This window comes from Lissotriton helveticus, chromosome 8 (assembly GCF_964261635.1).
Source record: "Lissotriton helveticus chromosome 8, aLisHel1.1, whole genome shotgun sequence".
In the NCBI taxonomy this organism is placed as follows: Eukaryota; Metazoa; Chordata; class Amphibia; order Caudata; family Salamandridae; genus Lissotriton; species Lissotriton helveticus.
In genome coordinates this window covers 1,602,773,423-1,602,845,511 of record NC_136069.1, presented here as the reverse complement: position 1 = coordinate 1,602,845,511, position 72,089 = coordinate 1,602,773,423, and the positions used below count along the sequence as shown (strand labels likewise).

The window sequence follows — 72,089 nt, the reverse complement described above, 5'->3', positions numbered from 1 at the left end:
ATTAAGTGGGGCACACTTTTTGTGAGGCTCACTTCACAAACCGCAGATCGATAAGCGCGGTCAGACTTTTTGTAGAGTCCAGCTCTCTTGCGTTGCTCCGATAGTATGCTCCAAGCAAGGCAGAGGCGCAACCAGGGATTTAAGTGGGGGGCTGAGCCCCCCCCAGTTATTTTTTGGGGGCCTCGAAAGGGGGCTCTATTTTTGGGCCTCAAAGGTAGGGTGAGCAGATGTCACGGTTTTTGTTTGGTGTTACTAGTGTGGGTAACATGTTTTGATAGTGAAATATTGCCAATTTCGTTTTTCACTATTGAAAGGCTCTCTTGCCCATAGGATAACATGGGGAATGCTGTGTGACATGTTTACCTGCATATCTTACCATAACGGCAAGATAGACATATAGAATCTAGAATTTAATAACACATCCTTTAGTGAAGATGGTTTTTAAATTCTAAGTTTGGAAATAGCACTTTTAGAAAGTGGCTATTTTCCTGTTCAACCTTTCTATGTGCCTCTGCCTGGTTGTGTATTGACTGTATGGTTTCTGAGTGACAGGGGATGGGTGTGGCTCCAGGAGGCTGGCTGAGTCAGCACAAGGCTGAATATACCCATCTGCATGTAGAGTGGTGAGAGGAGTAGCACTTGGGTCTCAATAGGGCTGTGCCTGCCTGCCACAATGCTGGCTCCACCTCCTGCGGTGCATCTGATGGCCCTGGCCCACACTCACAAAGGAAGAAGACATGCACTGGCAGAGTGCACCCAGAACTGGTTTAGATTGGGTCCAGGACCCCTCACACAAGAAGAACAAAGACTTTTGGGGTATAAAAGTAGGACTGGAGCCCCAGTAAAAATATTAGGAAACGTGATCAAGAAGGAATCTGTGCTGAGTGTCTGGGAGCGGACCTACAGTTGCTGTGATTGCTGAGGAAGTGACTGTCTGCTATGTGCTGTGTCCCCCTAACTTGAAGAGGAGCTGTGATGTGTGTATTTGCCCCTCTGAAGCCTGCCTGTCTCCCAGGGCCTAAGAAGAGCTGGGAACTCAGGGATACAAAAGTTCTCCAGCACCCACCCTTCCAGGTTCTGTGTGGGTCTCTGTGCTGTTCCTTCGTGAAGCTGCCCCCCTGTGAAATCTGTCTCGGTGTGCTCATCGGCACACAGCTGGGGCGTAAGGTCGTGAGGCCTGCTCTGCCTCAAACGTGATCTGCCCCAGGATCAAGTCCCTCGCGTTCAGCTTTTACGGATTAACGCACCGCTGAGGAACTTTGGATCGGCAGCTTTGCCCCCCGAGCTCTGTGTGCGCATTGACTCCACCGCCACCCCTCGAGCTGTGTTGTGGGCCCGAGGCCGGGTTCGCCGCTCTAAGAAGGAACCTTGAAAACACCATACCAGTATTCACCACCATCGGCTCGGGATCGTCATTTCCGAGCCGCGCTCGGATTGGTCACAGCAATGAGGATTTCCCCCAGCAACGCGGAGGTTCGTCAGGCGGAGCTACGTGGCGTCTGGAGAGTCGCGAGGCGTCCCCTAGCAATCGGGGTTCCCTCGTGCTCGTCATCGAGGAAAGGAGCTGGCTGAACATGAGGCCGAGGCGCGTCCCACCGGCGAAAGCGGCTTCACCAGAGATCAGCGCGGACCACAGAGCCACCTTCACATTCTAAGGTAACCGGTAACCCGTTTGCAGAGGGGGGGAAGATTATGATCACACGGGCTACCGGCGGGCCTGTCTTCTCTTTATAGGTCGTCCTGTTGCTACTTGCGTGTCAGTGGCATAACAAAACTTGAGGGGGGCCCCCCTGCAAAGTACCTGGAGCCCAATAGCTGCCCTCGCTTTCCAGTTTATAATTCAGTTCACATCTGGTTAGCAGCCCTCGCAGTTGCTCATTGTCACCCTCTCTATTTCTTGGGTCACCGTTAGCACCTCTCCTGCCATGCCCCTTTGTAGTGCTGCTTGTTGCCTACTTTGTTTGGTGGGTCTTACAAGTGTGTTTGCAGTAGTGCGCCGGGTCCTTCAGTCAAATTCCTGGCACGCCCCCGGGTCACTGTTGTACCACTCACTGCTGAAACCAGTATGGCTTGTTTCATAAGGAATCTATTCCTTGTTATATGCCTAGTATTATCTGTACAGCACATGCCCTCATGGTAGAAGTAACTCTGTTGCCCTTAATCCAAATCAGTTTTACCAAAGTCTGTCTGCAAATATCAATAAACGATGTGCCCTGGATTCTGAGAAAGAACTTAAAGCCAGCTTCAGTGTGCTAGATGCAGGCAACTTGCCTTCTGGTGATGAATGCATTCTTTATGGTGAAAGAGAGATCCAGAATCCGTGTTCAGAGTTGCAGCTGCCAGCAAGAGATACTATCCAAGCTTTTAGACTTTTCAAAGATTACGGTGGATAGAAAACCCCTGAAGCATTAAAAGTTAGTAGTTTGCATGGAAACCTTGCCAGCAAGTAATGCGGATTGAGAGAGAGGTTTCAGCGCAATTAACTTAATTGCTAGTCCAACAAGGGCCTCTCTTCTTATAGAGACCATTTCTCCAGGCTTATGGGTAAAACTCAATGGCCCTCCGTTTGAAACATTTGACACAAAGCTGTATGTAAAGAGTTGGCTGGCAAAAGGTAGGTCTGCTGAAGAAAATTGTTGTGAGAAACCCCAGCAAAATAAACAGTGGGTCTTAGGAAATCCTGCAATAGATTTCTAAGCGACCGCGCAGAGGACGCGCCGCTGGCGCGCCTAAGGCAAGCCCATCTGCGCCCGTCCGCGCCTGTACCGCGCCCAGCGCCAGGACCCCTGGCCCTCGACAGTACTAGCCCACACGTCGACTTACGATGCCGCCACCCTCCACGCACTCAACGCCGGCCGGAACCCCGCCTGCTACCGAGCCACCCTGAAACACACCCACGGACCCTTCACCTGCCAAACCTGCAAGTTCACCTGCCTCCGGACCTGCACCGCACCCGCAAGGCCAGGCATCAGCAACAGTCACCTCAAGTGCATCCTGCTCAAGACACGCCGTCGAACTCTGGAACCTCCTCGACACAACATCACCAGACGTCGCCTTCCTCACAGAAACCTGGATGAACGCCTACTCAGCCCCCGACATCGCCATAGCCATAGCCATTGCCATCCCGGAAGGCTACAAGATCACCCGGAGGGACCGCATCAACCAAGCCGGAGGAGGCATCGCCATCGTCCACAGAAACACCATCCGCATCACGACCAACTCCGAAGACTCCCTCACCGCCGCCAAGCACCTTCACTTCTAGATACACACTGACCCCAAGACCACCCTCAGAGGCACTCATCTACAGACCCCCGGGACCACGCACACAATTCAGCGAAGCCATCGCAGACTTCATCAGTCCGCACGCCCTCACCTCCTCAGACTACATCCTCCTAGGTGACCTCAACTCCCACCTGGAGAACAACAATGACAGCAACACCGCCACCCTGCTAGACAACCTCGCCAACCTCGGACTCAAGCAACTGGTGAACACCCCCACCCACTACGCCGGCCACACGCTTGGCCCCGTCTTCTCTTCCAGCAAGCACATCTCCTTCAGCCACTCCACCGGACTACACTGGACGGATCACAGCTGCGTCCACTTCAACTTCAGGAGAACCACGACCCACCACCACCCGCAACAGGTTCCCCGCAGGAGCTAGAGCAAGATCACCGCCGACCAGCCCACCACCTCCCTCAGCCAGAACTCTCCCACCAACACAATGGACCCCCAACGAAGCAGCCCGCAACTTCACAGTGGTTCACCAACTGCGCCGATGACCTCGCTCCACTGAAGAACCCTCCCAGCAGACCCGGCAGCAAGAAAGCCTCGTGGTTTACCAACGAACTCAAAACCTCCAAGAAAAACTGCTGCATCCTCGAGGAAGCCTGGCGCCATGACCAGACTACAGAAAACATGACAGCACTCAAGAACTCCACCCGCATACACCATCAGCTGATCCGCACCACCAAAGGGGCAACATTCAAAGAACGACTGGACAACAACACCCACAACTGCAAGGAACTCTTCAGCATCGTCAAAGAGCTCTCCAACCCCAGCTCCTGCAACGACATCACACCCTCGCAAGACCTTTGCGACTCACTCGCCTCGTTCTTCCACTGCAAGATCGCCGACATACACAACAGCTTCGGCGCACAGACCACGCACCCAACCATCGAACCAGCGCCCCCCACCAGCACCCACTGCACCTGGACCCCGGTCAGCACCGAAGACACCACCCGCACGATGAACACCATCCACTCCGGTTCCCCAACCGACCCCTGTCCGCACCACGTCTTCAACAAGGCTGACTCCATCATCGCACCCCAAATCCAGGACATCATCAACATCTCCTTCGCCACCGCCACCTTCCCGGAAAACTGGAAACATGCCGACGTCAGCGCCCTCCTGAAGAAACCCACCGCGGACCTCAAGAACCTCCGCCCCGTCTCGCTCCTCCCTTTTCCTGCCAAAGTCATCGAGAAGACCGTCAACAACCAACTCTCAGCCTTCCTCGAGACAAACGGATCCTTCGACCCCTCACAGTCCGGTTTCCGAGCTAACCACAGCACCGAGACCGCCCTCATCGCAGCCACCGACGACATCAGATCCCTGCTTGACAACGGGGAAACAGCTGCCCTCATCCTCCTGGATCTCTAAGCAGCGTTCGACACAGTATGCCACCGCACACTATTACAGCGCGTCAGCAACACCGGAATCCAAGGGAAGGCACTGGAGTGGATCATCTCGTTCCTCGCCGGAAGAACCCAGAGAGTCCGTCTCCCCCCGTTCCGATCCGCGGCCCAGTGTTTGGTATTTTATGGCTAATACTTAATAAATACACTTTTTTGCCTATTTTGTTATCCTTTGCTGGATTCGACTTCATGATTTTCTTAAACACACAATGCTAGGTATCTTGATTTAGACCACGCCCCTACTCGGATAGGCCACACCCCTTTAAGAAATTTGCCACATGGCGGTGGTGGCGCCGCCCTTTGAGACCAATGGGCGTTGCGTGCCTGATCCAAGGTCACTTATTATGATGTTGTATAATCCGGCAGAATGCCATCCTTGTGCACCCACACCTAGAAAGATGGGATTTGCACATCAAAGGGAACAAAACAAGCAAACCTCTCATAGATGGCACAGGGACCAGGGGCCGGCCGTGCCTCTACAGCCCAGCAACCACAACTCTTTGCCAAACACTTTCCCCTTGCAATGGCTGCCAAGTAGCTGCATGTCATGAGTGCAGTGGTCGAAGTGGGGGGAAAAAAAAAGTAGGGGAACTGTGGGTGGAGAATCAGGGGGCAGGAATAACTAAAGATTGGATCAGTGGGCAGAGTCAGGGTGTGGCTAGAAATAGCAAAACATTCCATTTTTAGTACATTTAGCATTTCACTGATCAGTTACAGCTTATAAAGTTATTTAATTCAAAGAATGGATAAACATGTTTATTTGAGGTTTAATTCAGGAAAAAGCAAACACTCATAGGGAATACAGGTTTATGTAAAGCGTGTGAAATATAAGCAGGAACAACATCTTACCTTATTGCTTTTACTCTCATTGTTCAGAAATCCAGGAGTATTTTTTGTCTCAAACATTGAGGACATGAATACAGGGCTCCTCCTGTACACAGTTGTTAAGCAGGGCTCAGAAGAGAAAGGGACTCTTCAGGAGAATCTAGACTCACGGAAACCCACAAAGGCTCCTTCATATTCATGTCAGCCAGCTAGCTGCTCAATCATAATATAACAAAAAGAACAACTGGTGGACAGAATGCAGAACAATGTCATACATCCACCATGCCATTCCAGTTTTGACCCAGCCATATGCAAATCAGTCTTGATCCTGCGCCCAATGGGTACAGTCCAGCCCGAACTGCCAGGCCATATGTATTCAAGTCTCCTTTCATTCGGGAAGTGAACACAAAGCAGTACCCACTGAACTATGCACATAAAATATTGCTCTTTGAGATGCATTGTACACGCTCTTTCCAGCAGGCAAATTACCCCTCTGTGCCACCTTAGGTGAGTAAAACAGCCACTAGACAAAACATGCTCCTATCTCTCTCCAGCAGGTACATTGATCACCAAAGTTATCTTGGCACTTGTATTGTTGACCGAAACCTGCTGAATATACAAAGAACTTTGCAGTGTTTTTAAAACTCCTGCACTTGTACAAAACCGGCCCCCACAAACTAAACTGGCCCCCTACCCTTCCAGTCGCTCTGGGAAACGCGTAATGCCTGGAACAGCCACCTTTTTCAATGCGATACTGCAGATATATATGCTTATTAGATATAAACGTTGTGGATCACTGTTTCCACTTTAGGGTGCACAGGTACCCCGTTCAGTGTAGTCAGTTTGTTCAACTAAACTAGTTTGTGTGCCTCCCTGCACCACAGCATCCTCTACACAAAGGATTTTACACTGCTAATCAAGGGCCAATATTGCATTGTCAACAATCTGCTCTGCTCTGTTGTGTCATCAGTTAATATACAGTTGTCTGATGGCCCTTTCAGTGTTGCTTTGCAGGCCCCTAGATAGAAGAGAAGGGGGAGGAAGTTGTGGGCACTGCAGAGTAGGGTGGCCAACTGGCATGGGCGCAAATTCAGGATGGTGAGTGTAAACGTTCAGGATAAGGGATCAAAATTCAATACAAAAATTCAAGACAGGAGGTCAAAATTGAGGACAAAAATTCAGGGCAACAGGTATGCTATGCAGACACATCAGTGGATGTCGCGCACTAGTATATAAATCAATAGGCAATAAACATAAGTGCAAGTCACTTCTCCTGCCCTGTCATTTCTCCTGCCCCATCACCGCTCCTTCCCTGTAATTTCCCCTGCCCCGTCACTGTTCCTGCCCCGTTCACTGCTCCTGCCCCGTTCACTGCTCCTGCCCCGTTCACTGCTCCTGCCCCGTTCACTGCTTCTGCCCCGTTCACTGCTCCTGCCCTGTTCACTGCTCCTGCCCTGTTCACTGCTCCTGCCCGTTATCCGCTACTACCCGTTATCCGCTCCTGCTCATGCCTAATCACTTCTCCTCCCTGTTATCCGATCCTGCCCGTTATCCGATCCTGCCCGTTATCCGATCCTGCCCGTCATCCGATCATGTCCGTTATCCGATCATGCCCGTTATCCGATCCTGCCCGTTATCCGATCCTGCCCGTTATCCGATCCTACTCATGCCTAATCACTTCTCCTACCCCGTCACTTCTCCTGCCCCGTCGCTGCTCCTGCCCCATCGCTGCTCCTGCCCTGTCGCTGTTCCTGCCCCGTCACTGCTCCTGCCCTTTCACTGCTCCTGCCCTTTTACTGCTCCTGTCCAGTCAGTACTCCTCCTCATGCACGATCAAAGCTCCTGCCCCGATTCACCGCTCCTGCCCAGATTCACCGCTCCTGCCCCGATTCACCGCTCCTGCCCCGCTCCCTGCTCCTGCCCTGCTCCCTGTTCCTGCCCCGATCCCTTCTCCTGCCCCGATCCCTTCTCCTGCCCCGATCCCTTCTCCTGCCCCGATCCCTTCTCCTGCCCGGTTCACTACTCCCCGATCCGTTCACTGCCCGAGCCGTTCACTGCTCCTGCCTGGTTACCGCTCCTGCTCAGTCACCCCTCCTGCCCCTGCCCAGTCACCCCTCCTGCCCCTTCACCCCTCCTGCCCAGTCACCGCTCCTGCCCTGCCCCATTCACCGCTCCTGCCCTGCCCCGTTCACCGCTCCTGCCCTGCCCGTTCACCGCTCCTGCCCTGCCCGTTCACCGCTCCTGCCCTGCCCCGTTCACCGCTCCTGCCCCTTTCACCGCTCCTGCCCCTTTCACCGCTCCTGCCTCTTTCACCGCTCACGCCCCGATCCCTTCTCCTGCCCCGATCCCTTCTCCTGCCCCGATCCCTTCTCCTGCCCGGTTAACTGCTCCCCGAGCCGTTCACTGCTCCTGCCTGGTTACCGCTCCTGCTCCTGCCGAGTCAAACCCTCCTGCCCCTGCCCAGTCACCCCTCCGGCCCTGTCACCCCTCCTGCCCCGTCACCCCTCCTGCCCCGTCACCCCTCCTGCCCCGTCACCCCACCTGCCCCGTCACCCCACCTGCCCCGTCACCCCACATGCCGCGTCACTACTCCTGCCCTGCCCCTTTCACCGCTCCTGCCCCTTTCACCGCTCCTGCCCCTTTCACCGCTCCTGCCCCGGCACCGCTCACGCCCCAGCACCTTCTCCTGCCCCAGCACCTTCTCCTGCCCCGGCACCTTCTCCTGCCCCGGCACCTTCTCCTGCCCCGATCCCTTCTCCTGCCCCGATCACCGCTCCTGCCCCGGCACCTCTCCTGCCCCGTCACCTCTCCTGTCCCGTCACCTCTCCTGCCCAGTCACCTCTCCTGCCCGGTCACCTCTCCTGCCAGGTCACCTCTCCTGCCAGGTCACCTCTCCTGCCCGGTCACCTCTCCTGCCCGGTCACCTCTCCTGCCAGGTCACCTCTCCAGCCCAGTCACCTCTCCAGCCCAGTCACCTCTTCAGCCCCATTATCTCTCCTTTCCAGTCGCCTCTTCTGTCCTGTCTCTGCTCCTGCCCAGTTCACTTTGTGTACAACATTGACAAATTACACAAGGAGGCACATTCCCCACAGTACTCTGTTTGGGAAAAGCTCCTCCTTAATCACTAACTCTGATCTCATTGATATGCTAAAGGCAGGCACATTGTCATTCGAAAGGGGATAATCAGCCTCATTCGGAATGACAATGAGCCCGCCCTCAGTCTGTGAGAGCTCAGGGAGGGGCTGCTGCAGCTTCTGGAGTTCAACAGAAAAGTGTGAGCAGCCCCTGGAAGCTGAATGAAATAGTTATTGTTTTAAGTAGGACTATTCTTGCTGTCCCGGGATGATTTTTGAAAGAAAGAAGTAGGGGAACAGACTGAAATAATTTTTAAAAGTAGGGGCACGCCATGCCCTTCCGATCCCGCCCACTTCTACCACTGCATGAGTGACACCTCTCGCCGGTTCTGGAACCTTCATAAGGATCGACCTACAAATAGGAATTTACATATGTGGCTAAAAAAGGAGTGGGATAAGGAGGGCTGGGTCGGACTCTGACAGGAAATGGTCCTGGCACTACATAAAAGAGGCCCAATCAGATAGCTAAGAAAGTGGTTCACATTTCCATATGGGGATAGTTTTCAACTCGTAGGATGTGGTCCGTCGGCTAGACTGCCGACTTTGGTGCTGTAGAGCAGGGTTCGAGCCTCGAGGTCGCGTCCACATCCTGTGATTCTGGGCAAATCACTTAGTCTCCCCGTGCCTTGTAGTGTAGTTCCTATATTCCCAATAGGCTCTGCGCATCGGAAGAATATATTCAGCAGTGTAGACGTAGGACTGAGGTTATCTAGGTCTCTACCGACTATATTAGACTTAAGGTTTGCCAGCTAGCTCAGAGGTCACTAGAAACTTTCTCGAATAAACGAGGAGGAGTTTAACCTCCCTGGATAGACAAGAAGGGATTAGCTTCTGACAACCATAAAACATGACAACTTTGCTCTCCCTGAATAAGAGTGTATCTCTAGAGTCGTGTGAAAACAAAAGACAGCTATTTCACTCAGTCAAATGTGCGTACTTAGTTTCATCAGAATGCAGAGAAAAGAGAGACGGGCGTTTTCAATAAAAGGTGTTATTTATTGAGCAGTCTTCTTCCTCATACAAGATAAATGAATTGTCACGATTGTAATACTCATGGTAAAGTAAAGTGCGTATAGTAAAAGGAGGATTATAAAATAATACTGTAAAAGCATTGATATGGTTTCTTAGCCATATGATACTTTAAAATAGATAAAATATATACATACATATATACATTGACTAATTGTACTCAACTGGTGCTTCTAAATACGCCTACCCCGGTGTACCTGACCTAAGCCTAATACATGGGAGGGAGTAAGTAAGTAGCAGTTTAAGTTAAGTTTGTTTTGCCAAGAATCTGACTCAAGAATTCTCTTTAAGGGTTTAGTCAGCTCCGTACCTGGGTAATAGAAAGCAGGAGGTCTGGTATCTCTCTCTCAGGACTCGATATCCCAGTAACCCGCAAGGGTAGGCTGGAAACGCCGGAGCTGGATTTTCTCGGCAGGAGAAAAGACAGCGTTTTTCTCAGAGCTTCAAAAGGGAGGGGCAGCGTCCGTGGGCTCTCGCATCAGCTGGGCTCTCGGGCAAGTATATAGCTGCTCCAAAACCACCACCGTGTGTTTGCTTAAGGCAGCGTTGGTATATTTATACCTGAAAGATGCCTGGGTTTGACGTAAGGTTGGACATAAGACGTCAATAAAGAGGTCACTAAGAACTGGCCGTTCTTACAGTGCTTTACAGGAGTTCTAGGACGAAATCAAAACAAAGGCAAGGGGGATTTCCCAGGTTGCTGGAGGCTTGGTTTTGTTTAGAGAACTCGGTGTGCTTTCTAGGGGGCCGGAGGAGTAGCCTTGCTTAATGTGACAATTCAGAAAAGGGGGTGGTGATGAACAGAGTGTCTAAATTAAGCAGACCACTCTTACCCAGTCCAAAGATCAGGGCTTGATCCATCACCGTTATTTAGCTCACTGCACCATCCCAGCTCAGAACCTGGCTATATGCAAATTAGTCTGTCCCTGGCCCAGTGCATCATGGGAACAGGGCAGACCAAACTACCAAGCCAATTCTTCACCAGAACGGTGATGGATCAAGCCCTGATCTTTTGACTGGGTAGGAGTGTTCTGCTTAATTCAGATACTCTGTCCATCACCACCCCCTTTATGAATCGTTTTGGCCACCACAAGTGTGGAAGGGTATGCTCAGATGTGAGTCCCTTGCTCACTGCACCATCAGGATTCAAGCAAGCCGGGCCGAAGACGGCTGTAATGCCAGAAACCGGTCCCCGGAAGCTTGTTTCCTTTCCAGTAAAGAATTGGCTTGGTAGTTTGGCCTGCCCTGTTCCCATGATGCACTGGGCCAGGGTCAGACAAATTTGCATGTAGCCAGGTTCTGAGCTGGGATGGTGCAGTGAGCTAAAAAACGGTGATGGATCAAGCCCTGATCTTTTGACTGGGTAGGAGTGTTCTGCTTAATTCAGATACTCTGTCCATCACCACCCCCTTTATGAATCGTTTTGGCCACCACAAGTGTGGAAGGGTATGCTCAGATGTGAGTCCCTTGCTCACTGCACCATCAGGATTCAAGCAAGCCGGGCCAAAGACGGCTGTAATGCCAGAAACCGGTCCCCGGAAGCTTGTTCCCTTTCCAGTAAAGAATTGGCTTGGTAGTTTGGTCTGCCCTGTTCCCATGATGCACTGGGCCAGGGTCAGACAAATTTGCATGTAGCCAGGTTCTGAGCTGGGATGGTGCAGTGAGCTAAAAAACGGTGATGGATCAAGCCCTGATCTTTTGACTGGGTAGGAGTGTTCTGCTTAATTCAGATACTCTGTCCATCACCACCCCCTTTATGAATCGTTTTGGCCACCACAAGTGTGGAAGGGTATGCTCAGATGTGAGTCCCTTGCTCACTGCACCATCAGGATTCAAGCAAGCCGGGCCAAAGACGGCTGTAATGCCAGAAACCGGTCCCCGGAAGCTTGTTTCCTTTCCAGTAAAGAATTGGCTTGGTAGTTTGGTCTGCCCTGTTCCCATGATGCACTGGGCCAGGGTCAGACAAATTTGCATGTAGCCAGGTTCTGAGCTGGGATGGTGCAGTGAGCTAAAAAACGGTGATGGATCAAGCCCTGATATTTTGACTGGGTAGGAGTGTACTGCTTAATTCAGATACTCTGTCCATCACCACCCCCTTTATGAATCGTTTTGGCCACCACAAGTGTGGAAAGGTATGCTCAGATGTGAGTCCCTTGCTCACTGCACCATCAGGATTCAAGCAAGCCGGGCCGAAGACGGCTGTAATGCCAAAAACCGGTCCCCGGAAGCTTGTTTCCTTTCCAGTAAAGAATTGGCTTGGTAGTTTGGTCTGCCCTGTTCCCATGATGCACTGGGCCAGGGTCAGACAAATTTGCATGTAGCCAGGTTCTGAGCTGGGATGGTGCAGTGAGCTAAAAAACGGTGATGATCAAGCCCTGATCTTTTGACTGGGTAGGAGTGTTCTGCTTAATTCAGATACTCTGTCCATCACCACCCCCTTTATGAATTGCTTAATGTGACAGCATGTGCTACGACCGAATTATGGATATGATTACTATGCCGTTGTATGGATATTATTGATTATAACCGGACAAGGGCATATAATAGAAATATCGATTCTGGTTCCTAGATAAAAACACTACACCCACTCCACGAATTAATGTCCATCATTACTAAAACTTAAGCAATAGTAAACATTTTAAAAGGTTCATGTGTATACCAACCCACCCCAAAATACATTTTTGCATTTGAAATGGTGTATGCGAAATACATGAAAATGATTATAGGTACTGTACGCTTGTCAAGCAGTGTAATCATTCATTAGAAAAGGATGCATATATATATTAGCTGAATGATTTGCGAAATTTACATATGAAATGGCTCTTAATACAGAAAAGAAGTGCGAGACCATTCCGTCACATATAAATACAGTTATTTGTAAATATGCTAGAGGCTGAGGTAATAGATTGTCTCTAGAGTTCCTAAAAATAAAAGCTCTGTTCTCTAAGAATAGTTCTACTTTAAGCAGAGTACAAGTGCCAAAAAAAAGGTAAATATAAATTCGAAGGGGAAAGAAAAAATAATTTCGCTTTCAGGGGAAAAAATAGTCCCACATTTTTTCAGTAGCTTTTTGTTTATCAAAGCTGAAGGCCGAATTCAGAGTTCATGGAACGCTGTGTGCTCTGTTTGCTTAAAAGTTATTCTTTCTGTTCAGGGGAGAACATCATTTCAGACAGACTCGCAAAAAAGTTGTCTACGGCTTCAGGTGAAAGTTCAACCAAGTTTGAAAATACCGCAACTGTGCAGTTTTTAGCATGATTGCTGTCATCGTTGACAGGATCAGCAGTGCTCACAGAAGGTCGTACCTGGGTGATGCTGCTCTCATCTCGTACTTCACCACCACCTAATCGTAGTGTAGAAGTCTCAACGAATGCCGTCATCAGGATGGGTAACTGCTGGGGACAACACGATGCATGAGCCGTTACAGGACTTAGCAAAGTATCCAATGGTACTTCTGATTGTAGTGTAAGACAGACGTCTAACACGCATTCTTCTCCGCACAGCATACATCGTAGCACAGGTAAGATACAATTCTGCCAGATGGATCTGAATGAAAGAAACCAGGTCATATTCAGATCTCTTAACCGGGCTAATCCAAGGACTTTAGTTATGCGGTCCCGATAGCGTATGGCTAGGATCGTTTCTTCCATCGTTGCTGGAGTCTTGTCTGTGACATGGCTTGCCATAAGGAAGCAGGAGAATAAAAAATAAAATGCCGGCTACGAGTCCCAAAAGGAGTGGTAGGCCGCCAAAGACAGAATGGACAAAATTAGGAAAGATGCCCAGAACTGTTGTGAAGGGTGTTAACAGTCCCGAAAAAATCGTCTTAAATATATGTGGGATACCACTGGTATCAGACATATTTAGGATTTGGCTTAGCATTTCTGCGAAATGCAGGGGGCAATTTGTTGATAAAAGTGTATGTATCTCTGCCGTTGTCCTTGCAACTTGTAGATCATACGTTTCTTTTGATGACGTCAAGGGCACAGTTGTCTGTAAAAGAACAGACTTCATTCTGCTTAAAGTATCAATTCGAATAGAAGAGATATTCAAAATGGGCCAAATTTTTGCCTCCCTGTCTGGAGTGCTGTTTGGATACAATACTTGCCTACAGCAAGTGAGCATGGAACTAACGCTCACTAGATAAGCTTTTCCTGGCACCATGCCACAACATCTGTGGTCCACTATTAGAATGTAGCTCCCGTTAGAAAGCCGTCTAAAGAATGGCTCTATTCGAGTTGCAGGTGTGGCATGCTGGTGACATGAAAGGTTATTTGAAGTCCCCTCACAGGCCCCATGCAAGTTAATACCTTGACACAGAAGTATACCACTTAGTGACCGTTTACAATATTACCACTAAGAAATACATTCTGTTCCTTTTCACTATAACATGTGTGTGTGTAAGGTAATTTCCATGATGACTTAATGTACCCTTTACCCAACCTTTCATACTGGCCTAGAGGTATATACTCTTGACAGTATTTAAATTGGAAAGTTGTTATCGGAATAGTTATTATTCCGTGTATTATCCATTCAATGACAGGTCGTTCTGACATTGTCAATGGTAATCTCTCAAGTTTTTCAATGCTCAGAATTGTATATTCCGCTCCTTTTTGTGCCAAGCTGATTTGTGTATCAGTAAGGTTAAAGATAGAGAATAATGACGTTGTGTTGATTAAACGCCAGGGCACGTAGCCTGAACGCAGATTTTGTAACGTCCAGCCAAGCTGTACAATAGAACATAATTGGGACTGACCGTGTTGTAACATTAGTAAGTCCTGCTCTATTATATCTATAGCAGATGATACAATACTGTCCAGTGAATATATTCTGGAAGACAGAGTCATTAACCCATTGTCCACAACAGAAAGTGATTTTTCCAAATTAATACGGTCAATTTCCCGTATTTTCACTGCTGTTTCAATTTGCGTTTCTTTCCAAGCTTCATTGTAAGCTGCGTATATACTGGCCGCTATGAAACGTTTTTGACGCTGTTTGCGTGGTCCCATTATGAAATCACGCAAGTCAGCACCGTCTTTAGGTAAAGTCAAGTGTTGCTTAATTTCTGCCAGTGTGGATTTCTGTAGCCATTCGAGGCAGAGTTTCCCTACACTGTATGTTGTAACTATCCCTGGATGTTGTCTCTGGGAGTATCTAGGGTCTGGCCTGGTCAAAGTGAACCCCTGTATTTTGTTCAGGAATCTATCTTGACAGTTATTTGTGTCTGTGGGCCAGATCAACCATTTTTTCCAATCAGGATGTGTTCTGTTTTGGTTAAAAATATGGGATACGTCTATCTCAACATCTGTAGTGCTATTACTGTCAGGTGTTGGCTTTGGAATAGACGGTTTGTTTAAGTCTTTAATTTTGGCTGGGCCAAGACAGGTTGTCTGTTGAATTGTGTCATTCAAGAATATAATTTGTTCTGGGATCATGCAGGCTCTAAATAATGATTCTATACCTTGGACCTGCCAATCTTTGGTACCCCAGATGGTTTTTGTTTCAATATTGTTTTTCCAAAAATCAAAACCAAATGTAGTCATTTTTCCATAAAATGATTCTGAATATATTAATTTAGTGTTTGTCAGCATTGTTTTCATTCCTGTCTTATGTAATATTTTGAAATAAAAGGTTTCTGCATCACTTGTGTTAAACCCTGAGAAGTATGGGAATTTCTCATAAAATGTTTTTGAACTGCCTTTTGGTGGAGTTGCACAATGTTCCCATTGATTGTAATTTAAAACATTTCTAGGCTGAGCAGATTTATGCAAATAGTGATGTGCAAAGTGGTTGTAGCAGTACATTTCTTCATAATTAGATGAACCCTGCAAGTAATCATGTTCTGTACATTTTGCTGACATTACTAAATCAGACATCATATCATTAATACTTTCAAATTCCCAATCATCAGAGAATGTGCTCGGTTTTACAAAGTCACTTAATGAAACCTTAAATTGGTGTGGATACTTCAAGAGCTCGACCGGGCCATAAATTTCATAATCTGTTTTGTCCCAAGCTACTCCACCGGGTATTGGATTGGCTGTGACATTCACTGATGATAGTTCTCTTTTCTCGATTTGAGATGACTTGTGTGGCTTTAGGACCAAGTTGATGTTCTGACTTACTGTGTCCATTGTACTGTATTTTCCCTCAATGAATTTTTCCAAATAAAGTACCATGGTGAGCCAAAGCAGGAGGAAAAGTACACCTAACACAATCCAAAATTCAATCCATGGAGAAATCAGATAGGTTTCTTTGAGTTGATGAAAGAGTTCTGTTGCTTTGTCTTTAAAAGTTTTTGTTGTTGGCTGTTCATCAGGTTCGCTTGGATCCTCAGAAAAGTCATCGAAATTGATGAAGTAGCCAGATGCAGTTCTGTCAATTGTTGGAATCGCTTCCGGACTTTCATTTGCTTTTGGAATTTTTGTTTGTTTCATCAGCATAGTCTGTGGCTACATCGTTGTAGACCGTTGTTTCTTGACGAACTGTTGCAATTTGGGTTTTAAGAGGCATAAGTTCCATGGCTTTGTTGCATAGTCCTTTTTGATTCACTGTCGGTTTATCAAATGTGATTAGTCTTTCAGTTTGAACATCTTGGATTGTAGCAAACTTTGGTGTTCTGCTATTTCTTGGGAGTCCACTTGGCCTACTACTTATTATTGGCCACATGATTGTGGTTTTACCAGGTCGATGGATACAACTCGGTAGTACAACTGATCTTGTTCTGTTGACAGCTAAGACAGGTACTGCTTTTCTGTAAGAAGGCCCAAATTCCTTCTTCACCGCGATTTTCTCTCTGACCAGATCCCCAATCTTTGGAATCCAGACAGGCCTTGCTGGGACAGGTGGTTTTCTTCAGTGGCTGTTGGCTGCAGTTTTAAGTTTATGTTGCTCAGGTCTTTTCTTGTTTCATTTAAGTCCTGTAAAATAGCCAAACGATCTTTGATATCAAAGCATTTTTCTTCTACCACTGAAGTCTGACTATCAAGGTCCTGAATATGCATTCTAGTCCCGAACAATAGTTCGTACGGACTGAAACCTTTTAGAGAATTTCTTGGCAGATTGTTAAGACTACGTTGGACACTTGTTAAATGTTTGACCCACCCAGCACCCGAACCTAATACCCTCACAGTTATAGATTGCTTTATGTCTCGGTTTTTTCTTTCCACAATCCCGTTTCCCTCAGGATGGAAGGGACAAGAATACCGCAATGCAATGCCCATGCTGGTCATGGCCTCCTTATAAGCTCGAGAGCTAAAAGCAGGACCCTGGTCAGAATGTAGCATGCCAATTGCGTATGTGCCGATATAGACTCGCAAATCTTTTATAACAGTTCTGGCGAAAGCCGAGCGCTGGGGTCTACATTTTAAGTGAATCTAGTCTTAAATAATATACATTGGGACGCATTTCTCTTGTTTGATTATGCGTATAGATCGCCTTATGCTTTCTATTAGGTGTTCTGGCACTACTTCGGCCGGTTCGCCACTGCGATCTTTGTTGCAGTTTTCACAATTTTTTGCAAATTTGTGATTATCCAAGCTCATTCCTGGCCACCTGTATTCTGATTGTAATTCTGTCAGAGATTCTTTGATCATCTGATGCCTTAGACCTAATCCCATATGTGCTTCTTGTATTAAGAAGATTCTCCTGTTCGTGTTTGGAATTACTCTATCCCCCCCAATCCAGGGATTCGAGCAAAAGGAACGGAGTTTGCATCGATTATGTATGTATAATTGAGTCGATAGTTCACGGGTAGTGCTGCACAGTCGCCTTTTGAAGACGTTTTTAACGCCAGTATGGTTTCCCCGTCTATGTATTTTTCTGAACGCTTTTTTGTGGCTACGGAAGCCGGGTTAGTTGCTTCCGCTGTGGCTGAATCAGCCAATGAATTCCCTGCAACGTGAACGCCATCACGCTGATGACTCAGTGTATGTATCACGTGAGTCTTTTGTAGTTCTTTCTGTAAAAGAACTACTTGTTCCCAAAGCGATTTTTGCTTGATTGTGGCACTTGTGTCATCTTTGTAACTGTTTTGAACCCATTTCTGCAAGTCATTATTGTATGTTTTGACGCAGGAATGCGAATCGCACACTATTAGTGTCGGGAATTCGCGATCAGCAATGGCGAGCGCCATTTTTAAAGCTATTAATTCAGTTTGTTGACCTGAATTGTCTTTTACAGATTGTGACATTGTTACCAGTGGTCTCAATTTACCTCCGCACCACCGGCATTTAACAACCTCGCACGTAGCATTGTAAGCTTGCTTTCCCCAAACTGAGGGTTGTGCATATCCGTTTGTATATATTACACAGGCGTACTGTTGTAGGGGCAGAATTTCGATTGGCAGAGGATATTCTTTTTCATATGTCAAATTTTTCAGTTTTTTCATGTTCGGGCCAAAATAGTATTTCACTTTATCTGTAGCAAGAGAATTTTCCCATTGTATCCATTTTGGATCTAGTGCCACGGTAGTTAAATTGCGTGGGCTTGTTAATGACTCAAAGGCTGATTCTGCTGTTAAAACAGTTATCCTTTTGCCTTGGGCTCTTTCTTTTGCTACAGCTGTTTGAACCGCATTTACAATGTTTTCCGCAAGACTGAATGTTTTTTCAGTTTCTGTGTACAAATGTGATTTGTATGCTATTGGTACCGTTTCTCCCTCATTAGAGGTCAGGTACGTGAATCCGCATCTTCCTGGGATGACTCGGATTACAAGGTTGCGTGTGTTATCGCGAGTTTGCAATTTTGTTTTAGCTAACATGTCTGTTTGCAATGATCTCAAAATTTCTGTGTGTGTTTGAGTCCAATTAATCGGTTTGAAATCAGGTTTTATTAGTTCATAGAGAGGTTTAACCCTCTCTGCATAATTTAGAATGCAAATTCTTCCGAAATTCAGGAAACCTAGTATTGATTGTAAGTTCTTCAGCGTTTATGGTGCTTGGAGTACAGCGCATTTCTCTAAGAAATTGTCTGCTAGGCTTTTGCCTTCACTTGATAATTCATATCCTAAAAACAGGACTGTTAGATGGGCAATTCGTGACTTTATAAAGTTGAATTTGTAACCCTCTGCTGCGAACCCAAGTATTATGGTGTTCACTCTTTTCAAGTGAGTATCCAAGTCATCATCTGTTAGATAGATGTCATCGACATAAGATAATGCCTCATCATCATATATTTGTAGTAACACTGTTACCCTTGCTGAGAATAAACCTGGGCTATTCTTGAACCCCTGTGGGAGTCGACAGAAATTTTTTCTGCGAACCCATTATTGAGAAAGCGGTCAAATACCTGCTTTCAGGTGCTATGTTTTGACAAAAGAACCCATTAGAGATGTCTAATGTTGTTTTGTATTTTTTGCGCACGATGTTATTCATTAGTGCTGCACTGTGTGAGTTTTGTACTGCAAATGTTTTGCAACATGAGTTTAGGTGTCTGTAGTCCAAAACTAGACGGTATGAATCGTCTGGCTTGGAGACAGGAAACAAAGGATTGTTCATTTGTGAGGTGCATGTTTCAATCACCCCCTGGTATTCAAGTTGATCCAAGATCTCCCTGACTTGTTTTTTAGCTTCTTGCTTAATTGGGTACTGTCTTTGTGCAGTTGGTTGACATTTTAACTGGATTTTGTGAGAAGGAAAGTCCTCATCCCATCCTACATGATTTTTATATAATGCAGGAGCTTGGGCTACTGCCCACTTTCTTGCAAGTGTATATTTTCTATGAATTGGAATATGATTTGAGAAGGCAGGCATAATCATTTCTTCGCCATGAGGGCACTCCCTGACAAACCCTGGTGGCCAGTCCTTTTCAGCTAAAAGGATATCATAGCCTTTGGAAAGGTTATCCCAAAATAGACCCCTTATTTTCCTAGTCTTATCTCCCTCTATACGTAATGTTATTTCGTATATTTTATGAGGTTTGCTAACTCTGCTGTCTGCAGTTTCCACTTGAATGTATTCATTCGTGTCCACTGTCTCCAGATGTTTCATCAGGATCTTGCGAGCTATGGTCACTTCTGATGCGCTGTCTAGCGCTGTCTGGGCCCACTCTCCGTTTTTCAGCTGTGTCCTCAGTATCCTCGGCATGTTGTATTATTTTAATACTGGCTACCTTCTTTTTGGGAAATTTTAATTTTTTACTTTGATGAGCAGGTTCCTTGTCTTTGGACTTGACGTGCTCTTCACTGTGTTCTGACCGTCCTCTTCTTTCCGATTTCTGCGAGGAAGTCTGAAAAGATCGAGAGGGACGTGTATCAATATCTTGATATCTATCAGGTTTCCTCAAATTATCCCTATTTCTAAGGTTGTATCTTTTCTCAGAGGGCTCCCTCTGGGGAGACTTGTGTCCTTGGTCCGGAGATCTTTCTCTCCGCCGAAGAGACCTTCCTCTGGACTGGAATCTTTTTTCTTTGGGAGTGGATTGTTTATTTCCATCCCAGCTCTTTTTGGAGTGTTTAGATTATTTTTAATAAATATCTTTTCAGGATTTTCAGTTAGTTGGGGTTTTACTGGTTTCCCACCCAAACTATCTCTTCCTAGTTCTTCATAGGATTTCTCTATGATTCTGGCAAGTTCAAATGGTTGTTCTGCTATATCTGTTTCTTTCAATTTCTGGCGGATCGCCACAGATGCTGCTTCCCCTTTTATGTTGGCTAATAATATAGCCGAGACCTGCTTGAAGTCTTTCAGTAATTTCATATCCAGAGTTAAAGCAGGTTCTGGACCGTATTCATTTTGAATCTGTTTTAGCACATCTGGTATTACCGCCATGGACGGAACACCATGTGTTTTTGTGTAAATGGAAGCAAAGACTGTGCCCCAAGTGTCACAGTCCTCCACATGTGGTGCGATCCCCATTGGAAGGCAGATAGTCAGAATTCTGTGTTTCTCAGTAGGGGTAGTATCCGGAAATACTGCCTCTATTTGAGTGATTTTTTGTGCTAACCAGAATGGAATTTGTTCCCGTTTTATGGGTACTTTACCCAGACATGACTGTATGTTCTGTGGTGTAATTTTGTTTGTGTTCCCCTGATGAGGGGTCAGCTGTGGAATGTTAACAGTTGGTTGGACTGTGGAAGTCCGCATTACATATTGGACTAATTGTCTATGTATTTTAATTATTATTTTTAGATGGACTAAAAGTTCTGGTACAGACATTTTTTCAATGTCTGGATGTGGTGTGTAGCTGGCTAGAACCGGCCACGTTGCCCCTGGTCTACCTAGTGGACTGAGCCTGGTGATGTGATTATTATGTTTTAGGGCGCCTTTAAACCAGAGCAGGTGCTCTTGGTATTTTAATGGGATTTCAAACTCCTCGAAAGGAGTGTATTCATCCAGAGGTTCCTCTATCTTGTAATAGTTGAATTCATGTGTGACAGTGTTTGCTGCTGGAAAGTTTATCCATGAATAGAATACCTCTGTCTGCCGATATTCATGTGCCTCAATTACGAATATGACTGTACCACCTCTCGATGTTAGTCCATTTTCTATAAGTTTAAGAGTTATAGTTTTTCTTATGTTGACCGGAATGAGTATTGCATTCAGGTCATTCTGTAGGAGACTAGTGTCATCCTCTAGGAGTTGAGCTGCTATTCTAGCTGTCTCCCTTTCTTCTTCATTTTCTGACATTTTTACTGACAGAAAGGTTTTTGTTGCAGATCAAGTTTCAAGGAAACAAAGATTAGGTGCACAATATTTTGGAACACTGTATCCTTCAACGTTGAATAAACCAAAAACTATACATAGAAATCTCTTCCTACTAAGTTCCGGCGGATTTTAACCTTTTACCCACTCCAGACGTCTTTTGGAGTATTTACGGGAAAAAGGGTCTGTGTGAAAAAGCACGACTGAGTTACTCTAACGTCTTGCGTTAGATTTATCACCTTACCAAACGTTGGGCGCCATGTAGTGTAGTTCCTATATTCCCAATAGGCTCTGCGCATTGGAATAATATATTCAGCAGTGTAGATGTAGGACTGAGGTTATCTAGGTCTCTACCGACTATATAAGACTTAAGGTTTGCCAGCTAGCTCAGAGGTCACTAGAAACTTTCTCGAATAAACGAGGAGGAGTTTAACCTCCCTGGATAGACAAGAAGGGATTAGCTTCTGACAACCATAAAACATGACAACTTTGCTCTCCCTGAATAAGAGTGTATCTCTAGAGTCGTGTGAAAACAAAAGACAGCTATTTCACTCAGTCAAATGTGCGTACTTAGTTTCACCAGAATGCAGAGAAAAGAGAGACGGGCGTTTTCAATAAAAGGTGTTATTTATTGAGCAGTCTTCTTCCTCATACAAGAGAAATGAATTGCCACGATTGTAATACTCATGGTAAAGTAAAGTGCGTACAGTAAAAGGAAGATTATAAAATAATACTGTAAAAGCATTGATATGGTTTCTTAGCCATATGATACTTTAAAATAGATAAAATATATACATACATATATACATTGACTAATCGTACTCAACTGGTGCTTCTAAATACGCCTACCCCGGTGTACCTGACCTAAGCCTAATACGTGGGAGGGAGTAAGTAGCAGTTTAAGTTAAGTTTGTTTTGCCAAGAATCTTACTCAAGAATTCTCTTTAAGGGTTTAGTCAGCTCCGTACCTGGGTAATAGAAAGCAGGAGGTCTGGTATCTCTCTCTCAGGACTCGATATCCCAGTAACCCGCAAGGGTAGGCTGGAAACGCCGGAGCTGGATTTTCTCAGCAGGAGAAAAGACAGCGTCTTTCTCAGTGCGTCAAAAGGGAGGGGCAGCGTCCGTGGGCTCTCTCATCAGCTGGGCTCTCGGGCAAGTAGATAGCTGCTCCAAAACCACCACTGTGTGTTTGCTTAAGGCTACGTTGGTATATTTATACCTGAAAGGTGCCTGGGTTTGACGTAAGGTTGGACATAAGACGTCAATAAAGAGGTCACTAAGAACTGGCCGTTCTTACAGTGCTTTACAGGAGTTCTAGGATGAAATCAAAACAAAGGCAAGGGGGATTTCCCAGGTTGCTGGAGGCTTGGTTTTGTTTAGAGAACTCGGTGTGATTTCTAGGGGGCCGGAGGAGTAGCCTTGCTTAATGTGACAGCATGTGCTACGACCGAATTATGGATATGATTATTATGCCGTTGTATGGATATTATTGATTATAACCGGACAAAGGCATATAATAGAAATATCGATTCTGGTTCCTAGATAAAAACACTACAGCCTGAATGTGTAATGTAAATACGGTGCTCATGTAAAGCGCTCCAATACCTTCGGGTCGAGTCGCGCTATATAAATATGCTGCAGGATCGGTGTGTTTTAATCAACAGTAAAAACCGGACCAGCAGGCCCAGAAGCAGCCCACACACAGACCCATCAGACTAGCCCTTCTGTCACTGACAAGACTTTATACTGGGCACAAACACAACACAATGTGCCATATTTCATAATGCCACTATGAAAAGAGCTTATTGTTTAACCTAAGAATGAAGGCCTCCGACAAGGAAGCGGTATACAGTGGTACTGTAGATGCAGGAGGGCAGTGAACAGAAACAGGTTACTGACAGAATAACCCTCCTTTGTTCACCATCTGAAGGTTACATTCAGCCTTCTCAGCTCACTTTGGGTTGCACAGGGTGGGTTCTGGCAGGGACCAGTAGCTGATAATGACCTAAGTTGTTGTCTAACAGGCAGGCTGAATATACGTGTGGATGAGAAGCAGCTAGGAGCGGTTCCTCGGTGGGCTTCCCTTTACTAATCATTGAAAACGGTCCAACATTTAAAAGGTTCTTGTAATGCAGAGTACAGTCGGCAGGGGGCACTGGTCCACAGGTGGCCGACTGCACCTATAGGAGGGCAGCGGAACACACATATGATAGACATGCATTCGCATAGCCAATAGGTCTCACCTTGGGGACCTTAAGTGTTTTGTTATCCAGTACAATATCCTTGGTGCAACAACATCAACTGTTGCATGGCTAAACACTTATAAGGTCCCAAAGGCGAGACCTATTGGCTATGCCAATGCTTGTTTTTGGCAGACACTAATACATTCAGAAGGTCTAACGGGACAATGCTTTCGGTTCCTGGTCAGCACAAGCTGGGCTTTGTTTACGCAACTCTCTTGATAAAAGTGGGCAAATTGAATACAGCTCTCTATGGTTGGACGCACAAAGTACCTATCTGCATGCAAGTTATCAAACAAACGCACACCAGGGCATGAGATCATTTTTAGCAATCAGACACTGAGACCAAGAACTATGCCAAGCCTGAATCTAAAAGAAGTGCGCCCTTGGGACCCGGCCCCCCGGCCCCGCCCCCAGTCACGTGGTTGTGGGCAGCCGGCTTCCCCAATGGGCGACCGGCTGCCAAGTGCTTCCAGGGTCAGGATGACGCACTTCCGGTCGGGCAGAGGGCGGAGACCTTTGGCCTATTTAGGGTCAAGTTCCCGTGGCCTCTGTCTCTTTTCCCTCTGCCACACCAGCCGGCTGATCTCGCGCCGTGCGCTCCCCCCCCCCCCCTCCTTAGAGACCCTTTTTTAACTGGTCCCATCGACTGGATAGCGGAGGTCGGAGGATCCTGAGTGCGGCGACGAGACATCACACTTGAGTCCGGGGAAGAGGCGACAAAGACGAGCGCGTAGGAGACGAAGAACGCCCATCTCGCCAGGTAAGGAGCCGGGTGTGCTCGGGGGGCCTGCTTGCAGCCGTGGATTGCGGGAGGGGGTCTGTGGGTGTGTAGAAGGTACAGGTCTGCTCCGGTGGTCTGCGGCTGCCGGCGGGGCTCCGGGTTGTGCAGGCTCCTTCGAGGGCGACGTGGGTGGGGCTTCGAGGGTACTGGATGCGGGGAGAATCAGCTTGAGCGTGTTCACGAGCAGTCTGATAGCGAGAAGGAGAAGCGGCAGATAGGCGCGAAGACAAGTCAGGCTGGAAACACGTGGCAGGCTGTAAATCAGGAGCCGTGTTGAGGCAACAGAGCGTGCGATAGTTAGCACTCCACAGTGTGAATCAAGCCGGGAATTTTGCAGCATCAGTGTCTGGAGGCTAATTAGCAGCTTTAGTTACAAAATGACAGAATAACTTGAGGGTCAGCGATAAAAGAGCAAAATACCACGCGACTGGGCAGGGACTATAAATAGTCAGCAGCTTGAATGAATGAATGAATTACGCATTTGTATAGCGCATGGCTACCCGACGGCATCCCAGCGCTTCAAAACTCATTCACACTCCAAGATTTAAGCAAACAAGAAGGTCTTTAACAATTTTCTAAATCTTAGGTGATTTGCTTCCATCCTGATTGATTCGGGAAGGTTGTTCCAAAGATTTACTTCACGCGCTAGACAGGGGAAATAGTTCAACAATGGCACCCAAGAAGGTGAGCCATAAAAGGAAGGACAAGGACCCGGAAATTGCCCAGTTACTTAAACTAGTACTGGCTAAACTAGGCAATGACCAGGATGAGAGCAGCGAGGAAAGCGAATCATCCCAGGAGGAAAAGGCGCAGGGAGGCATGGGAGACCGTCCACGCAGGGAGGGGTGCCTCCCAGAGCTGCATTCCCCCCATTGGTAAGGAAGCCTAGGGTACAACGCAAAGGGAAAGGGGGGGCGAAGCAAAAGAGAGGCAGAGCCGTTCAGGAGAAGAGGACGCGAGATCAGTAGGTCCCGTTCTCCCCCCAGCTCAGGATTTAGCAGCCCCCCCCACCCACACTTGCTTTACCACAGTTACGGGCACAAGGTGTAGTTTCCCCCCAGGGGACAGGACAAGTGAAGGAGGCTCCCGCACCAGCTGATCCAGTAGGATCAGTCATGGCAGAGATCAGGGAAGCGTTGCGGGTGTTAGCACCTACAAATGGGGCTACCGCGATAGTCGACCCACCGCCCCCCCCCCCCCCGCAACAACCTGTGGTTATAGCGGGGGGTGCACAGGACCCTACGGCGGGCCTGTTGGCATCAGTAGCCTCCTTGGTGGAGGCAGCGAACACTAAACCCAGTGCCTTAGCAGCGGCCCCTTGGGCTCCCGCACAGTCAGCAGAGCAGGGTGCGCTAAATGAAATCCAGAAACAGTTGGCCATCTTGGTAGAGACTCGAAGTGCGAACTCCAGCATGGCGTCGGAGCGAATCCCCCCGCGCCAGCGGTAGCTACAATACCTGTAGGAGGTAAGGCATGCGAGGCAGCAACCAAGGGCGCGGGTGCGGGGGTAATAGCCGGGGGGGGGGGGTTCACGGGAACGTATTGTCCCAGCCAGGAATGTTAGCCACTCATGTTACCTTGGAGGTGAAGGAAAAAATCTGGAAGGGGCTTATGTAGACATATTTGCGCTAATCAGACCCAAGAGGAGGGACATTGAATACAAGGAGAAGGAAGGGAAAGAGGGCTCCTTTAGGGATAGGAAGCCGAGAGTAGAGGAATCTTTGACAAATTGGCTTTCATGTGTTTACAACGGTGTTGTTGGAGAAGAAACCGAAGTTGGCAATATCATTGGTGTTTTACACAAATAAGATTGTGAAGGCGCATGCAACACATGGGGGGACAGCATGGTTAGACTATGATAGGGAATTCCGGTGGGCTAAAGAGGAGAACCCTAACATCGGGTGGGACCAGGTGGAAATTAATGCATGGCTGGAGAATGTTAACGGCAGGGAGCATCACACAAAGCAGCCCTTTCGGACATCCCAAGGGGGCCCAGGGGAGAAGAAGGGATCATGCTGGGCATTTAATAAAAAGGTGTGCACTTGGCCCACGGGGCAGTGCAGGTTTAGACACGCGTGCTCATTCTGTGGCCACTCCTCCCACCCAGAGTTCAAATGTAATATAAAATCCAAGGAGCGTGTGTGGGGGGGGGGGGGGGTGGAGGCAGAGACATCAAGCCCACGCAGCCATAAGCTGCCCACGCCAGTGGACATTGGCTCAATCAGTATCCAGACAGGGCAGCGGCCAAGGTACTCTATGATGGTTTTTCTGTTGGATTTCTGGATTTCGCATTCCCGCCCAGGGCGTCCCTCCTGTTGATCAGTGCAACAATCTCCTTTCAGCTAGAATGCACCCCACAGTTGTGGCGCACAAGGTAGAGAAAGAACGGGCTTTGGGCCGGGTTGCCGGCCCCACCACTGGTGGGATATGTGTGTTCCCCCCTGGGAGTGGTACCCAAGAAGTAACCCGGGCAGTTCAGAATGATCCATAACCTCTCAGCACCCAAGGGGGCGTCAGTTAAAGATTCCATTGATCCGTCATTGTGTTCAGAGACTTACTTCTCTTTTGATGCCGCTGTGCAGAAGGTTAGGGACTTAGGGCATGGAGCCATTTTAGCCAAAACGGATATTGAGTCAGCCTTTCGTCTGTTACCTGTGCATCCTGAGGATTACCATCTTTTGGGTTTACAGCTGCGCCACCAATTCTACTATGACAGGTGTATGCCTATGGGGTGTGCGGTCTCTTGCAAATACTTTGAGACCTTTAGTTCCATACTGCAATGGGTGTTTTCTCACAGGACTGGTTATAAAGAGGTGGTCCACTATTTAGACGATTTCATGGTAACGAGCCCTGCTGCTTCTGAGGCGTGCACTCGGGCCCTTGGCGATCTGGTGGCAAGGTTCCAGGAGTTTGGAGTGCCCTTAACACCAAATAAGACAGTGGGCCCAGACACATGCATGTCTTTCTTAGGCATTGAAATTGACACAGTAGCAGGGGAGTGCAAGCTGCCACTGGACAAGGTGCAGGCGTTCTCCCAAGCGATTGACTCAGCCCTTGCAGGGCCAAAGGTTACCCTGCACCAGTTGCAAGTACTGGTAGGGGGTCAGTCAGCTCAACTTTGCCCTTAGAATCATCCCCATGGGGCGCCCATTTTCAAGGTCTATAGCCAGGGCAATGGTGGGCCTAACCCACAAGCACCACCGCGTGCTCCTGAGGGCGGAGGTGAAGGACGACCTCAGGGTTTGGCGCAGCTTCCTGAGTGAGTTCAACGGAAAGGTAGTGTGGCCTGCTCCTCAAGTGTCCAGCTCAGAGCTCGGCCTGTTTACTGACTCTGCCGGCAGCATAGGCTTTGGCGTGATTTTGGGGCCCTCCTGGTGTGGGGCGGAATGGCCAGCAGAGTGGCATGAGACGGGGTTGACTAGGAACATAGCCTTCCTGGAACTCTTTCCTATTGTAGTGGCAGTATCAGTATGGGCGGACCGCTTCAGGGACAGGTCTGTGGTGTTCTGGTCTGACAACATGGCGGTGGTGGAGGCAATCAACAGGCAGGGGGCTACTTGCAAACATGTATTGAGATTGTTGAAGCACTTGGTGCTGGCTTGCTTGAGACTGAACTTAACCTTCAAGGCGGCACATATTCCAGGGGTTGATAATCACGCTGCTGATGCTTTGTCCCATTCCAAGTTGCAGGATTTCCGGAGGTTCCACCCGCTGGCAGAGTAGCGGATGACAGGGTTCCCTACATCACTGTGGACAATTGGAGCCCCGCGCTAGCGGGGCTGGTAGGTGCCCCTCAGGGATCGCACCAAGAGATCGTACCAACAGCAGTTTAATTCCTACAGGTTATTCGTGCAGGAGGCTGGGATAGCTCAGTTGTTTTCACCTGAGGCAATTCATGGGTCCTTGCAGGAATTAAGGGATCAGGGCAGGGCTGTTTCCTATGCCAGGGCACACGTGACGGCAAGAAGTTTCTTTGCAAAACTGGCAGGCGAGCGTGAACCGGGATCCTCCTTTGTGGTCAGGAAGGCTCTGGCAGGGTGGGCCAAATTGGAGGGACCTAGGCGGGACCGCAGGAGGCCTTTAGACATATCAACCCTGGCTAACATCTTGGGAGTCCCTGCCCACTATCTGTAGTTCACCTTTTGAGTGTGCATTGTTGGGGGCGACATTTACATTGGCCTTCTATGGTGCCTTCCGACTAGGTGAAGTAGTAGGGGCCTCCAGATCTGATCATGGGGGCGGCTTACAATTCAGGGATACAACCTTAGTCCAGGGGGGCCTGGAGGTGATTCTGAGAAGATCCAAGACTGACCAAGGGGGGAAAGGGGCCAACATTCGTCTAAGTCCTGCGTCCGGGTTGACGGCCTGCCCAGTAGCCCGAATGCGTGCGTACCTGGCCTAGCGCCCTGCTGGAGGGGGGGGGGAGGGGGGCAGGCCTTTTTCATTCATGAGAATGGGGACTGTTTGTCACAATATCAATTTAAAGCAGTCTTTGGGATGGCCCTAGCAGGGCTGGGGCTAGGGGCATCTGGGTACTCCTCCCATTCATTTAGGATTGGGGCAGCCACCTTAGCGGCGGGGGCAGGCTTCCAAAACAACGTGGTGAAAAGGGTTGGGCGCTGGTCGTCTGACTGTTTCAGGAGATATGTGAGGCCCGAATTGTTATGACTGAATATTGATAACCCGATGCAGATTGTGCTTGACTTTTCCATTTCTCTCTTCAGTAGTATGCCCACAAAGGTGGTGTGGGTATTGGGGCACTCGTTCGTGCATCGCGCTACAGTGCGGTTACAGCAACGGCGAGTGGTGAAGCCGGCAGGCTTGAGCGGGACGGAATTCCTGTGGCGAGGCGTCAGGGGCATGCAAATTCGGCACCTAAGGCAGCTCGTGGAGGAGATAAGGGAGCAGGAGGGGCAGAAGTTTCCAGATTGGATTATCATTCACTTGGGAGGAAACGACATAGTTGACCGCAGACGCCTGGCAGTCAAAGAAGCATTACTGACAGAATTTGCTTGGTTAGGGTGAGTCTTTCCGTTTGCCAGGATCGCTTGGTCTGGCATGATACCACGCAGGATGTGGGTCCCTGCAGTGCGGACTAGATCCTTGAATGTGTCAGTGAGGCGGCTCAATGGAGAGTTGGCCAAGTTGTGCTCAGTGAAGGGCCGCTTGGGTCATATCCCGCAGAGGATGATCTCAGGAGACGCTATGTATCACCACGATGGAGTGTATTTGTCGGACTTGGGCACGGATACTTGGATCAAGGGACTTTGGTCTTTCGTGCAGAACACAGGTGGGAGGGTGTCAGACCTGAGGGCCTGGGCCACCCTTGTGGCGGTAAAGAGACCTGCGAACAGTGACATTGACTAACACAATGGACGGGAGTCCGCCTTGTGTACTCCCTAGGCCAGCACTGAGGGGGGAGACGGTAACCTCTTCGCTGGAAAAAGTGACCACCGGCTGGAAAGGCTAGGGCGACAGATTACGAGCCTCCTGGGTTCCTGGGCAGCTTGGTGGTCGGGGGTGGGCCCTGGAAATGGCAGACAAGGATCAGAGGTTGGGGCCCACCACTCAAGGGCGCAGGTGCGGTGCACCTCGCGTGGTATGCTCAGTTTGAGGGATGCGAGCCAGAAGGCCCCTTGGTGCTGGGGGGATAAGAATCTTGCAATCATGAAGGTCAATATTAAAAGTGTGTTGCGGATATTAATTATGCATGTGATTTGCTTTTGTCATGTTTATGAAATGTTGAGAGTAAACATGGCCGTTTTTAACCCACTCAAATCTCTCTTGGTGATTTAAATGTGGGGATGCATGACAGCTTAGGGGGAGGCGGGGACTATACTGGGGGGTCCGGGTCCTATACAATATGCAAAGTGTTTCAAAGCCTCCTTTCCTCACGCAACCTGCCCACTGGGTGCAGACACTGTATTAGGAGGCAGTGATGTACTAGGAAGCCGTGATGTACTGCACTAGTATTACATTGAGTGCTGGGGAACTTGTATGGATGCCTTAAATATACAAATATAAATACGGATCAAAACATAAAATGACTAGTGCAGATTCAACTATTACTACCTATCCCTTGACGATACGGTTTAAGGAAAGATACATCACTGAATATAAATGATAACAAAATCCAGCCTGTATCACAAGTCACTGTTACATTTTATGTACAATAGCAGAGGCATACGACTAAAACATAATGACTTAGATGCCCAGTACTACCGGATCAGAGAGCGCCTATTGTCTTAGTCTCCACATTCCCAACAAGAACCTACTAACGCAAATTAAACGTTTGTCATCGTATTTAAGCATACTAATAGCTTCTGTGTATTTTCTAACTCCTAATCTCTGAAACAGTGGCGTAATCCATCTTTTCCTGCAATTGCTATAGAAGGCACAAAAAACACAGAACATGGTCACAGTTTCTTTAGAAGCGCCACACATTAAACACTGGGAAACATCAGTTTCCTTGTTTTGGACCCAACTAGCCATGGATGAGCCAATAGGCAAGGTTCAGTGCTGAAGCTGTAAATACTGAGATGGTGCAGATCGTCCAGAAAGTTCTCCTTCCTGAAGGAGTTTAACAGAAAGGAAAGTTTCAGTGAAGGATTCTAAGCATCATCTGCAAGGTATCAAGGTATCCTCTGCAAACATAAGCGCAGGGCTTCTCAAATTAGCCAGCCTAGGTGCATCATAATCACACATCTCAAAATGATCTACACGGCCATTGGTGTACAATGAAAACAGTGCAGGAGCAAGGATGCACGCGAGGCAAAGACTGTGTGCTCTGAGTGCCTATTGTGGTGTGTGCTCCGTATGCGCCTGGAATACCCACGCGCTCGGCTCGCTGTCGAAGCTGCACCGGGGATATCCCCACACCTGCCAGAAGTCAAGGTACCCTTGATCCGTATTGTTCTGTGATGTATTCGTAGCTGACCTTGCAATGCTAAGCACCCCACCCCGATGCTGTATACACATTAGCCGCAAGGAAGTGTGCGGGCGCCGTGCCAAGATCCTATTTCAGGCGTTTAAGCGGTCGGGGTGCTGAAATCAGCAGGTGTTTACGGGAGCTTGTTAGCCCCAGGAAGCGACTGTAGTTGGTATGTCACGATGGAGGGCATGCGGTTCTTTTGGTGGGGCCGTAATGAACCCATGTTTGTGGTCCGAAGCTGTCTCTGGTTCTGTGATCTCGATGTGTTTGCGACTAGGAGGCGTGAATTTTACACTACACACAGGCAACTCAAATTGAATGGATTCTTAACAGATGGTCTGATAAGTCGAAAAAGTGCTGACCTTATTTGGTATAAATCAGTAATTTAGGCTGTCGTGGTGTAAATATAATGATGCACAGCCCCTTTTCGTTTAAGGTCAAATATGTATAATTTATAATATTCAAACGTGGCAATTAAATGTAAAGAATACTAACGGAGGACCTTCATCTGCTTTTTACGTTGGAACCATATCTAGCGCGCGTTGCTCTTAATCTAAATCAGTGTTGCACTGTTTAGACAAATGGCCTTAGCTCTTTCAGTAGATACAATTACAATTGGTTCAATCGAACAGACCAATCAGAGCAGGGGCAATTGGCCAAAGGAGGACAGGGGTTCAATATTTATCACTTTCTTGTGATTCGTAGTTCCAAAAGCTACACGTGGTGTTTTTATTTCTTTTCACACAGCACCTGCCCAGAGAGGCTTTGTTTTATGCTTCGGACCAACACACTTGCATCACAGTTGCATAATGGCGTCACCCGCGCTTTACTTGTAACATTTTAAAAGTAATGCGCGGGTGCCGAGATTATACCAAAATGAAAGAAATAGAAAAAACATCAATTTCTTTCATTTTGGTGTAATCGCAGCACCCCCGCTTTACGTGTAACATTTTAAAAGTAAAGCCTGGTGCCGCGATCATACTGACATGAAGGAAATTTCTCTTTTAGCCCAGTCCCTTTCAGACTGGGTGCCCCGACTTCCTGCTGAGGTAAAAGGTTCCTTATCTTCTTGATGGGGCCATCTGGACCCATAAAGATAAGAAACCTTTTACGCCAGCAGTAAGTCAAGTAAGCCAGTCTGAAAAGGATGGGGCTTAAAGAGAAAGAAGAACGTCACTAGGACCTCTTCTCCAATGGCTGGCCACCGTTTAGCATGAACGGTGACGCCAGCCAATGGAAAAGAGGGGCGGGTCTTAACCTCGCTAGTGAAACTCACTCTACATCATTAAATCTCGCCAGCGCTGGTGCGCAGTCTTTCGCAGGCCGAGACCTAAAAACCACAATGTAGGTGGTTCGCTACAACTATTGGATTCAAAATTATTTGCACACCGAAAGGCAAGTACCTAAGTGAGGGTACCTAAAGTTGATGATAATACAGTCACCATCACGATCCACTCTACCAGGTTCGAGCCATGCCACCCCCAAATAGAATATTGTGAGCTTGTACCAAGGGGAAATCTCTATATTTTACAAGCCAATCAAATGTTTCATTATATAACATATCTTAGGGCTCATCCTGACCAGCTTGCAACTTCAGAACGCGGGTTAATATGACAACATATGGGCAGGAGGCTAGTGGAAGATTATCCCTTGGAGGCCTTCCCCCCCACCTTCTCCCCCCCCCTCCCCCCCTTCCCCTATTGAACTACCTATAACATGCTGCCCTGGGATCGAGAAAACCCCAATGTATCGAATTCATCCTACTGCGCTGAGGTAGATCATGCAAAGGAGGGGAAGTATATGGGGGATGGGTCGGCTGTGGGGCCATGGGTCTGATGTGAATTAGCTACTGAGGTTGACCCTACAATCTCTTGCAAACAGTCAACGGCCCCAGGACTAGTGATGTTTTGCTGTTCCTCATTGAGCCTCTATCGGTGACTTTAATGCTCCTGGGGTTCATTATATGCCCTCCAACTAGGGAAACACCAGTTCACTTAAGGGAAGACAATTCACCTTCAATAGATTTGAGATGAGCTAATAAGGAACCAATTCCAGCCTTAAGCAATTCTTTAACTTTACTCATACATTCCTTTTCTAGAATTTCAAGACGAGCCAAAAGGGGACTAAATTCTGCCTTAAATAACTTTTTAATATTACTCATACAATCTGCACGGAGTTTCTCTATCCACGCTGGCTTATTCACAGGATCCTGCCAGGCACATCCCTCAGTGAGAGCTTTGCCAACACACCTGTGCCTTCTAGAAGGGTCAGGAGCAGTCAGGGTGGATTTGTTAGGAAAGGGGCTAGCACTCTTGGCTCTTCGAGATTGCTTATTACCTCCACTACAGCATGGGGGCTAGGGTTAAGTGCTGTGATCATTTGAGGTTCCCGACAGTCGTTATTATGCGGGGAACTATGTGCATCCAATAAATGGGTGCAAGGTGAAGAGGAGGCACTTGACTTCAGAGATTGCTCAGCCTGGAGCGATAGTTGCCGTTCTGTTAATTGTTTCCGTACCGAGTACCCCCAGTGCCCAGTGTTCAAGTTCAAGGATTTATATAGCGCACTACTCACCCAGAGGGTCTCAAGGCGCTTGGGGGGGTTCATTATTTATCAAATAGCCAGGTTTTAAGTTCTTTTCTGAAGGAGATGTGGTTCTGTGTAAGGCGGAGGTGAGTGGGGAGTGAGTTCCAGGTCTTGGCCGCCAAGTAGGAGAAGGATCTGCCTCCCATGGTGGATCTTTGGATACGCGGTACTGCGCCGAGGGCTTGATTGGAGGATCTTAGTTGGCGGGTGGGTGTGTAGAAGGATAGTCGAGTGTTGAGGCATTCGGGCCCTAGTTTGTAGAGGGCCTTGTGTGCGTGGGTGAGGAGACAGAATGTTATTCTCTTGTTGACGGGAAGCCAGTGGAGGTCTTTCAGGTGGCCGGTAATGTGATCTTGGCGAGGGATGTCCAAAATGAGTCTCGCTGATGCGTTTTGGATGCGTTGGAGTTTTTTCTGTAATTTGGCTGTCATTCCGGCGTATAGGGTGTTTCCGTAGTCTAGTCGACTCGTAACCAGTGCGTGGGTGACAGTCTTTCTTGTTTCGGCGGGGATCCAATGGAAGATTTTTTTGAGTATACAAAGTACGTTGAAGCAGGAGGATGAGACGGCGTCAAGAGTGAGGAGTCTAGGATGAAGCCAAGGTTACGTGCGTGGTCTGTGGGAGTGGGTGCTGAGCCCAGATCCACGGGCCACCAGGAGTCGTCCCAGGCAGAGGGGGATGATCCTAGGATGAGCACTTCCGTTTTGTCTGAGTTAAGTTTGAGGCGGCTGTTTTTCATCCATACGGCTACTTCTTTCATGCCTTCGTGAAGATTGGTTTTGGCGGTGTTGTGGTCTTTGGTGAGGGAGAGGATCAGCTGGGTGTCGTCAGCGTAGCAAATGATGTTAAGGTTGTGTTGACGCGCGATGGAAGCGAGTGGACTCGTGTAAACGTTGAAGAGGGTGGGACTGAGTGAAGATCCTTGTGGTACACCGCAGATGACTTCCGTGGCTTCCGATTTGAATGGGGGAAGTCGGACTCTCTGAGTTCTTCCAGCTAGGAACGAGATGATCCAGTCCAAGGCTTTTCCTTTTATGCCGATGTTGCTGAGGCGTTGTATGAGGGTGTTGTGACAGACAGTGTCGAAGGCGGCGGAGAGGTAGAGTAGGATGAGGGCCACTGTTTCTCCTTTGTCCAGTAGTGTTCGGATGTCGTCTGTAGCTGCGATGAGGGCGGTTTCGGTGCTGTGTTTGGCTCGAAATCCGGACTGTGAGGGGTCGAGGGAGTTGTTGGATTTGAGGAAAGCGGCGAGTTGTCTATTGACGGCTTTCTCAATAACTTTAGCCGGGAATGGGAGGAGGGGTATGGGTCGGTAGTTTTTAAGTTCAGAGGGGTCTGCTGTGGGTTTCTTCAGGAGGGCGCTGACTTCGGCATGTTTCCAGCTTTCTGGGAAGGTAGCGGAGTTGAAGGAGCAGTTGATGACATCACGGAGATGGGGTGCGATGATGGAGTCTGCTTTGTTGAAGATGTGGTGAGGATATGGGTCGGTTGGCGAGCCAGAATGGATGGAATTCATTAGGCGGATGGTGTCTTCAGTGGTGATTGGGTTCCAGGCTCCAGTGAAGCATCCAGTCTATAGAAATGGTCTTGGTTGAAGGGGTAGTTAAGTTAGGTGGTTGGTTATCTAAAGCTTGTCACTTGCCCATCTTGTCAAGAGAGTGAAAAGGCTAGATGAGGCTGCTATCTAATCTGGAACTCGTCAGGCCCTTAATTTAGTGAAAGATTAAACGTCACAGAAGTAGCCATTATTAAAATAGGCTCCACCCTTTTGCTTCTGCAACCACTAAAATAAAAAAACATGAGACATCCAGAGTCAGATTTGAGGTCAGTAACAGTCTCGGAAGGTCCCAAACATGTAAAATGTGAAAGCAAAGGGTACCAACTCTTCAGGGACTCCTCAACACTTCAGGGGACCCTTATTCAGCCTAAGACCAAGAAATATCTCTGAGATTCAGGGCCCCTCATCACATTCTGCGGGGGGAGGGGGCAGCATTTTTCGTTCCACCACTGCATTCATTCATTCTGCCCCAGTGCAATGTACTCATACTGCCATTAGGTGCAGCAGTGCGCATGTGATGGGTCGAGAAGTCAACGCATCTCTGTATTATGGATACAAACCTCCATCGTTACTCGCAGGCTTGTGGATTTGCTCAGAAAATTCCACAGAAGTTACTGCCTACTTAGCGGAAGCCATGGGGAAGGTGAGCGGGAGCAGATACTGAATGGAATATGTAATCCTGTATCCTCAAAGTACTGGAGAAGCTGTGAATGACACCCCGATTGACAAGTAATCAACACCCTTGCAATACACTTCAAGAATAATTTGCATGTAACTAAGTTTCCGACCTGTTAATTTTCTCATCAGCAAAAGAGAAAACCGAACTGGAAAGAGGAAGAATGGTAGGGGAAACAACTGGAAGAATGAAGTGGCAGAAAGCAGGAAGTACATGCGTATGCATGTAGAAGGTCACAATCGCCACTGGACCGCATATATCGTACTGTGAACGCAGAGAAGCTGAAAAAATAAATTTACTTAATTTACTTCAAAACGACAACATGTTGTTCCCAAGCATGACTAACTTGTGTGAAGACTGGGGGGGGGGGGGGGGGGGGGGAACTCACCTTGCCTAATACAAAGTTCTTGGAAGGAGACAGCATGGCAGCATCACTCGAAAACGCGCTCATAAGTGAGGGAAAGTGGGAGGCACAAAATTAGTAAGCACCAAGGTAAAACGCGATTAAAATGCGGTCCTACTTTAATTGGTCACAAACAGACTGCATTTAAAGTTCGCCTTTAGATGGGTTGGAAAGATGAGGCCCAAGTAAAGCCTGTTCCTCACCCACCTGATCCTAGTCCTAACTCCCTGGTCCTCCTAGGCTGCTTTTTGGTCCTCCTCCTCCTCCTGGTCTTGGTGCTTGGCCTTTACCCCACAAGCCATGGTTCTCAACTTGTCCTCCCTTTTTCCTCTCTCCATCCTGGTCCTTCTCCTCATCACCGCCCTACTGGTCCTCTACTTTGTGTTCTGCTATCCCCCTCTACCAGGAGCAGTTTCCAATCCTCAGTCTCCCAGTCTTACTCATCCTTCCTCATGGTCCTCCTCTTGGTCGTTAAATAGCCTTTTTAATCTTGGAACTCCTTCAGGTACAGGTTTTTCTGATGCTGCCGCTAATATTCATCCTGATGGAACTGGTCTCTCCACCTTCATAGTTCCCCGGTCCTCCTCATCATTCAGGTCCTGGTCACCCTACCCTGGTCTTCTTTGCTCTCAATTCCTGGTAGAGTTATGGCTCCTCTTGGTTCTCCTGGTCTTAATCCTATGGATGTAGATCCTCCTGGTGCTTGTTTTCATAGTCCTGGGTCTCGTAATTCTAGTCCTCCGGGCTCCTGTAATTGTCCTTCTGGCCCAGGTCGGTTATAATGTACTTGTTGCATTCAGGAAATGCATCCCTATACCATATCAGTTCAAGTCTTCTTTGGTGCTTCTGGAACATGTGGGGATATATTTGGTTGGTGGTAACCAAATAATGATAAAAAGAAAATGATACATGGTGGCCCACTATATTGCTTAATATTAATCTAGCAAAATCACACTATACAGAGTTCGAAAATAAGTTTGGTGACTATAAAATGACAAGCAAATAGGTTTTCCATAAAAATACAAATATAGAAAAGCTAACCGGTTAAATTCTAAATCTAGTATGGTCATATATCAAGGACTATTTTTCGCCACATTTTCTGGAGTGAAAAAAACCAACCATAGCAAGCCAAGTATAATACAGAATACAAAATACTTTGCCTAAGATGAAATAGAACAAAAGTAGCATAAAAAGTAGTCTTTATTTTACAGGTTAAGTGATATGAAAATTCAGCTTTAATTTGTACGTAATATAAAAATTTACATCCAACAGAATTATTTGTCTGACCACATCACTTGGCACAACAAAACATTAGACAACAAAAAAATTAAGTTTAATCAAAAACACATCAAGATCGTATATTTACAAAGATAGAAGTGGAGGTTCTAATTTGTTTAAGTTTTATAACAGAAGAAAATAGCAAAGTCTTAGATTAACTGCACACCTCCAAACTTCACTTCCACTGGATTGAATAAGGGGACACCACACGCCCATCATCCTCAATGCTTGCCTGATAGTTGCTGCTACATCACAGTTGACTCTTACCAGCATATTGCCAACATCCAAACTAGCGTTTATAACTTAAATGAAATAAAGTCTGACAATTCCATGCTCCAGTGTTGTCCCTCTATCAGAATTAGGGTTTAGTTTCCCGAAAATCCAGAGCATGGGCCCCTCCAGCAGGCACGCGTTAGAAACATTCAAGCTGAACTGGGTAGAAGTGTATAACTTCCACTGTGATCGTCTACTCGCATAACTAATATCTGCCTAGAAACTAAAATCCATGCCAACAACCTTTTTGAATCCAAGTGCCACAAGCCAACCATGCCTCAGCAGCAGCAACAGCAGGCCTCTGTCTACTTGACGCAGATCTGAGAAGGCTACCGCTCTTGGAACATTTGTGAGCTGTACAGTAGAGCATTTAGGTAAAATAATGAGGCTTCTTCACATTAATTCCGTACTCTGATAACGCTGGGGCCAAATCTTCCATGGTGAGGGTGTATTTTTTATCCTGAATGAGAGATAAGAGTGAAAAGAATGTAAATGAACAGCAAAAACTAAATTCATAAGGCAATACATTACATAGACGCAGGTACATAGTGTGTAGCATTCATGATAGTAAAATTAATACTATGGGCAGAGAATATGGATATTCAAACGCTTTCACAGATTCTCCCCACAGAGAGTATATTCAAAGATACACACAGCAAACAGTTATTATATGCAACACCAATTAATGGCGTCTCAATGCTGTTCAGCCTAAGTGTAGCGATAAATATACACACAGCAGACATTAAATAGCTACTAATTTCGGGTTTCTCCATCTGGGCATGTCATGGAGACCTGGGCCTATACAGAAGGCTGGTGTGTTTTAGCCATAACTATGGTTTCTTGGAGTGGAGTGTTGCGATTAGTAAATGGTTATGTAGATGCCACAAGCTAGCGCAAGTATTCACCTCATTAAAACTAGGGCCATAGAGAGGCAATAGCTAGTTGAAAAATAAGACATCAAGTAGAACTGCCAACGTCAATACCATAATTAATAAGTAAGGGGTCAACATATGGTGGGAAATATTGAAAGCTCTTTAGGATCACGACAGCGAATCTTAATTCTAGCTGCTAATCATTAGACAAGATTAATGCCCACCTTTGCAACAACTAAAATAGCCAAACCTCTGGCCTGCACAATTAAAGTTTAAGAGCTCAAAATAAAGTGTTACGCAGACCCAAATTTACTCTTTTAGACCGGAGCCTTGCTTGTACATACCTTGCTTTTGTTGCGAGAGCTAACCGAGGCCGTTCCCTTCATCTTGCAGTGTTGTAAGGCATCATTGGCAATATCCGAAATGAACTTCTGAGCAGCCAAAGATATTAAGCGAATTCTATAAAAAAAACAATGGCAAATACTTTGAATAAATTCAAAACTGTTGCAAATTTTACAAACTGAAAAAAAATAATCAACTTTTTTCACTGGTGTATTAGAAGAGAGGTGAGCTGATGGTATTCTAGACCTGGGCTGCGTTAAATTGGAGGTTCATGTTTAGAAGTCTGTATAAACAATTTAAAAGCTAGATACTGGAGCGGATAGGCTCTTGCCACATCTACTCGGTCAGGACGGCTTCTCTCGCTCTTCTTTCTGGCAGCCTGACTGTATCACGCAGATGTGGACCCAACCGCAGGGACAGCACCTCACTCAACATGTGATGCGGGAGGGTGTGGAACCTCTACGCGAAGGAGAAACTCCCAGCTATTGCGTAGGACAGGATGGCCAAATTCTTGGCGACCATTCACCACTTACATATGGCGACAACACAGAACGGGTGGCTTACACCTGACAATGTCCAAAACACTACAGGACTCAGATTTGTGGATGAGCTCTCCCTCCGAGATGGAGGATGACCCGGCCTGACTAATGATTGCCAGGTCTAATATCAGTAGGACCCCTCCTGGCTACGTTGGTGCAACAAATTGCTGTATATTTTCCATAAGAAGTAATCTTCAAGACGGGCTGGGGAGAGATCGTGCCAAATGTTCTGAACTGGAGGACGTTGAACCTTGCTAGATAAATCATGTCATGTGACTCTGGGGTGTGGCTGAATACCAATTTCCTCCCGATAATAGCTTTCAAGGATGTACGCGAGGACTCTGCATAGTGTGCCCTATTTCCTTAACCCAAAATGTTAAAGTTGTTAAATGAAAAAAAAAGCAAGATACTGCTTCAATCGGTAAAAATTTTCTAATACACATCAGTTAAGCACTTGTAGGTTGCCGCAGCATGCAGCTTAAAGAAAAAGAACTGGGATGGTGCAGTGAGCTAAAAAACGGTGATGGATCAAGCCCTGATCTGTTGACTGGGTAGGAGTGTTCTGATTAACTCAGATACTCTGTCCATCACCACCCCCTTTTTGTAATTATTTTGGCCACCATGAGTGTGGAAGGGTATGCTCAGACATGAGTCCCTTGCTCATTGCACCATCAGGATTCAAGCAAGCCGGGCCGAAGACGGCTGTAATGCCAGAAACCGGTCCCCGGAAGCTTGTTTCCTTTCCAGTGAAGAATTGGCTTGGTAGTTTGGTCTGCCCTGTTCCCATGATGCACTGGGCCAGGGACAGACTAATTTGCATATAGCCAGGTTCTGAACTGGGATGGTGCAGTGAGCTAAAAAACGGTGATGGATCAAGCCCTGATCTGTTGACTGGGTAGGAGTGTTCTGATTAACTCAGATACTCTGTCCATCACCACCCCCTTTTTGTAATTATTTTGGCCACCATGAGTGTGGAAGGGTATGCTCAGACATGAGTCCCTTGCTCATTGCACCATCAGGATTCAAGCAAGCCGGGCCGAAGACGGCTGTAATGCCAGAAACCGGTCCCCGGAAGCTTGTTTCCTTTCCAGTGAAGAATTGGCTTGGTAGTTTGGTCTGCCCTGTTCCCATGATGCACTGGGCCAGGGACAGACTAATTTGCATATAGCCAGGTTCTGAACTGGGATGGTGCAGTGAGCTAAAAAACGGTGATGGATCAAGCCCTGATCTGTTGACTGGGTAGGAGTGTTCTGATTAACTCAGATACTCTGTCCATCACCACCCCCTTTTTGCAATTAAAGAAAAAGAACAGCGTCCCCTATCCCCAATAGAATCGCCTTAGGCTCCACCCAGGAATGGCCCCATAAACAGTCTCCTGTCATGACAGTTTGCTTTTGTGTGTCTGTATACCACGGTCATCAAAGGAACCACCGCTAGGCCTGGTATTTTTATTTACCTCGATTTCTCCAGTTCTGTTTATTAATACACATTCGAGTACAAGGTGTCTTCTTGAAGTAACGGTCTTTAGGGAAGTGCAAGTAAGGTTCTCCAACTGTGAAAGCCTGGATTTCACATACTTTTCTCACTGATGGGAGGCTAGTATAGTCACTGTGTTCCAGGTGAGGTATTTTATAACCAATCAATGGATTACATTCAAAGGATCTGACACTAACTCGAAAAGACCAGTATCGTGTTCCCTCATTGCTGGCGGGATCCTTGGCGGTGGGTACAATCTGAATAGACCTTTTAAGAAGCCCTTAACAATTCTATAGGACCTAAGTAATGGCTCATTTGTGAGTGTATCATGTGAGCCTGCTATCAGATTAACTAGTGGCAACAGGTAAGATATGGTGGGCTGGAGTGTGAAAGGAAAATTAGGACTATGCGTGACCACATCATGCCCAGAAGCAGCCGCGGCCCATCCATACAGGTAAAGGGGCAACTCCCACGCAACTTTTTCCAGAGAAGAATAGTGTATCAGACTGAGCAAAAGTCACCCAGATGGACAATCTACTTGATCAGGTCCGGCAGTCAGGAGCTAGATATGTGCTAAATATGCAGACTCGTGGCTGCATGAGCTGAACTTTGCCACAGCCCATTGGGCGCAACCTCAGCCTGGCAAGAGAAACCTCAAGGTCCTCTCCTTCATGAGGAGGGAGATCGGCACAGATTACTTTGTACCTGGGCGCTTCAGTTTTAAACCATGAAGTGCTCAGGGCAGAGCCGATCAGTGACAACTTGCCACAGAGTGTGATGGGGTCAGCAAGTATCACTGAACCTATCCCAGTCTGTGAGGAGTGAGGGAATGCTGCCTCCTCTCACTGGTAAACCAAAGGTAAGCAACAAGAGTAGTCAGCAGTCCCAACCCTCCTGGGACCACCAAGGCTTTCCTCGTCGAGAGCTGTAGGGCAAGTAGGTTTTCTATTTTTGAAAGTTTGGTGCGTGCGTGTATGAATAAATATATGAATTTTGTATGTTAATGTTGTGAATTGGTGTGCGTGCGCTTGTTTGTGAATGCATGGGTGCGAGTGAGTGTACATGTGTGCATGTGGCCCAAACGCCAGCGCCACAACCTCGCTCTTTAACTGTTGATTCATTACACTGAAAAAGAGAACCAGCTACTTTTTCTACAGCATACATAAAAGAGAGTTCTAGCATGAATCGCAGTGTTCACTTCAATTGTTGGATGATGGCAAAAACCCCTTATGCCCTTAAATTTTCGCAGCCGAGTTCTACAAGGGAATTTAATCAATTGAAAGGTATTTTTTCCCCCACTTTAGGACAGATTTATTTACTCACATGCGAGGGTCCGATGCCTCAAAGCCAGCACGATTGAGGTAATATCCAGTTACTGCATCTGGAATCTGTCAGTGGGAAATGAGAAACTAATTACTAAAACATCTTCAAAGGTGAGCAGCACACAAACATACGACGGAATTCAACACCAATGATCTTCACACAGAGAAAAGGCATATTTCAAGTTTTCATTTTAGAGAGGATCTACCATGCATGAGAATGTTTAATCTTTCAGATTCAGAATTTGCCAATGTTCAAGTTTCCTCACAGGCCTTTGTCATTTCTAAGCTGAACACATATTTTCAACTCATAGTAATGGAAGCTAGCATCAAAAAGATAAACAGTCACAAACGTTTTACTTGATCCCAAGTGAGTTACTATAGCTACTGTATCTTGGAGCTAGACCTAGTTAATCAAACTGTTTGTAGTGCATGAGTGCAGCCAGTCTTCTCTTTACCGGCCTCAATATTAATAGTTAAACATTTAGTAGTAAGATGAGACTTACTGTGGGCGTATAATCCTCCAACTGCATCAGAAAGTCGACTAATGGAGTCGTGGAAAGCACAGGCTTAACATCTCCATTCGCTGCGCCTGGTGGCACGTAGACTCCATTGGACATTGATCCTTCAGATGGCGCAGCTGCTACTGCTGCAGACATGGGTACTGGGAAAGAAACAGACCAATTAGTCTGAAAGAAAAATGCAGCAGAATATCCTGGTGGCAAATATGAATCACAAGACAAGATGCAGACTAGGGGACATGTGTCCACTTGCTTCAAAGCACCAAAGGGTTGCATAGTAGGTGCCATGTTTAAATTACCCGTACTGCAATTTGTTTTGTATTCAGAAATAAATTCTCAATGGCAGAGTTTTTCCTAAACACAAAAAGTAAATCCCCCAGCATACAGAGAGCACCCCTCACTAGCACGGTGGACACAAACAAGCATTGGCATAGCCAATAGGTCTCACCTTTGGGACCTTATAAGTGTTTAGCCATGCAATACTTGATGTTGTTGCACCAAGGATATTGTTCTGGATAACTAAACACTTATAAGGTCCCAAAGGCGAGACATATTGGCTATGCCAATGCTGGTTTCTTAATTGAATAAAAAAAAATTGCTCAGCATACATTTTCTCTTCAGATTTATGCTGCTGCGGTACTGAACAAGTACCAGTATTCAACCCTGATATCTTTGTTTTTAGGTTTTGCCTCCACAAACAGCTTATCATTATACATAGGTGAAATCTAATGCATTTACCATTGCTTGTTAGGTATGGTGTTAGACAAGACATATACACATACATACATTCATTGTTTACTTTCAGTCAACTCTCTTCATTCATTGTCTGTTGGTGTGTCATTCACATCTGCTTACGTCCACCAGAATGCAGTGTGGGACAATGACGGCATTTTGCTTGTGCACATTCACGTAAGTGGCAGTCTACCATTTCAGTTTTTCATTCATTGATCTGTTGGTGTGTCATTCACATCTGCTTACGTCCACCACAGAATGCAGTGTGGGACAATGACGGCATTTTGCTTGTGCACATTCACGTAAGTGGCAGTCTACCATTTCAGTTTTTCAGAGGTGACAAGCAAAGAAGATTTCGATAGTTTATGCAGGCTTGTGCTTCCTTTTCAACGTATGTCCACCCTGGTTCCTCCTGCATGCCCCTGTTGACAACAGCAGACCAGCAGAAACTGTGTTGCTCAGTACCATGTGGCGTGAGCCACCTGGTCTATACTGGCATCACTGTTGCAGGAAGTGAAGCCTTTTCTTCAGGTCAATAAACTATATCGTGTGTCCTTCCGATTACAGGAGCTGTGCGCCTGAAGCTGTCGCCTCCCAGTTCTCCGAGAGAGCTGGGCGATGCTCTGGCTTCGTGCTTCATCTCATCCACAAGGTCATTGAGGTTCAGTTTTTCAAAGTCTGATGTTTACGAAGTGCCCGATCACAAGATCTAACAAGTACTCCTTCACAGTTTTTCTTTGGCTTCAGCTTTAAAGTTCGTATCGTTGTGCTTATTTAAAATGTAATTCTCGCCTGCATATGTGTGCGTAGCATTCCTCCTCCAGCGCTCTGTGGTCTCTATGGAGCAGTGTTATTTTATATGGAGCACTGCACCGCAGGGACAGCGCCCTACACCACAGCCAAGCTGTTTTAGCTTGACCTGAAGGTGGATTACAGACATACGCGTTTTCAGTACTCTACCTCAACGAGTTTAACAAATTCAAACTTCTTAAAATATACAAAACCCACATAGAGACATGGTAATCAGACTTCAATTTCAACATACACATTTATTAAAGGAAACAAGAGCACACACCTCTCGCTGACGGGGAGAGGAGGAGGCAGCAGGGGGAAGGGAAAGAGGAGGGGGGCCTGCGCCTGTTTACCTTGCGGGAGCGTGCAGGAACCATATGGTGTCAAGCTCGTTCCCGCAAGGGAATCGCCAAACGTGCACGCGTTGCCATTGAAGGCAATTCAACATGTGCACGTTTTTGGCTGAAAAGCCGAAGCGATGGCTAAAGGTCTCCTTTCTATGCAGTGAATGCGCGCTGCGTAGGAGAGACCTAAAAATAAGGCACAGTCGAGTGCCTTAAAAATATAGCGAGACAACAGTCGTAACCTGGCAGCCCTTTGACATATGGGCAGTCAGGTCAGAGGTGTACCATGGCAGAGTCAATAGGAGGCTTGATCGGCATTTAACTGGTACTTCTCTCGACTCAAAATGAAGCAGTCAAACAGCGGGTCTGAAGGGACATGCTAACTAATGATATACAGCAGTCCTCCCACTCTACCAAATTTTAAACCAGGTGCTTAGCCTTTAGAACGCGGAATCAGCTCAATTTCTCAGAACTCACCCGTTGCATCATTCCCAGGCCAAATATCCACCAACTCGGTTAAATACTTCTCCACCTGCATTAATATAATTTAGCAGAGATCAAATCCATCAGAAACAACCAATACCACATCTTACCTTAATTCTGATGCAAACCTGGAAATTCTCATAATTACGGGAAAATTTGCAAAAAGATGATTTATCTTATTCTACAAGAGGCCTTTTACCTCATTACCTAGTTGTTAACCATAACAGCAACACCAATAAAATTAATCACACATGCACTCTTCACTCATGGTCCATTCATCATCCCGGACTCATTTTTTCCATTCATCGAATCACAATAAACAGACAAGATGAGAATATGGAGAAAGATCAGAAGGAAAAAAAAAAAAATTGAAACCCTAGGTTGGCATATGCTTGCAATGAAAATTATAGACAGCTGCAGGTGGCTGTCTTGCAATCTTATTATACATGGCCTATCACTGTTTTATGATCCGAAAAGATTATAAACATGGTGAACATTTTGGAATGGTAAAACAATATACCATTCCAAAATGGCTATACTAGTGCTTCAATGGGGCCTTACATTTGCCGATCTCTCCTAGGATACAAGAGGGCCCTCAAGACTTTTAATATGTCCAGGGCTGAAGAAGAACATTGGACATCTACGATGATAGTGTGAATAAGTGTTCTAAATTCCGGTCGCGGAGAGCAGCGCTGAAATAATCAAGAGGTATTGCCTGCCTGTAGCGTGGTACAGTCAGCCCGCCTTAAATGCTGAGCCATGAACTGGGAGCCATCGGAATACAGGTAGGCAAGACCTGTTTGGAGCAACACGTCACCGTGACTGGATAACATATGGCCTGGCAGGCTCGTTTCACCCCAGGTGGATGGCTTCAGCAGCAGTGTGATGGGAGGGGGGTCTGTCTGGTGTAAGGAGAATCCTGAGAAACACCATCAGTGCAAGAAGCCCCAAGCAGACGACCAGTTGAAGTCCGCACCTTGGCGGTAAAACCTGGACATTAGCCCCATAGAGAATAGTACATGGACAGAGACCTTAAAGGAGACAAATATCAACTTAAGAGCGAGGAGCAATTCCCCCATAATGCAGGATTACACCCAGCGCTAGGCCTGCAGAGAGATTCCTAAATAATAATATGTTGAATACATATGTCACTGAAAGAAAGGATTAAAGCCTGGAAAATAAGTGTTGAAGATTAGGAGCGGACTGCTTTGAAATACAATAGAGAAAATGTGTCACTCTCCTTGATCTTGCAATTATCTCATTCCACTAATTAAGGCTTTACAGGGGGGAGAAAAATGCAGGCTACTGGGTTCATATTGATTGAGGAGGTACTCACCTGAGGCTAGTATGACGAGACACGATCCTGGGGACTAGACCAATTGCAAACCAACAGAGTAGACTACCCAACCACCAGGGATTTATATTTAAATATATGACCTTTTCTTAAAGATATACAGCTTTATAGTGCCTCGCTTGAATATATAATGCAGATGGACTAGACACTGAGAAAGATCTAGCACTTGCAACACCAAGGTATAATGAATGCCACCTAAAAAAGCCACGCAGAAGTCATGGAAGAGCTTCTTTGATACAATTTAGAAAGAAGGGGACCCCTACTACTAATGAACTCACTAACTGTAGGGAATAATTTCAACTCTTTTTTTGTAAAGCAAACAGTAGTGAGCTAAATTAATAAGCCAACGAACCCAAGGAGACCATATAAATTACTAATATGCCATGTGACTAGAACTGATCAAAACTAGACTTGCTTTTTTTATATAGTTCAGATTTTTTTGTTTTATTTAAATTATTTTCTTCATATTTGTTCAACATTTCTTATATATATATATAAATACATATATTGCATTAAAAGATCCATGACAAACATACAATTACAACAAATGTGTGAAGACCTACTGAATCATAAGAAAAAAACGAAAAATAAGTAAACAGCACAAATGACAATGATGTAAAATGGGGCTATTGGAGTAAGCAAAGCGGTGGATGGAACAGCTTCTTTGATACTACAGAAAATAGTAGTGGACCCCTCAAACAGCTAGTAATGCAACTTCCTGCAATGTTATGGCGCTGATGAAAGTGGACTTCTATTTTCTATTTCCACCTAAAAGAAATTACTTTACATCTTCCTTTTGGTGTCTCCGATTATTTTATTTTACTCTATTTCTCTAATTCGTTGGGGAGTTTTTGTTTTAGTTCGACTTAATTACCATGCTTGTAATGCATACATAGTTAACACATTGCCTCTAGTTAATCCTGTCTAATCTGTGCCATAACTACCTGGGGGCAGAGTTCAGTTTCAATTAGTGACTGTAGTGGTTCACCCTTACAAGGATTGTGATTGTTACTTGAGGTGGGAATTTACCCGCCTCAACTAATAATCCAAATTTTTACGCCAGCCATTGGGCTATCAAAGGGGATCTTCTACACCTGCACCTATCGAAGCACCTGCCGAATGTGAGAACGTCATAAAATGTAATGGGAAAACTTCAGGAGCCATGACTGTTTACTTTGAAGGTAGCTACACGCTCTCATTCCATCCCAGATTAGCAGAGAATGTTCCCCTAAAAACAAGTATCCTGGTATCCCATCTCTCCCTCAAGACATCTGAAATTCTCTGTCCGCCATGACTCCATCAGCCCTTTGACTTGGCACAATCTGAGGAGTTCGTAAAACTGAACGGATTCTCACTGGGCACCTTGAAAGACAACCTCTCAGGTTAGGAGCCCCATCTCAACACTTCCTTTTCCACTAACTGAAGAAAATGCACATCAAACGTCCTTTATAAAAAGAAACCAGTCCTTGACCCTGTGATCAATCAAATTTCAGAAAAATTGTGATGGGCCCCTTCCTGGGAAAGTTGATAGAGAAAGTTGTATTCAAAGAAATTAACACGGTCCTTGAAAAGAAGGACTATGCCAATTCTCAAACTGATTTTCCAGCTTGCAAGCAGTACAGAATTATCCCTTATGGTGATGTAGGATGACTTCAAAATTTACTCTTGCCAATAACACAGTTGCTGATTTCCTCTCCCAAAACCTTTGCTTAGACATAGTCCACCTAATCTTTACATTCAAGAAAGAAAAAGGTATCACATTGTATCTCTATCTCTAACTGAAAACAAACTCCCTCCAACCAGGTTTCAAAGACATTTAAAAGACACAGTTATTAAACCGAGACCCCATCACCCTTCTATCCCTACTATTTGTCAAACAATCAGCTTGGATTATGTAGAACAAGCATTTCACAAAAATAAAACAACTGTATTGCCCCTTTTTAATTATTTCATTTGTATACATGTTATGTATGTTCCAATTGGTGATGAACTCTAGTCCAAGGGAACAGAGTCATTTTATTTTGATTTGCTGTGCATTCAAATTCCTCTCTGTGATGGTGGCTTTTGAGATGGCCTCCAGAGAGTTGAGGCTATGTGGTGTGCTATATGTAAACAGCCTCCCTAGTCTCACAAGCACCAGTAATACAAACTCAATGTGGACAGCTATTTTTATCCATTTCAACGTACGTATTTTGACCCAATCCCTAAAATTGTCAGCGAGGTCATCTCTTGGTGGCTCTCGCAAGCAAGAGACGCATGCGGTGCGACGCTAGGCGAGATCTAAAAATGAAGAGAGAAGAACTGAAAATTCCTCCACTCCCCTTGCCCTCCTTTCTGTCATGAATGGTCGGAAGAGAGTAAAGTTTGTGGCAACGCAGAGACAAATAGATGCCATTGGAAGGACCCATTTGCATTTCCAAGCATTTGCCACCATCATCGCATACGGTAAGGTTTGTCACACGTCTGTCTGCATAAATGTCAAATCCAAGCTAACAAAATTGTACCATAGGAGTATCTGATATTCCAAGGTGGGCTCTGTGGGTCATTAATAATAAAAAGCAAGCATGCGCACCAATGGATGTACATGCATGTCTCTCTTCCAATGAGTTTATCTTGGACATGCAAATTTGACATTTATTGAATAGATACTTGTAGTACTTTTCAGTCATCTGTTACATAACTTCACTAACTGAAAAAACAATACTTTCCTATTCTTCTCCACCTACGTGACCGCATTAACCCCTTCCATGCTCATGATGGCACCCAGCCATCATGAGTCACGGTGTGTGTGTGCGCACGACGGCCGGGTCCGTCCGAACCACGCCCACTGATTAGAATCTTAGCACCACGGCAGAATTCACGCCGCAGCCAAGGTGTTTAAACCACAATGAACAAAAGCATCCTAAATTGTTCCTCATCACACCCCATTCAGTGGTGATTGAGTTTATTTGCAACTGATAACCTGTGGTCCAGTTCTAATACGTCTCTGCAAAGCAGACCTTTCTGCATGCGATTCTCAGGGTAGAGTGGGCAAGCAGCCACATGGTTTTCAGGAAAAGTGGGGGTGGAGGGCTGGGAGGAATGCAAGAGATCAGATCAACAATGTAATGTTTATCCAAAGTGCTTAAATTTTTAGAACAGAAAGTATTTTAAATAGGACAATATTAAATACTACACACTTGAATCAATCCATTATACAGGGTTGTTATAAGATGTGCTAAACGAATTACTACACCTTGGCCATTTTTACTCCCTTTGCTTTCCTGCTTTACTGTATATTATACAAAGGAGTAGGTAGGGATTAGGCTCAGGTGCAGTTTGCTCAAAGTTCTATTGGACATGTTAGGCAACTCAGTTTAAAGTCTTTTAGAAGGTTGTTTTAAGTTCCGAAAGTCTCAGGAGAGCAGTGGTTTTACCTAGGTCCCTCTCGTCTGCAGGTGTAGGTATGCCCTGGGGTTACCTGTATTCACTCTGCCGCCACACATGTTGTTAAATGGAAGGCTGTTCCTGCCCATACAGAACAGATTCCTTCTGAGCCTGTTAACTGCAGTAGCAGCTCTCCAAAGGACAGTCTTCACGGACTTTGCTCATGCAGACTCACATGATGGCACCAGTTCTCAGTAGTGGCAGACCTTTGATTGCTGTGAACTGGCGCTTCTGCTGGCAGTGCTTTGGTTACCAAGTTGCCATTGGCAGCACCAGACACTTCAGTTTCTCGTGTTGTTTTCACAATTACATTTTCACTAACACTGCACAGAGATCAGAGTACTCCTTCTCAGCAAAGGTCACTCCTTGTCACTTTCCAATTTCCTCTCGGTGTGCCTCGTGCTGGGGATGCTATGCCTTCCTAAACAGTCTGTATCTTTGTAGGGAGAAGTAGTCTTCCCTCTCTCAACAGGAAAGCTGGCTTCTTCAGGTAGATCCTCAACTTCTTCAGCAGAAAGAAACTGGTTCAGGTAAAGTGCCCTCGCCTCTGGGGGCTGGCTGTCACATGTTTGCAGCAGCTCTTTAAGAACTCTTCAAAGTGCAAAGATCCTTCCTTTGTCAAGAAGAACTTTCATACACATTTTCTAGACTAGCGATGTGGATCCACTGTCTTGAGAAACAGTTTGGGGTGGTTCTCTTTCAAGTGTCCTTGTCAGGCTGCTTCCCAGACACAAACTTTGGGTAAAGTGATATTTCTCACAGCAGCTAGCACTGGGGCAGTCTCTAAATAGGAACATCCACAACATGGTCGCAAGAAATGTAAGTTTTCTGCACCTGGCTTCCTGAAGCAGTAATCAGGGTCAGAAAATAAAGGTGTGGCCTAGAAACTTCCTTACCTCGAACAACAAACTGCAGTAACTTCTTTGCTCTACCAAACGAAAGTGCTCAGCGAGATCAGATCAGATTAGCAGCCCCTTTCTAAAAACAAATGCAGCCGTCTCCATCCTTTTAGCTTCAGCGACTGACTCTTAACCCTCTGGCCACAGAAACGCAAGCAATACACTTCCAACATCTGAAGATGCTATCCTCACCTTGTACCATGCTAAGCCAGAGGCATCCAAAATAAAGCCTGCTGGCATCAGTACTCCTACTCACTCACAGTCCTATCAAACATGAGTCATGGTACATGAAGAATATCAGCACATGGGTTTGGGTCTCACATAAAACCATATTGGCGTCAGTAGATAACACTTCTTGATACAGATAAAAAAAGGTTTGGTCACACTATAGTTCAAGTTCAAAAGACCTTTATTCGAATTTCTTAAAATTCATAAAAGTACCGATCATAGCATCAACGAACCATGATAATATATATACATACAAATAACAAATAAAATAAGACATATGACATTCCATTCCATACAGTGACAATACAATATATTTCAGAATATGCTACATTTCCATGATGACACTAATAAAACCAATTACTATACTCAGGGGTTTTCCATCGTCTTACGTGCTCGTATGGCCAATCTTAAAAAAGAACTGGCACGGAAAGTTAATTCATCACTATCCAGAGCAATCAACATACTATATGAGTCTTTAAGAGTCAGTGGTCTGGATTTTTTAAAATACGGAGTTAAAAACCATTTGATGAATTTGAGATAAAATTTACAGAAAAATAAAAAGTGCAAATCATCCTGAATACTCATGCCATCACAGGGACATAAAATAGAGTTGGCGCTGTGACAATACCCTAGTGGAAAGGACAACATAAATTTTACAGTGCCTGCCCTTAAACGAAACAACAATGATCTCTCCCAGCTGGTCATACGCAGGGAGAGATAGGGCGGCAAAGTCTGTCCACACAATCCATTACCTATGTATTTCACTACAGTTGATTTTTGTGATTCGCTTCTAAACCTTTCACTATTATAAAGTGCATATAGCGCATTCTTGACCTCGACTTTATCCTTTAATTCTATAGTCGTAGGATCGGTAAACAAAGTGCCTCTGTCAACTTCATTTAGTGATTTAAAAACTTCAGACAACCATGGAATCCTCATTCCGTGGTCACTACTTAAACAGTCCTTTATGATGTTTTGAGTAAGAGCAGCAGCATCATTCCTCCAGATTCGAATCCAGGAAAGTGCAGGTCTTGCTCTAATGAAATCACTTATGTGTGGAAGATTTAATTCGCTATGACAGATGAAATTAGATGAGGAGATCGGTGCACCCAACACTTTTCTACAGAAGCGATTTTCCTCCCTTTGGATGCAGAGGCTGTTTCTCGATCCCCATACCTCTGCTCCATACGTGGCAACAGGTGCTCACTGTAGTTTAAAAATCTTTAAAATAGCCCTAGTGGCACCTATTTTCTTTGGGCGTGGGAGACTCAAAACAGAGTTGTTGGCTTTCGAGAACTTGCTCGTGGCGTGGGCCAGATGCCCACTCCACGAGCCGTTCGCAGCGAAAACCAACCCTAAATATGGAAATTTAGGGACAAATCCCAATTTGTCTGTGCCTAACTGTATAGTATTGAGTTTCCTTTTGCCAGGGCCGCAGGACATGATAAAAGATTTTTTAAAATTTACCTTCAAATCCAGATCCTCCATGAACTTAACAAAACTATGTACAAGCAGACGAAGAGCGTTAGGAGTGCGGGCCATAAGCACCGCATCGTCTGCATATAAAAGCACTGGAAGTGGTTTCCCTAAAATGGCTGGGACGTCTGTAGTAACTTTTTTCAGGCAGGTGGATAGACCATTAATATAAATGATGAACAACAGGGGTGCTAAAACGCACCCCTGTCTCACCCCCCTCCCTATGTCAATGGCTCCTGATACCTCACCACCCATCCCGATACGTACCCGTGCTTTCAGGTCAGTATGGAGATAGGCTAAGAAATTTACAAGAGTGTTATCAAGGCCATTGGTTGAAAGGATGGACCAGAGCTTCAATCTATTAACAAGATCAAAAGCGGATGATAGATCCATAAATGTGAGATAGCTGGGGGAGGAGCGGGCAATGCTATATTTGTCAATTATCAGTTTTAAGTTTAAGCATTGCTCCACTGTTCCTACCCCACTACGGAACCCCATCTGACACGGATCTAAGAAGTCAGTGTCAGTTGCCCATTCCAGTATTCTGTGAAAAATTATACGGCCCAATACCTTTAAAGTATTGTCTAAAAGGGAGATAGGGCGGTAATTCGCAGGGTCGGACCTGTCTCCCTTTTTGTAGATAGGGACAATAATGCTGGTTACCCAGGTAGTCGGCATGGCTGTTTTTGGGAGACTATTAAAAATATTAAGAAATATAGGTGTCCACAAGTCAGCATCATATTTGATAATATCAATGGGTAGACCGTCTGGTCCGGGTGCCTTGTTTCCCAGACTCTCTTTTATAGCTGTTTTAACTTCATGGTCTAGGATTAGTAGACCACCTGGTTGACCAAAAGTAGGAGGATACTCCTCTGAGGGGGCTGCATAAATACTAGAAAAATGGGTCTCCCATGCTGCGCTTGTTATATTACAACTGATTTGGGTAAGTTTCTTTCCCATTTCCCTTGTTTTTCTGACAGCTGACCAAAATGGGCCGCTGCCACCCAAGTTTGCACTGATTACCAAAGAGTCCCATTGATCGGAAAGTAAGTTAGCCTTCCGTTCTGATATTTTAGCTTTATAGTTTTTCCTGGCTAATTGAATGGTGGCTTTACACCTTGGTTTAATAGAGAGAGCCTTTATTAATTCTCTATTTGCCAAGGAACATGATGAATCGAACCACCTTGGCTCCTTACCTTCCTTGGGTAATGGGACAGACAAAAGAGTTTTGATAGTTGAACACAAAACTTCAAAATCAGCAATTAATTGGTCATGATTTTCACTTGGAGACTTACAAGAGTCGATCAGGTGTGGATATAGCAATTGTACATTTGCTAAAATAGCCTCACAATCCACTCCCCTCCATTTTAACCGAAGGCCATCAATTGATGGAGTAATGTCCCTTGCACCATTTAAATTCGCAAAAATCGGACTTGGAGCAAGATCCAAAATTACAACCAATGGATTATGGTCACTAAGGGGTGTTTGTACCACAGAAGTTTTTACTATACAATCTGTTAACAGTGGTGACGTAAATACATAGTCAATGGTAGAGCTATTATGCATGCCACTATACGTTGGAGCATAAGGGGAATCAGGTTTATGTCCTATTCTCAAGGCATCATCTAAATTAAATTCGATGAGTAGTTTGGACAATTCAGAACCTCTGCGCTCTGCTGGATCAAAATAGGTCTGATTAACAGATCCAACATTCACTGCTAGTTTTGCGTTGAAATCACCCCCTATTAAAATACCTGACTTATTGTCTACTGAAAGGGAACATTCCAATTTACTTAAAACCTTAGATAATGCCAAAAAGTTCTTGTTCGGTACATGATAAAAATCATTATTATAAAAATTAATTAAATAAACTGTGGTCTTTGACTTCAACTTATATTCAAGAATCTGAATGTTGGAATTGTCAGGACCATCGTTCTGCAGGTTTCTAATTGTACCGCCTGCAAGAATCTTGATCCCAACAAAGAGGCCGCCCACTGCTCGGCCAAAACTCGGTTTGGGCGATGTTAGGCTGAAACAGCGATAACCCTCTATATACAAATTACCAACAGCCCATGTTTCCTGGAACATAAGAATATCTGCATCATTAATTACCTCAATCCATGCAGGATCCGATAGTTTAAATTCCAATCCTGCAACATTCCAACTTAGGATTGATAACCCATGGATATTACAGTGGTTGCCTGGCCTAACCCTAGTGCTAGTGCTCCCTGCTTTTTCAAAAGTGGTGTTAACAACAACAGGGTGATTACTATAAGCGGGCATCAATTCCATGGTTTCCAATGTGCCATTCAAAACCTGACAGTCTACAGCTAAAGCTGAATATCCCTCTTGTATACTGACTGTGACTTGGCTATCGATGTCTGTTTTAGGCATTATATCCAGTCAATCCTGATCGTCTAGGTTGGAAAAATATTCAAAACGATTATAAGTGGGAATGTTGAATGTTGACCTTACTTCAGTTGTCGGTTGAAACTGATGGAGGTCAGGGGCAGGATAAGACCTATCTCTATAATTGTATTCGTGCATGTTTGAGAATTGAAAATGATGCGGAAAGTGAGAAGGGGGTACTAACATTGGGATCTGGTTCCGCCAGTTATTATGACCATTCAAATGGCCAAAATCCTGGTTTTGTAAAAAGAGCGGTGATTTGAATCTTGCACCAAAATTCAAATCTTGATAAGAGGTGATGGGGTGGCTCTCCATAACTTGTTTCTGGGGTATTAAATGTCTATAGAAATAGCCTAATGGAAGGAGTGTGGTGTTGAATTCCCGAGTTGAGGGTGATGGGGCACTTGCTAATGTTTTCTCTGCCCATTGTGGGTTCTTAAAATTGATTGTAACACAATCCCCCTCGAACTTTTTTCTAAGTGGGCCTATCCAACCCACCCTCTGAGTATTAATGATCTCCCTTACACCTTCTATGGGGAAATTGCAGTTTGCAATTAACCAGTGTAAGGTTTTGTTTTTGAGAGATGAGGGGGTTTCTTCTTGGTCCTTCCTTAATTTGGAAACATTAACTAGAACAAGGACATAAGCCCCGCATTCTGGTGGTAAATTAATGCGGGAAGGGGCCTGTCTAGAAGTTTTTTGTGACGGTTGGACCAGAGTGGAAGCACCTACGGGATTCAGAGGCTGGCCCACCATAGGCACACTTGTCTGTTTTGTATTCTGATCCTTCCTTATGACTGAGGCTACATTGTTACAATTGGCTATTGGTTGGCTAACACTTATCCCCTTTGGTGGTACTAGGGCTGGTTTGGGTAGAATAACTGCATTTGTAGATGGTATTTGGGAGGTATTAGGATCAGGACCTACTGTTTTAGTGGAAGTAGGTTTAATTACATCATTAGCAGCGGTTATTTTAGATAAACTCTTAATGGGGGTAATTAATTCAGCTAGTTGCTTTTCTATCCGGGTGAGCCTGCTTTCAGTGGGGGATAGGTAAATACTAAGAAGTTCACCCAGTTTTGCCAGCATGTAATCATTTACTATTTCAGTGTGGTCATTTATTTTACCATCCTTTACTACTATCCCATCCTGCTGCTCCTTTTCTTTTTCTTCATCCTCATAATCCTTAGTAGTCTCCTTAGTCCTACTTATGTTTAAGTTGGGATTAGAGTTTGCATCTTCCCCTTGATTTAGGGGCAGGGCATGTTTGCTGACCTTTGAGGGTTTAGACTTAGATGCATTTTGGTTTTGTTGTAATTTCTGGATTGCACCCTCACGTCTGCCCCTGAATTCCCTAGTATCTTCTACTGATATAATTTCAGGGGAGGGGGTCATATGTAGGTCAGGAGTCCTCTCTAAATCCATACTGATGTCTGTGTCGGAGTCTATCAGAGGAATAGAGGCAGATAAATTTACTTCGTTTGGGATGGTATGAATATCAGCACACGCATTTAATAAAGGTCTAATATTAGTAGGCAAAACCTGGATAGGAGTGGTTGCAGAAGCAATAAGTCCCAGGGAGGAACGTTTGGCATGGGCAAGATCTTGTGAAACCCTACGTTCCGGAAGAGAGATACCCTGATTTATAGCATCATTGGCCTTAATTATAAAGTTATCGATAGGGCCAGTTTTGCTACTACCCCCAGCAGCTGCTGTTCTACTACGACTCCCCCTTGGGGACATGTTGACAATGGGTAGTAATGAACTGATGTTATCACGTAGTGAGATCAAAGTATAGGAGCTTATAAGGCACTTCGGGATTCAGTTAACAGGTACCCGGGTACCGAGGACATGTTGTACATAGTCACACAGTCTGTAAATCAAGGCACAACAGGTTACTAATAGGTAATATGTTCTTTCTCCCGATCCAGGTATTATGTGATTTACTCCAATAGTCTTAGTTCTTGGTACAATTACCCAAACACAGAGTCAAAATAGTCAGATACCTTGTGAGGAAAACGTTAGAGGGCTGCACCCGTCCCGTCCTCCTCCGGCCGCAGAGGGCCCGCCCTTTGCCCGGGCTTAGACCGGCGTCCCGCTTGCGTCCCGCGAGGGAGGGGTAGCGCCGCTTATATGCGCCTCCTGGTGCTTGCAGGCGGTAGGCGGAGACCGCGTGGGATGCTGGGGTTTGTAGTTGATGTCCCGCTCACTCTCCTCGCTGCGGCAGCACTCCGGTACTCGAGGGAGGCGTGCGGCGGGAGGCAGGACGGCTCCAGGCAGGAGGGCAGCAGCAGCAACCCAGCCCCTACGCCCGTCGGGTTCCTAACAAAGGGTCCAGGTGGCGAGCCCAAAAAGTAAGTTTCCCCCGCTCTGCAGGGGTAGCGCCGCTTATATGCGCCTCCTGGCGCTTGCAGGCGGTAGGCGGAGACCGCATGGGATGCTGGGGTTTGTAGTTGATGTCCCGCCCGCTCTCCTCGCTGCGGCAGCACTCCGGTACTCGAGGGAGGCGTGCGGCGGGAGGCAGGACGGCTCCAGGCAGGAGGGCAGCAGCAGCAACCCAGCCCCTACGCCCGTCGGGTTCCTAACAAAGGGTCCAGGTGGCGAGCCCAAAAAGTAAGTTTCCCTATACTACACTATACTTTATAAAACATTGTGCACTATCACCACTGCTTTATGTGGTGAACCTAGAACAAGGACTGCAGCTGGCTATTCACTATGAGGCCATGCTTGATGCACCCCTCCAGGTTACAGACCATTTCCTGAACTTCAGATTAACAAGAAAAGATCTAGGTTTCTGCAAACATGCATGGTTAGCACGATGTCAGAATCAAAATGAAAGTGAGGATAGGAGACTCACAAGGAGTCAGTTGCTCAGCTCAGGGGAACACACTTTAAATACCGCGTAGGGCACAATTTCCTACCAACATTCCTCCTTCCACATCCTTTTGCACTACTCCCACTGAACCTTCATATGGCACATTGACTAGTGGGGTGTGAATTCCGGGTCCAAATCGCTCTGTTTACAGTATCGCCGTAACGTGTAGATGGAAATTGTCCTCAGAGATTTACATCTAAACAATACTGGTATGCAGTTCCTAGTGTTCAACGCAGGTTGTTGTGTAAGATCAGGTGGTCCACATGGAGTTGGAAATCAGGAGAAATTTCTCCTTTTCGGAAAAAGACCCCCACACACCCAGCCAGCTAGGTATCATGCTTCATCATTGGGTCTGCTCCTTATCGGGTCGGCGCTGCAATACCCAATCAATGCCCGTGATGGGGCCTTCTTGGCGGAGATCTTTATTCAGTATGCTGTTGGGTGTAGTGCGTGTGAGGGCCCCAGATCAGTGTAGGTGATGGTGATGTGAATTTAAAATAGGGAGAGATGGTCCATTCAAGACTATTTTAATGAAATGAGGCCACTCCCCTAACTAAAATAAACAATACGCGTATATTCACTCTATGATGTGAGGTTCCACGCTAGTGAGATCGGTCAACATGTTTCTTGTCCTTATATCAAATTGATGGCAATTCTTCAGGACCAACTAGGATCTACCTACAGTTTTTGGTAGTGGTCAGTAACACAGTTTAGTGAGGAATTGACCACCCTTATAGAACCCTAAAAAGTGGTCCCTGTAGATCAGAAAACAACCCCATTAGGGTCAGCAATGGACCGCAACAGTACCGCCCGGTGTAGACACTAGGGTGTAGTGCCAGTACCTCTGGAAGCGGGTCGGCGTCTGTCCTACATCTTACTCAGCCGGTCCGGGCAGTATCGAGCATTACAGTCAGAATTTTTCTACCAACATTCAAATTCGAGACACATACTGCTTGGTTAAGGAGTAATTATTTTGTTCACCTTCACATGCCCATGAAGCAAAAGCAATGTGTTGCTCTACACCTTCTCTTTTTAGAGCCAGTACTACACCCAAGTCATAATTACTGACACTTAATGAGATAGCGCATTGCATGCTGGAGATAAACTGCAGGAACAATGCTTTCAAATAGAAATTTTTAAATACTTAAAACCTTTTGATTTGCTCTTGTTTCCATTTAACTTGTTATCCATCTTAATGAAAACCCTAGATCCGTTTTAAAGAGACATTCAGAGGCTATCAAGTGCCTCAATACCATAATAGTTGGCGGTCTAGAAATATCAACCAGCCTCCACCGATCCAAGCCAAATGCTCCAGAGTGCCAGGATAACAGACGTGTAATTACATTTGCACAACCCTGGAGAGACCAGGTCTTTTTTGGTGATACACGCCCGGCACTGCAAATGTGCTCCTTGCTTCTAAATATTATTTTGGGGATGCATCTCCCCTCATTCCAAACACTCTTCCCTAGGGCTTCACCCGCCGTTCTTCTATATGCTCTCCAGACACAACATCGTCCTTCCTTCTGTCTTCTGGCACTGCACTTACCTTCCTTCCATATGCTTCTAGACAACAACTTTCTGATGGCCCAAGGGAAATACACCCAACCTCAGGCACTGAGAAATCTACTCGCCCACTCGCTATGGCGAGTAAGATCTTGTTAGGGCAAGCTATTTTTAGGGCTTACTGGCCCGTTCTGGCGAGCTGAAGGACCAATAAAGATGCCTTTAATTCTCGTTTTTAGCTGGGTTCAGAGACAGAGGGCAAACGTCAGTTTATGTCTTCCTACAATTAACTTTGGAGTCAGAGAAAGAAAAGTAGAGGATTTTGTATAGTGAATTGTCTGACAATGGTGTTGTACATAAAGTGTGAAATAAAAGGCTGTCAGATGTTAGAGTTTTTTTCTAACAACATTTAAATAGCTAATACGTGAACTGAACAAACATTTCAAATTATAAGTCATTAGGCATAAAATCTAGCCTATAGATTTGCTGGTATATATGGAGCAAATATGTAGTCTATTAAATCAAACAAGATTTTTTTGTACAACAGAAATGCTGAATTCCACATCTCTGAAGGTGCTCTTGTGATAATGAAGAAAAAGGAGACTGTAAAATATAAAATATTTGCTTGTGATCACACACTTTGATACCAGTTTAGGGGTCAAGTACATTACAGTTAGGTCGAGTTGATTATTCAAGTTACTAGATCTGTAGATCTAGTAACATTTTTAGGATTTTTCGAGGCCTGAACCTTCCTTTCAGACATCCCTATGCCCCTCCGACAGACCTCATTCTAGCTGTCCCCTTGCCATTGAATTATTTACCCCCACCAACCTCCCTTATTAAGGTTGCACTTTGGCACTCATAGTACCCTCTACTCACTTGTTTCCAGAGGCTAACGTATGTTATCTTTTCGTCCTTTGGCAATGCCACTGCATGTAGTCTCAGACATATTGCCTTTGTCAATGTATGCTACAATAGGTTGATAACTAACTAAACATTAAAATTGAATAGTGGAACAGCCTCAAGGCCTCAGCCTTCTCTCTTAGGGAATTTCAAATCTGGGCGAGAAACAGGAAACTTAAGTTAAACCCTAAGGAGTTGATTATCTCTTATCTCTAAATAAAAGAACCAGTCAAGGGCTCTACTAAACAGCACGATATATGCCTCTTGACAAATTATCACTTCAGCTAAAATTCCTCTAATCAAAATCAATAAACTACTCCACCTTAATCAACCTGTTAAAAGATATGGCCAAGAATGTCAGATGCCATGTAAAATTGCTCCTAAGACTTTAAAAAAGCTCCACTTATTTTATGCATAGACAATAAAAACTGGTTAGACTGCCTAATGTTCGCCTAGCTCCTTTGGAAAGGCTCATCCGTTTGGCAGGGTGTCCAATCTCCAAGAAACAAAGATTTCGGAGCACTTCGTCGGTCCTTTCATTAGCTCCCCTGTCACTTGATACAACAGCACCAGATGTCGCCTTCCTCACAGAAACCTGGATGAACGCCTCCTCGGCCCCCGACATCGCCATAGCCATCCCGGACGGCTACAAAATCACCCGGAAGGACCGCGTCAACAAAACTGGAGGAGGAATCGCCATCATCTACAGGAACACCATCAGCGTCACGACCAACGCCGAAGACACACTCACCGCCGCCGAACACCTACGCTTCCAGATCCACACCGACCCCCAGACCACCCTCAGGGGAACGCTCATCTACAGACCCCCGACTTCGCCGACTTCATCAGCCCGCACGCCCTAGCCTCACCAGAGTACATCCTCCTAGGGGCCCTTAACTTCCACCTGGAGAAAACCAACGACAACAACACCACCACCCTGCTCGACAACCTCGGACTCAAGCCACTGGTGGACACGCCCACCCACCTCGCTGGCCACACACTCAACCCCATCTTCTCCGCCAGCAACCACGTCTCCTTCAGCCACTCCACCAGACTACACTGGACCGACCACAGCTGCATCCACTTCACCTTCAAGAAGACCACATCCCACCACTACACGCTACAGATCCCCCGCAGATGCTGGAGCAAAGTCACCACAGACCAGCTGACCACATCTCTGAGCCAGAACCCACCTATCGACACCCCAGACACCAACGACGCAGCACACAATCTCGCACAGTGGATCACCAACTGCGCAGACGACCTCGCTCCACTGAAGAAACCCCCCGGCAAGACTAGCAACAGAAAAACCTCATGGTTCACAGACACCCTCAAAATCGCAAAGAAATCATGCCGAACACTCGAAAAAGCCTGGCGCCACACATGGACATCAGCAAACATGACAGCCCTCAAGAGCGCCGCCCGCAAATACCACCAGATGATCCGCACCACCAAAAGGACATCGTTCAAAGAGCGGCTGAACAACAACACCCACAACAGCAAGGAACTCTTCAGCATCGTCAAAGAGCTCTCCAACCCCAGCGCCAGCAACAACGACATCACACCGTCACAAGACCTCTGCAACTCCCTCGCCACATTCTTCCACTGCAAGATCGCAGATATACACGACAGCTTCGGATCCCAGACTCCGCCTCCAGCCACCAAACCAACGACCCCCACCACCAGCCTCAGCATGGACCCCCATCAGCACTGAAGACACCACCTGAGTCATGAACACATTCCACTCCGGCTCCCCCTCCGACCCATGCCCTCATCATATCTTCAACAAAGCCGACACCATCATCGCACCCCACCTCCGGAACGTCATTAACAGCTCCCTCACGTCAGCCACCTTCCCTGGAAGCTGGAAACACGCTGAAATCAACGCCCTTCTGAAGAAACCAACAGCGGACCCCAAAGATCTTAAGAACTTCCGTCCCATCACTCTCCCCCTCTTCCCGGCTAAAGTCATCGAGAAGACCGTCAATAAACAGCTGACCGCATTCCTCGAAGAAAACATCTCGCTCGACCCATCCCAGTCCGGATTTCGAGCCAACCACAGCACCGAGACCGCCCTCATCGCAGCCACCGATGACATCAGGACCCTGATGGACAACGGAGAGACAGCCGCTCTCATCCTCCTGGACCTCTCGGCAGCCATTGATACCGTCTTGCCACCGCACCCTAATAACCCGCCTCTACAACACTGGGATCCAAGGAAAGGCCCTGGACTGGATCACATCGTTCCTCGCCGACAGAACCCAGAGAGTCCGCCTCCCTACTTTCCGGTCCGAGACCACCAAGATCATCTGCGGCGTACCCCAGGGCTCCTCACTCAGCCCAACCCTCTTCAATATCTACATGAGCCCCCTCGCCATCATCGTACGCAAACACAACATCAACATCATCTCCTACGCCACCCAACTGATACTCTCCCTCACCAAAGACCCTCTAACCGCCAATGCCAACTTCCAGGACGGAATGAAAGGAGTCGCAGAATGGATGAAGCACAGCCGTCTAAAGCTCAACTCGGACAAGATGGAGGTCCTCATCCTCGGACAATCCCCATTGGCCTGGGACGACTCCTGGTGGCCCCCGACGCTGGGCACCGCACCGACACCCACAGACCACGCACGCAACCTGGGATTCATCCTGGACTCCTCCCTCACGAAGACCAAGCAAGTCAACGCAGTCTCATTCTCGTGTTTTAACACCCTGCGCATGCTCCGAAAGATCTTCCGGTGGAACCCCACCGAAACCAGAAAGACGGTCACCCAGGCCCTCGTCACCAGCCGATTGGACTACGGGAACGCCCTATATGCAGGAACCACAGCCAAACTTCAGAAACGCCTTCAGCGCATACAGAACGCCTCCGCACGACTCATCCTCGACATCCCTCGCCACAGCCACATATCCGCGCACCTGAGAAACCTCCACTGGCTCAGCAAGAGGATCACGTTCAGGCTGCTCACCCACGCACACAAAGCGGTCCACAACATGGGCCCCGAATACCTCAACAACCACCTCTCGTTCTACACCCCCACCCGCCAGCTCCCCTCCACCAGCCTCGCCCTCATCCCCCCGATTCGCAAAACCACCACCGGAGGAAGATCGTTCTCCTACCTGGCAGCGAAGACATGAAACTCCCTCCCCGCACACCTACGACAGACCCAGGACCATCTCACCTTCAGGAAACACCTCAAGACCTGGTTATTCGAGCAGTAGCGGCACCCCTCCCCCCCCTCTCCCTTCAGCGCCTTGAGACCCTCACGGGTGAGTAGCGCGCTGATTGATTTTCGAGGCAATTAAGACTGCGTGCATCACCTATAAGGCAATTCGCATAAAAAAAAACAACAAACAGAAATACTAATCTCAAACTCTTCAGCACTTTGGCAGAAACGTTAAAACACAGGCTCTGATCAAGCTGCACACTACCTACATTAGAAAGTATTTAGCCCTGAAATAGTCATACTCTGGAAAAGTACCAAACATCTGGAACGCTATGCCAACACGTATCTGAAATGATAGGTCTATTTAAAGAGACCAGCAACATCTAAAAAGCAACTACGTACACAACCAAGACACTAATATTTGTTCAGATAAACTGTTTTACATGAACCTGCTTTGTTGTTAAGCTACCCTGACTGACTGAAACTGAAAAACTCCAGTTATTGAAATCTGAGGGGCTGAACCCAATGCCTGGTAACTCTCATATCAGCCCCTGAGATCTCCCTTCTATCTACACCAGGGTGTCACCCCCTTTGACCCGCCCCAGGGCACTCACCGCTCGCTCTCCGCTCCCCCGTCTCTCTCCCTGGAGGCAGGCCGCTGCCGGGTCCTGCCACCGCCCCTGGTGCTGCGGATCCAGCCCCACTGCCCCCCACGGGCCCGGGCGTGCCGCTGGAGGTCGGTGGGCCGGGGACGCCCAAGGCAGAGGGGCTGGGTTTCATTTCTTGGATGGGGGCCGGCACGGCGCTCGGCGGCTCCGGTTGCTCTCCCACCCCGCCGGGGGCAGGGTTGCTCATGGTGGACGAGGTGGGTCAAGACACGTATCTCCCTCTACAACTCGGTCAGCAGCCAGTGGCAGACCTGGTGCACACACAGCTGTGACAGCGCGCGCTCAGGCACGATACGGCGCAGACATTAGGACGAGCCGTCCTCTTGAGCAGTCTCGGATTCCTATTGGTCAGAAACGGTCGTTTCCCGACAGCCTGCGCTTTTTAGACTCTGACGTCAAAGGGCTGCGCAGTGGCATTGTTTATGGGCGGGACTAAAATGTTTTCCTGTCACATTAATCCATGAGCCATGAAAACAAAGGGAGGACTATCGGCTGAGTCTTCATTTGACATGTTCGCTCAAGAAAGTCACGTGACCTTCAACTATGGATATCAAATATGCTATGCCAGAGAGAACATATTTGAAGTACTCGTAAGTTAGTTTTGTGCATTGATTGGAACTTAGTTTGGGAGTGGGAATGCTGTCGTACCCGCCAGTACCCACCATCGTGGAATCGTGGTAGGAGGATAATGGAAGAAAAGACGAAGAAAGTTAATTTCCCTTTAACCCAGTGGTTCCCAAACTTTTTAGACCTGTGGCTCCCTCGACCTAATTGGCAGTTCGCCGTGGCTCCCCATTGTGTGAATCTTGATATACACATATCGTTTATCGCAATGTGGCGAAGCACGATCTTACACATTAGATTTAATCAACTAAACCTATCCACCACTTAAAATGTACTTGCGGGGCGTGGCTTGACCGGCAATGTGAACAGACGTGCTCCTGCGGAGCTCACGCCGCCGTTGGCCTCTTAATAAGCTTTCAAGGCGGATCTAGGGGTGCCCGGGCCCCCCCTGCGACGCCCCTGTGTGCTGGCTGGCGGAGGTAGCGTTTTGGGGAGCATCGGCTGCGCAGCAGTGCCGGGGAGACCCTGTGGTGCGAGTGACCGGCTTGGCGCGAACGGCGCCTACCTCTCCGCCATCTTGGGCCACTGCGGAGGCGGCGGCTGCCGATCCACGAGGAACACCGAGTGCGTCTACGGACCCCCGCCGAACCCTCCTCTGCCCCTACAGCGAGGTGAGGCTGCCGGACACTATCTCTGAGGACTTGCGAGGGGGGGGGGGCATTCTGGCTGCACTCCTCGGTCGCTCTGACCGCCTGGCTCGTTCGGCGCCCGCCGTCAAGAGGCATCGGGGCGGAGGCACAAGACCCGCTGTCTGGACCTGCATCTGGGTGATCCCGTCCCCCGCTGTGACCCGGAGTTGAGGAGCTGCGATCCGGCTGATTTGCGCGGAGGGGAGAGGTGAAGGTGGGCCACTGCTCTTGGCGCTGCCTGGGGTCGATCTCCCCCCTTGCTGGCCCTGCTGACTCTCGAGGGGACAGGACATGGGCGACCTTCCCCCCCCACCATCACCGGCGAGGGACTGGTAGAGGCGGCGCACGGGGCCCTGGCAGTGTGGGGCACCTGTTGCTCTGCTGTAGTGGTGTGCTGGGGACTGGGGCTACTCCCCCAACGCTGACCCCGGACTGTGGGGCTGGAGCGGAGGGCTCGCCCTGCAAAGGTGTGATCGGCCACAAGGTGCTGTTGCCGGGTGGGTCCTGTGGAGAGTGCGCTGGGGCTCACGGTTACAGGAGTCGTGTGACCGGTGCCTTGGGTCCACGGATACCTGAGGTGTGAGCTGACCCTCGGAGTTCCACTCCTGAATTTCACCCCCCCTCCTGGCCTTGCTCCCACGAGCCACTTTGGACGAGACCCCTAACCACAGCGACGTTCTGCGGCCTGCAACGACCTCCCTTGGCCTAGGTAGACGATGACGCGCACGAACAGGGGCACTAGGGCAGATCAGACGACGGCCCCCAAAGATAATCCTGTGACAGCCATGTGGGGCAAGGCGGGGGCACCGGCGTCTGGAGTGGGCCCATCCAGAGGAACGGTGGACTCCCCACCGGTCACGCAGGTGTTCATGGCCGCCTTTATGTCTGAACTCAAGGCAGAGATCGGCTCCCTGAGAAACTGAGGTACACTCATGCGTCACAGAGCTCAAGCGAGAGGTCACGGAGCTGGGAGATCGCGTGGATAGCTTGGAAAGGACTATGGACACGCGCACGGAGGACCAGGAACATTTGTGGCAGCGCTTGTCGGCCCTGGAAGAACAGAACATTGAACTCCAGATCAAGTAGGAAGACTTGGAGAACCGGGCCGGCGCAACAACCTCCGTATCCGCAGCGTGCCACTCGGCGCAGAAGGGAAGGACGTGATGGACTACGTGGCGCAGCTCCTCCACGAGGTGCGGGGTGATGAGGACGTATCGCCCCCCACTCTTGACCGAGCACATCGGGTGGCGGCCCCTGCTGGGAGGTCGGGCCTCCTCCCGGATATTCTCACGAGGGTGCATTTCTTTGTAGAGAAAGAAGAGATCTGGAAGTGCGCCAGGGACAAGCCGGACTTGCAATACCAGGGACATAAGATCCAAATTTTTCAAGACTTGGCGCCCAATACCCTGAAGCGGAGACGTGCTTTCCGCCCGGTGACGGAGAAGCTGCGAAGCATGAACATTTCGTACCAATGGGGCCATCCCTTCGCGCTTATCTTCCAATGGGAGGGGAGACGCAAGGCTCTGCGATCCTACGATGAAGCGGCGAGACTTCTCAAAATCTCGGGCTCTCCTCCAGAGAGTCCTTCTAGGCCCTCATCCCGCAAGAGAACGCCGACTGGGCCGGATTGGACCATGGTGCCGCGGAGGCGACGCGCACCACCTGCTGATGTGCCCACGAACAGCCAAGCTCGCAGGAAGTCATAGCCCACATTAGAGCTTTGGAGGATGCAGACTCTGACCCTGCGGAGCGCTCCCCTAAAGGGCGTCCCCCTACGCCGTGAGGATGGCGAGGCGCCTACTGCACTCTGCTTGAGGTACTGTTGTCACATGCTCCGCCAGCTGACGGGGGGTTGTCGGATGAGGGGGTAGGCCCCTGATCCCTCGGTACTGGGCCTAGGTGGGTGGGGGCTCCATACCTCCTAGTGCTTTCTGTCAGCCGTGTCCCTCTGGAGCTGCCCCCTGGGGAGTGACATCCCGAAGGACATTCGAACCCGAGGGTGTAGGATGCCCTATGCTGGGGACAGCGAACTCTGGCCCTGTTGGCCGCACCTTTATGGTTCATACTTCCAGCCTCATCGGCTGATGACTGTTTGGTTTTTGTATTTGACTCTCTCTTTTCCCCTCTTTCTCTCTTTTCTTCCTTCTTTTCTCCTCTATGTGGGACCTGGGAGGGTGGGTGGAGGGGCGGATGGGGTCGGGGAGGGCGGGCCCCTTATCTGGGGTGTATGGATGGTGTGTGACCTTTTGAGGTTGGCGCTGCTTGCGTATCCTAGTGCTCCTTGCCATGGCGAGTAATGTGAATAGACCCCTTAAGACCTTGTCCCTTAACGTTAAGGGCCTTAATTCGCCCAATAAGCGCAGGCAGATATGGCATTATATCTTGCGGCATGACCCGGACATCGTTTTCCTGCAAGAGACCCATCTTCTTCAGGCGGATACTGGGCGCATGGCGCACCCCAGATACCCTCTCCAATATAGGGCGGTAGCAACCACGAAAACGGCAGGGGTGGCGATTCTGTGCAAAGCTGGCATCAGGCGAGGTACCGATAGGCTCTTTCGAAGTGGTGATGGCCGTTTCCTCAAGGTGACTGTCGGGGTGGGAATGCGCCGTCTTACGCTCTGCAATGTGTACGCCCCTAATCAGGCACAGGATCGTTTCCTCCGAGACCTCCTGCGAGACCAGGTGCTTCAGGGTGGGCCCTCTGTTGTTCTCGGGGGGGATTTTAATTTGGTGTGGTGCCCAAAGATGGACTGGAGTGAGGGCTCCTTTCATGGGGCGGGGGCAAAGTCTCTGGCGCTTCGCAAGCAGATCGACGACCTAGGCCTATTTGATGCATGGCGTTACTTCTCCCCGGACAAAAGAGAGTACTCTTTTTATTCGAGCGCCCACCGCTCTTACTCTCGCATTGACCATCTCTTCTTGTCCCATGATTTGCTTCATGACGTGGTGGATGCTGGGATGTCGGACATATCCATCTCGGACCATGCTCATGTGGAGCTGCTTCTCAGGGACCCACGGGATGGTCCCCCCAGAGAGCGGAAGTGGCATCTACCCCCGCACCTCCTTAGAGATGCGGCATCTGTTGAGGACATTCGCGCGGCCATTACCTCCTATTTTGAGTTCAATGACCTACCAGAGACGCCGTTCCCGGTGGTCTGGGACGCCTTTAAGGCCACGATCCGGGGCCACATTACCTCCCTCGCGATTGCGAGGGCGCGAGAGGGGAGGGTGGTGGAAGATGGCTTGGTGAGGGACTTGAAGGAGGCGGAGACGCGGGATCAGGAGGGGTCCACCTTGAAGACACGGCGACGCCTGGCACATATTCGGGGCCAGCTGCGACTGTTGCGTGCAAATAGGGCCGAGGGCTCCCTTTTAGCTCTGAAGCAGCTGCATTTCGACGGAGGGGATAAGGTGGGGAAGTTATTGGCGAGACGACTGAGGGTCAAAGCGGCCAGATCCCACATAGCGAACGTGAAGCTCCCCGATGGGTCTCGAGCGACGACGGCAGGGGACAAGATGGGAGCGTTTCGGGACTATTACGCCTCACTCTACACGGCGGACCCACCGGCATCCGCCGTGTCGGAGGCAGTGTTGGAGCACTATAGCGGGACGCGGCTGCACCCCCTTACGGCTGAAGGTTTGGAGGAGCCGTTAACTCTGGATGAGGTGACCTCGGCCATTAAAGAGCTAAATTTGGGGAAGACGCCGGGCCCTGATGGCTTGCCGCTCTCCTTCTATCGACTATTCCAATCTCAGCTGAATCCATACCTCCTCCGACTTTTTGCCTCTTTCGATGGCGGTCAGGGCCCCTCCCCGGACATGGGGATGGCGGAAATAGCTTTGATCCCGAAACCTGGGAAAGACCCTGCGCTCTGCTCGTCGTATCGCCCGATTGCGCTGCTTAATACCGACTTCAAAATATACACCAAGATGTTGGCCAAGAGATTGGATCCGCACATGCCTGACCTCGTGCACCCGGATCAGGTGGGCTTCATCCGTGGCCGCCAAGGGGCTGATAACGTGCGGAAAGTTGCTCATTTGGTGGGGAAGGCGAGTCATTGGCGTATCCCGGCGTGCCTCCTCTCGTTAGACGCTGAGAAAGCGTTAGATCGCGTGGACTGGTCCTTTTTTCCGGGCGGTCCTTTGTAAGATAGGACTCGGTCCACTGATGGTTGCTCGGATCATGGCGCCTTATGCTGCGCCTAAGGCTAGGATCCGTGTGAATGGAAGGTTGACAGATCCGATTGACATTGGGAGAGGGACTAGACAGGGCTGCCCTCTCTCGCCCCTACTGTTCGCCCTAGCGATTGAACCTCTGGCGGATATGATCAGGCGAGACCCGGGCATCCACGGCATTACGATGGGTGGACAAGTCCATAAAGTGGCATTATATGCTGATGATCTCATCCTTACCCTTACGGAACCCCGCCAGTCCCTACCAGCGCTCCATACAGCGCTCTGCTCCTTTGAGGGCGCCTCCGGCCTGAAAATTAACCATGATAAATCGTGGGTACTTAACCTCACGATCCCCCCGGATGACGTCCCCTCGCTAGAACAGTTGTGCCCCTATCGCTGGACTGCTCGCCATATTCGATACCTTGCCTGTCCCTGACCCCCTCCCTGGAGGATTTGTCGGCACTCAATTGGGCAACTTGCCGCAAGTCCATCCTTGAGGACTTGCGGCGCTGGAAACCGCTTATTCCCTCGTGGCTGGGACGGCTAAACACCATCAAAATGTCTATCCTGCCTAAGCTCCTTTATCTGTTCCAGTGTCTTCCCACACCTATCCCCTTACTGAATATCCGAGCCCTGCAAAACGACTGCACTAAATTCATATTGGGAGGTAAGAGACCCCGCTTCTCTCAGGCACTTCTTATGGCCCCGCGAGACCGTGGCGGCCTTGCGTGCCCTAATTTGGTGAACTATTATTGGGCCGCTCACTTGCGTTTTGTGATTGAGTGGGGCACCAGGTGGAGTGAGAAGGGGTGGCTCCATATGGACCGGGCGGTCACGGGTCGCACCATCTGGAATCTGGCTTGGACTCATAAAGCGGGACGGTCCCCCAGTGCATATTTGGCGGTGCCCACGAAAACAGTCTTGAATGTGTGGGACAGGACGGCGGTGCGGAGAGGTCTCACGACCTTCCCCTCACCGCACACCCCTATTGAAGATAACCCGTGGTTCCCTCCGGCTAGCCGCACTACTGCCTTTCGTAAATGGACGCAAGGCGACTGTCGAGTCCTTACAGATCTCTTTGATGGAGGCACCCTTAAGACTTTTGCCCATTGTCGGGAAGAATTCCGTCTCCCGCCGGAGGCTGAGCTGCAATTTCTCCAATTGCGTCATTGGGCCTTGTCGGACACGATGTATCCAGGGGCCACCAGGGCCTTTACCCAGTTTGAACGTCTTGCTCGTTCTTGCACCAACACAAAGGGCCTGATCTCTCGGATTTACCGAATTCTGCAACACCCCCAAACTCCCCCTTGTCAGCAAAAATGGAATGCGACGCTGGGTGAGGATATTCTGCCGACGCAATGGGCCCGCCTCTGGGGAGATATCCCCAAGGTATACCACAGCATACCGCAGCAGGAAAATGCGTACAAAGTCATGACACAATGGTACTACACACCACAGCGCTTGCACCGAATGTTCCCCTCTTCCTCTCCCGGCTGTTGGAGGTGCCAACATGTGCCTGGGGATTTCCTGCACATATGGTGGACCTGCCCTCTGATCGCTATCTTCTGGAAAGAGGTACTGAGCCACATAAGGGGGGTTCTGGGGTTCCCCTTGCCTGATGCCGCTAGTACAGTGTTGCTGGGAATCAAACCTGCCAATTTGCTAGCCCTGACCCGTAATGAATGGAGTATATCGTTACAAATGCTGGGTGCTGCCAGACAACTTATTGCCCTGTACTGGAAAAAGGCGGAGACTCCCCCCGTGGCCGCATGGTTTGGGAGACTCTGGCAGGTCATCACTATGGAGATGCTTTCAGCGAGACTACAGTCCCGCACTACACGCTTTGAGAAAGTTTGGCGGCCCCTAGTGATGTATCTGTGCAAAAGCGAACATGCTAGAAACATGCCCCCAGGCTGCGGGCGCTGCGCTTAGTGGAGGATGCTGTGATCCCCTTTACCCCCCGTGGCACCCTGGAATGATGGCCTGTGAGCCCAGTATGGCGTTGTGACTGCGAGCCCCGATGACTGCTCCTCCTCGGGTCCTCTCGCTCCCCCTAGCTTGGATACCTCTTTCCCACCTATCTCTCTGCTATCTCTGGTCTTTGTCTCTACTTTCTCTGTTGTCTCCTTCTAGTCTTTGGTTATGTATTGGACCGCCTTGGTCTGCTGTTTGCCTCTGTTTGCCCCACTTAATGCTGCCCATCCTTCAGGGCTGCATTTACAGCGTGGTGACAGTTGGGCGTGGTTGATTTTACGTCATGCTCTATCTTATG

The 72,089-nt window shown here is 47.5% G+C and overlaps 1 protein-coding gene across 1 annotated transcript; it reads right to left on the bottom strand.

Annotated features, from left to right (window-relative positions):
- Positions 1-37,685: 37,685 nt before the first annotated feature.
- Positions 37,686-64,803, bottom strand: TAF10 (TATA-box binding protein associated factor 10). Its single transcript, XM_078658656.1, has 5 exons — positions 64,332-64,803; positions 43,109-43,266; positions 42,607-42,671; positions 39,271-39,385; positions 37,686-38,514 (listed from the first exon to the last, which is right to left on the bottom strand). The coding sequence occupies exons 1-5, from the start codon at positions 64,570-64,572 to the stop codon at positions 38,425-38,427; spliced, it is 669 nt and encodes a 222-aa protein (XP_078514782.1). The 5' UTR covers positions 64,573-64,803; the 3' UTR covers positions 37,686-38,424.
- Positions 64,804-72,089: the final 7,286 nt, after the last annotated feature.

Bases quoted from the DNA above. Each gene is read 5' to 3' on its own strand.
- TAF10 (XM_078658656.1), bottom strand. From the start codon at position 64,572: ATGAGCAACCCTGCCCCCGGCGGGGTGGGAGAGCAACCGGAGCCGCCG. The intron at 42,672-43,108 runs GTAAGTCTCATC...TCCCACTGACAG, and splicing joins TGGAGGATTATACGCCCACA to ATTCCAGATGCAGTAACTGG. The intron at 38,515-39,270 runs GTATGTACAAGC...TCTCTCATTCAG, and splicing joins GCTCTCGCAACAAAAGCAAG to GATAAAAAATACACCCTCAC.